This window comes from Clarias gariepinus, chromosome 1 (genome assembly GCF_024256425.1).
Source record: "Clarias gariepinus isolate MV-2021 ecotype Netherlands chromosome 1, CGAR_prim_01v2, whole genome shotgun sequence".
In the NCBI taxonomy this organism is placed as follows: domain Eukaryota; kingdom Metazoa; phylum Chordata; class Actinopteri; order Siluriformes; family Clariidae; genus Clarias; species Clarias gariepinus.
The window spans coordinates 2,683,680-2,755,500 of NC_071100.1; the positions used below are offsets into that span (position 1 = coordinate 2,683,680).

The window sequence follows — 71,821 nt, forward strand, 5'->3', positions numbered from 1 at the left end:
AGTCTGCTCTCTCTTATTATCAAGGTGTTTTAGCTTGCAGATCATCCACCTGTACAGTAGAATGGTTCTTTTTTCTCCATTTATCATTCTGTGTAAACAACTGCTGCTCCCAAGACATCAGACATCAGGCAAGTATCAAGGTTTGTGTGCGTAGAGTTTGCATGTTCTCCCCATGATTGGTGAGTTTCCTCTGGGTACTCGAGTTTCCTCCCACAATCCAAAGACATGCAAATTAGGCTAATTGGCATTAACAAATTGTCATGAGTATTGACCAGAATAGGAAAAAATGGAAAACAATAAAATGGACACCATTGGCCTCCACATTCCCTATTTGGGTTACAGAGGTTTCTTAATGAATGCATGGATAGAAAGTTCTAATTAAGTTAATTTAAGTTGTAGAATTACACAATAGAACTGCGTAATTTGGAGATTAATTAACAAAATTATTTCCTCCCATTTTTTTTAGTAAGACATTTAACATTTTGCTCTACCAACTTATTTCTTTCAAAGGATTAATCTTATTAAAATGACAATTAAGTAATAGTGGTACACAACAAAAAGAGTACATGTTCAAGAAGGGGTAAATACTTATAGTATATAATAACATGATGGACCTAAAGGCCAGATTAATATCTCAAGAGCATTTTCATAAACACAACTCTAATGACAAAACTGTACAACTGAGTTTTATTACAACACTTTCTATAAGTGAGTTAAATACACACATTATACAGTCTAAAGTGCTATACAGTGGAACCTCGGATTGCGAGTAATGCGGTTTGCAAGTGTTCCGCAAGATGAGCAAAGATTTTAAATAAATTTTGACTTGAAAAACGAGCAAGTCTTGGTACCGAGTATCATGTATCACGCATCCCATTGATGTCTTGACGCCGAGGAAACACCTGTCTGTCGAGATTTATTTTTTTCTTTTTTTTTTTAAGTAAAGTTCAGGTTAATAAGTTTTATTTTTACTTTATATTTTGTATTAATTATTTTTACGGATTTATTTTTTAGGCCAACCCTGCGAGGATCCTCAGGCATCCAGAGATGGACCAGCTCCAGCTGGATTCTGCTTTATGATGGTTTGGAGTTACACATGCTGATCCTGTGCTCCCAGTGATCCAGACCCCATCTGCCCTCTGCACCTGTTGACTCATCCCTGTGCTGAACTGGACTTTATGTTCATTTAAAGAACTTCTGTTATAATGAATTTATGCAACTTAAGCTGCATAACACACATGATGTTATATAATTTCTATGCGTTATCACCCAAATGAGGATGGGTTCCCTGTTGAATCTGGTTCCTCTCAAGGTTTCTTCCTATTGCCATCTTAGGGAGTTTTTCCTTGCCACTGACGCCTTCACCCTTGGCTTGCTCATCAATAACATTTCATTCATCATTTATTCATTCATCTTATTATTATCTAGACACATTTTTCTCACACAAACACACTTGCATAAGTTTTCTTTTTAAATTTTCTTTTCATTTTTGTGAAGCTGCTTTGAGACAATGACTATTGTTAAAAGCACTATATAAATAAAATTGAATTGAATTGAATATTAATTTGGGCTGTGGAACGAATAAATTGAGTTTTCTATTATTTCTTATGGGGAAAATGTTGCTTTGATATACGAGTGTTTGCTCGTAATCCAAGGTTCCACTGTACATTCAATAAACAGTAAAAACACAATACATTTAGCGAGACACTTTGCTAAAAAACAATCTATACCACTAACACTAATGACACAAAACTATGAAAAATACTTTCACAGGCTGAGGAGTGAGGTGCGAGATATGAAAAGTGAGGAGTGAAGTATGAGGAGAATAACAGCGGGACTCCTTCAGCTATAACAGAAGCTTAGGATGACACTGCACTCCAATACTGAATCCTTTTAGATCTTTGTTGCATTGGCTGCATTATCTGTAGTGTCTATTGTTTAATATTGCTCTATGATATTATAAAAGTTTAACTCAGTGCAAACATAATTATCTGTTACCAGTCAATGCACATGTTAAGACACTTTAAAGACTCACCGTACATGAATAGGTATTTCAATGGTGGGAAAATGTATGTTTTTTTTTCTCCTTTTAAACTTTTCTAATGTTTCTAAAAGCCATAATCAGTCATGTGACTTGGGCTTGTTATAATATTTGAGGAGAAAACATGGCTGAGAAAGAGACGCAAGCAAACAGTAACAGATGTAAAGTGGCACAAAACACTTTCTAATCAGTCAAGTTCACATCAGACAGCAGTTTGAAACATGGCTATTAGCAAGCATTTTAGTCCAAAATTTAAACATCCTGCATCTAAGAGGAAAAGGTAGAAAGTGTGTCATTTACCACTTTAACCAGCACTGATTCTGTTTCATGATTCTTGCAAAAAACAAACTTCATACTTTTTTTTGATGCTTAGAAAGAAACAATGCTGTTTGGCAACACATTTCTGCAAACCGTTAGCATTACATTTACAGCACTCACAACATTTACCTTACAGAAGTATCTTCGTCACAAAAACACTGGACAGAAACTGGAGCAATCAGGGGTAAAGATGCAGTTTGCTCATTTAAAGAAATTGATGAATAATTTACATCTAGCATAGACCAATGACACCTTAAAACTTTTATCTGGATGATACTCAAGTAAGCATACATGTACATGATGATTATTTTTGTTTGCACCTATCTGCAAAATTTTCTGGCAAAACTATTTCCACAAATATAAATGGGTTTGTCATTTGTAACCCTGACTGTGTTATTTTTTTTTTAAAAAGGGAGAGAAATTAAATAAAATATTTAGCACCAAATCAATTTCACAGAAAGCATGTAAATGTTAATAAATGGTGTATTTCTGGATCTAGCTAGGACATGGCAGTTAATGTGCTATAAATTGTAAGTGGTTGAATTTTGGCCCAAAGGTCCATAAGTATTCGGGCACATGCACAATTTTTCTTTCTTTTTTTTACCTCTGTACGCCAACACAATGATTTTGAAATAAACATCAAGACATGACTAAAAAAGTGTTAACTTTCAGCTTTAATTCCTTGACACACAACATCTAGTGTTGTGATCTGTTGCAAATTGTAACCAGTTGATTTTTGCCTCGAAGGTCCATAAGTTTTTGAACGTGTACAGTTGTAATAGTTTATTGCCTCTGCATACCAAGACAATGGATTTAAAAAGCAGCAAAGATGTCACTGATGTTGAGCTTTAATTTAAGGGGTTTAACAAAAATATTGCATTAACCAGTCGGAAATTACATCACTTTTTTTTTTTTTTTAAACCAAGTCCCTCCATTTCCACAGGCTGAAAATGATTTGGCATAATGAACTGAATAATAAGCAACTTCATAACAAATCATGGTTTCCCTAGAATTTCATGACAAATTAGGGAGATAAAAACTTTATTATTGTTTTAAAAAATTCATTTGGTAGCAACGAGGTACCGAAGTGAAGGGGGCCATTATTAGACCTACTGGAGAGATCATCAGCAGTGTCCATATTAACAATTTGTTGCTTTCTGGTTTACTGGTGTTTTCGGCAACACCAAAAGGCCTAAAGGTAAACAGAACACAACTAAAGTGGATACTTGCAAAATTCTTTGGTGAAAATAACTTTTAAACCATATTACAGTACATCACCAAACATGGTGGAGGCGGTGTTATGTATGTATGGTGGTCATGTACAGTTTTCAATGGAACCTAGTGCTTACTGATCATGTGAATTGTATTGACTGTATCTACTTTCTGCTCAGATTCTGTACATAAGTAAAAGTAGAGACTCCCTAGGGCAAATATTACTCAAGTAGAAGTAGACATTCTCCACTTACTTGTGTACTTGAGTAAAAGTATTCACCTTCATGTAAGATATGATATTTGTAAACGAATAATAAAAATTGAGAGACTGCTTTAAGCTGTTGACAATCGCGTGTGACTGCATCATTTCAAATCTACTGTAGTAGTGTACAGAGGAAACATTATGAAAAATGTGTCCTTGTCCGTAAACTTATGGACCTCACTATATGTGACCTGTGATCATCTTGGATGACTCCAGTACTAGATGCGGAGCAAAGTTCTCTTCTCTTCACGCATCAGGTCCATCAGAATTCTACCCTGTGTGAACGCGTTGGTGTGCTTTGAGTGAATTCAGCTGACTAAAACTCTTCCCACACTGGGAGCAGACGTAGGGCTTCTCTCCTGTGTGAATACGCTCATGTACCTGGAGATACGTCCGGCGAATAAAACTCTTCCCGCACTGTAAGCACTGGTAGGGTCTCTCTCCGCTGTGGCCACGCTGGTGTATCTGGAGACTAAGCAGGTGTGTAAAACTCTTCTCGCATTGCGCACACTGATACGGTCTCTCTCCCGTGTGAATGCGCTGGTGCGTTTTAAGAGTACTGTTTTTAGTAAAACTCCTCCCGCACTGCGAGCACTGATACGGCTTCTCTCCGGTATGGATGCGCAGGTGTGTTTGGAGAGTACTCAGCTGGGTAAAACTCTTCCCACACTGTGAACAGCTGTACGGCTTTTCGCCCGTGTGAACTGTCTGGTGTTTTTGAAGATGACCCGCTTGTGCAAAACACTTTCCGCAGTATAAACAGCTGTACGGCTTTTCTCCAGAGTGAATATTCTGGTGTTGTTTAAGATGACCGAGTTGTGCAAAGCCTTTGCCACACTGTGAGCAGTTGTACGGCTTCTCTCCGGTGTGCATGCGGTGGTGCGTTTGCAGAGTGCTCCTGTAGGAAAAACTCTTTCCGCACTGCAAGCAGTGGTGCAGCTTCTCTCCCGTGTGACTGCGCTGGTGCGTTTTGAGATTGGTTTTCCGACTGAAGCTCTTGCCGCACTCCGGGCACTGATATGGCTTCTCTCCAGTGTGAATGAGCTGGTGTCGTTGTAGAGCGCTTTGGTGAGTAAAATTCTTCTCACACTCTGAGCACTGATATGGCCTCTCTCCTGTATGAATGCGCTGATGTGTTTGGAGATTTGTGTGATGATTAAAACTCTTTCCACACTCTGAGCAGTGATATGGCTTCTCACCTGTGTGAATACGCTTGTGTTGGCGCAGGGTATTCCGATGAGTAAAGCTTTTCCCGCAGTCCAAACAGTGATACGGCCTCTCTTTTATTTTAAGAGTTTGTTGGTTTTTTAAATTAAGCTTTTCGTTAAAACGGTTCCCACACTCAGAATCCTCTAGTGGTTTGTGATTGGCGGGTGTTGGTGAACGACCACCAGGATCTTGGTTACTAACGGAGCACACTGTGGGCGTCAAGCTTTCATTTTTCATTTTTCCTGATTCCTCAGAGTGGCATGTCTTAATGTGGTTGTGGAGGTCAATTTGAGATGTGTAGGAAAGTGGACACCAGGAGCAGGAAAAAACTGTCACAGTGGTGTTCATTTCTGGTGAAAAAAAAAAAAAAAAAACGTTTAAAATATATACATATACACCTACCTACATACATATATTTTTTCTTGATTAGAAATGAAACAGGCGTTTTCAAGAAGATTAGACGATGTGCAAGAAGCATCATTGTAAAAAAAAAAATATTTATCTTTTATTTACATTTGAACAAAAAGTGGCATGTGTAAAATTATTCATTCCCTTTAATAATCAATAGAAAAGCCTTAATAGGTTATTACAGCAATCAAACACTTCTTATAATTGCTGACCAGCGTTTTACATGTCTCCACTAGTATTTTTGCCCATTCATCTTTAGCGATGAGCTCCAACTCTTTCAGCTTGGAGGGTCTTCTTGCCATCACCCTGATCTTTAGCTCCCTCTACAGATTCTCAGATTCTTCACCACTTTTGTGTCATCATGCTAAAATTTCCACTGGTGCCCAAGGCCAAGTTTCTCTGCAGACTGCCTAATGTTGTTAAGAACTTTGATGTATTGCTCGTTTTTCTTGGTGCCGTTTACTGTGATTAGGTTCCCTGGTCCACCGGCTGAAAAACACCTTTGAGGTTGGATTTTTCACAGTGCGGAACGTCTTGTATTTTTTTTTTTTTTTGCACTGTAGCCACTGAAACTTCAAAAACATTTAGATATGGTCTTATAGCCCTTTCCTGACTTGTGAGCAGCCACAACACACAGCCGCTGGTCCTCACTGAGCTCCTTTGTCTTAACCATGACTGTCCACAAACCAACAGCAGAAACCTTCTGTTTTTCACCTGTTGAGTTGATTTAAAACCGCTGTTCCCAATGAATCAGGGTAATTAGGATGCTTTAGAACAGCTTGGAATATTTGGAATGGTATAGAACTTTGGATTTTCCCATAGACTGTGATAGTTTGCAAAGGGTACGAATAATTTTGGACATGCCATTTTTGTTCAAATGTAAATATAAGCTGAGAAATATTTTTTTTCCGCAATGATGCCTCTTGTACGTCGTCTTATTATCCTTTGAGAGAAGGCTGTGTCATTTTTTCCAAAAAAAAAAAAACTTGCTGGTTAAATAAAAGGGGTCAGGGATATGACAAATGTTGGGCTTGACTATATGTACACACACACACACAAGTATATATATATATTTGGGGTCACTTGCAAATTTCTTTGTTTTTGTTTAGTGATTTATTTTCTACATTCTACAACAATACTGGGGATTTCAAAACTATAAAATAACACATATGGGATTAGGTAATTACGTAACAACAAGAAAAACAACAGTAAGTTGTTATTTTAAGACACAGAGGTCAGCCTTTCTGTAATAGTTCTTGCAAGAACAGTATTGTCAAGTGCATTTGCAAAATCCATCAAGCACCATAATGAAACTGGCTCTCATGAAGGCCGTCCCAGGAGGGCGAGACCAAAACCTACCTCTGCAGCAGACGAGAAGTTCATTTAGAGTTATCAGCCTGAAAAATGTCCAATTAACAGCACCTCAGATTAGAGGCGTTATGAAGTCTTTACAGAGCAGAAGTAGCAGAAACATCTCACCATTAACTGTTCAAAGGAGATTTTGGACGCCTTCAGCATTCCTTTACAATGTAGAAAGAAATAAAAATCAGAAATGATTATGGAGTTATAAAGTGACCCCAAACTTTTGAACGGTAGTGTATATATATAAAGTATTTAGTCAGCCACCAATTGTGCAAGTTCTCCCACTTAAAAAGATAAGAGAGGCCTGTAATTTTTATCATAGATATATCTCAACTATGAGAGGCAAAATAAGAAAAAAAAATGCAATGTAAGATTTTTTAAGAATTTATTTGCAAATTATGGTGGAAAATAAGTATTTGCTCAATAATAAAATTTAATCTTAACACTTTGTTATATACCCTTTGTTAGCAATAACAGAGGTCAAAGTTTTCTGTAAGTCTTCACAAGGATTCACACACTGTCGCTGGTATTTTGGCCCATTCCTCCATGCAAATCTCCTTTAGAGCAGTGATGTTTTGGGGCTGTCGCTGGGCAACACAGACTTTCAACTCCCTTCAAAGATTTTCTATGATGTTGAGATCTGGAGACTGGCTAGGCCACTCCAGGACCTTGAAGTGCTTCTTAAGAAGCCACTCCCTCGTTGCCCAGGCGGTGTGTTTGGGATCATTGTCATGCTGAAAGACCCACCCACGTTTCATCTTCAATGCCCTTGCTGATGAAAGGAGGTTTTCACTCAAAATCTCATGATACATGGCCCCATTTATTTTTTCCTTTACACAGATGAGTTGTACTGGTCCCTTTGCAGAAAAAACAGCCCTAAAGCATGGGGGTTGATGTTTCAACAGCCATGCTTTACAGTAGGTATGGTGTTCTTTGGATGCAACTCAGCATTCTTTCTCCTCCAAAAACGAAGTTCTATTTCGGTTTCATCTGACCATATGACATCCTCCCAATCCTCTTCTGGATCATCCAGATGCTCTCTAGAAAACTTCAGACTGAAAACTGAAATATCTCATGGGCCTAAGTATTCAGACCCTTTGCTGTGACACTCATATTTAACTTAGGTGCTGTCTATTCCTTCTGATCATCCTTGAGATGGTTCTACACTTTCATTTGAGTCCAGCTGTGTTTGATTATACTGATTGGACTTGATTAGGAAAGCCACACACCTGTCTATGTAAGACCTTACAGCTCACAATGCATGTCAGAGTAAATGAGAATCATGAGGTCAAAGGAAGTGCCTGAAGAGCTTAGAGACAGAATTGTGGCAAGGCACAGATCTGGCCAAGGTTACAAAGAAATTCTTCTGCACATAAGGGTTCTAAGAACACAGTGGCCTCCATAATGCTTCAATGGAAGATGTTTGGGATGACCAGAACCCTTCCTGCTGGCTGTCCGGCCAAACTGAGCTATCGGGGGAGAAAAGCCTTGGTGAGAGAGGTAAAGAAGAACCCAAAAATCACTGTGGCTGAGCTCTAGAGATGCAGTCAGGAGATGGAAGAAAGTTGTGGAGAGTCAACCATCACTGCAGCCCTCCACCAGTTGGGGCTTTATGGCAGAGTGGCCCGACGGAAGCCTCTTCTCAGCGCAAGACACATTAAAAAAACACCTGAAGGACTCCAAGATGGTGAAAAATAAGATTATCTGGTCTGATGAGACCAAGATGGAACTTTTTGGCCTTCATTCTAAGCGGTATGTGTAGAGAAAACCAGGCACAGGCTTATCACCTGTCCAAAACAGTCCCAACAGTGAAGCATGGTGTGGGGGTGTTTTTCAGCTGCAGGGAAGGACGACTGGTTGCAATCGAGGGAAAAATAAATGCGGCCAAGTACAGGGATATCCTGGAAGAAAGCCTTCTCCAGAGTCCTCAAGACCTCAGACTGGGCTGAATGTTTACCTTCCAACAAGACAATGACCCTAAGCACACAGCTAAAATAACGAAGGAGTGGCTTCACAACAACTCTGACTGTTCTTAAATGGCCCAGCGAGAGCCCTGACCTAAACCCAATTGAGCATCTCTGGAAAGACCTAAAAATGGCTGTCCACCAACGTTTACCATCCAACCTGACAGAACTGGAGAGGAGGAATGGCAGAGGATCCCCAAATGCAGGTGTGAAAAACTTGTTGCATCTTTCCCAAAATGACTCCTGGCTGTATTAGATCAAAAGGGTGCTTCTACTAAATACTGAAAAGAGGGTCTGAGTACTTAGACTCATGTGATATTTCAGTTTTTCTTTTTTAATAAATCTGCAAAAATGTCAACAATTCTGTGCTTCTCTGTCAATATGGGGTGCTGTGTGTACATTAATGAGGAAGAAAAATGAACTTAAATGATTTTAGCAAATGCCTGCAATATAACAGAGTGAAAATTTAAGGGGGTATAAATACTTTCTATACCCACTGTATATACACAGGTGAAACTCGAAAAATTTGAATATCGTGCAAAAGTTTATTTATTTCAGTTATGCAACTTAAAAGGTGAAAGTAATATAATAGATAAAGTTATTACATGCAAAGCAAAATAGTTTAAGCCGTGATTTGTCATAATTGAGATGATAATGGCATACAGCTCATGAAAACCCCAAATCCACAATTTCAGAAAATTAGAATATTACATGCAAACAATAAAACAAGGATTGTACATACAACATATCAAACCTTTGAAAAGTATAAGTATGCATATGTACTCAGTACTTGGTTTAGGCCCCTTTTGCAGCAATTACTGCCTCAATGCGGCGTGGCATGGAAGCTATCAGCCTGTTGCACTGCTGAGGTGTTATGGAAGACCAGGTGCTTCAATGGCGGCCTTCAGCTCTTCTGCATTGTTCGATCTCATGTCTCTTATTTTTCTCTTGGCAATGCCCTATAGATTCTTCATGCGGTTCAGGTCAGGCAAGTTTGCTGGCCAATCAAGCACAGTAATCCCACAGTCATTGAACCAGGTTTTGGTGCTTTTGGCATTGAGGACAGGTGCCAAGTCCTGTTGGAAAATTAGGTCAGCATCCCCATAAAGCTCAATATGAAGTGCTTCAAAATCTCCTGGTAGACAGCTGAGTTGACCCTGGCCTTAATGAAGCACACCAGCAGATGGCTTTCCAAATCAACACAGACTGTGGAAACTTCACACTGGACTTCAAGCATCTTGCAGTGTGTGCGTCTCCATTCTTCCCCCAGGCTCTCATCAGAAAAGAAGACTTTGAACCACTGAGCAACAGACTAGTTCTTTTTTTCTTTAGCCTGGGTAAGAAGCTTTTGACGTTGTTTGTTGTTCAGGAGGGGCTTGACAAGAGGAATAAGACATTTGAAGCCCATTTTTAAAATCTGTCTGTGTGTGGTGGCTCTTGATGCACTGACTAGAGCCCCAGTACACTCCTTTTGAATGTCCCCAACACTTTGGAATGGCCTTTTCCTGACAATCTTGTTCAGGCTGCAGTCATCCCTTCTGCTTGTGCACCTTTTTCTTCCACATAACTTTCTATTAATGTGCTTTGATATAGGAACATCCAACTTCTTTTTTAATTACCTTTTGAGGCTTTCCCTCCTTATGGAGGATGTCAATGATGGTTATCTGCACAACTGTCAGTCAGCAGTCTTTCCCATAATTGTGCTTCCTACTGAACAAGACTGAAAGACTATTTAAAGACTCAAGAACCCTTTGCAGGTTATGGCTTAATTAGCTGATTAGAGTGGGACAGTTTGAGCCTAGAATACTGACCCTTTTCACAATATTCAAATTTTTTGAGATTGTGGATTTGAGGTTTTCATGAGCTGTAAGCCATAATCATCTTAATTATAACAAATCACAGCTTGAATAATCTTGCTTTGCATGTAATTAGTCTATCTCATATATTTGTTTCAATACTGAAATAAATGAACCTTTGCATGATATTCAAATTTTTCGAGTTTTATATATATATATATATATATATATATATATAAGCATATTGCACACACCTGCCTGATACATCATGATGCGTTAGGTGTGGGTGGAGTTCTCATCCCTAAACCAGTCGACAGCCCCATACAGACAGCCTAGAAATACACGAGATTACAGAGGTTTGAATGGTGAATATACTGTATATACAAATAGAATAGGACATACATAGGGAATTTTATGTTTAGACCCCCAAAAAGCCCCAGATGCTGGGAAAAAAAGCATCACACTATTATGTCACTCAATGTGATATCACTCAATATACAGTAAGGCTACTCAGAAAGTTATTAATTACTTTTTGCAAAGGTTAAGGCGTCATCGCAGCTGATCTGCTTAAAATATTAAAAATCCCTTCGCAATTTTGCATCCTCGATGTATTAAGACCACATTGGCCCGATTTGGTGACGAACGTATAAATCCCCTAGGAGGAGTATGTCAAAATCCATTGGGTGTGTTTTGCAAATGACCCAAAATAACTGACATCCTGTTGTCAAGAGTAAATGTCCACCAGGTTTCGTGTGCATACGTGAAATTGTGTATGAGCTATGCCTCAAAATCTTGTGCGAGAACCCAGTGAGACGCCCAGGGCCCAGACTCTTAAGCAGATTGCAACTTGTCAGAAGATTTTCCTAAATTTTTGAGCATGTTAAGACCCCTAAATGCTGTAAAAAAATATATATTAATCCTTAGAAAAACAAGAGGACCCTAACACAATATGATGATACGGGGCTGATGTCTTAGTGCTTGGGCCCTAATTATTATTTACTATCATTAGGTTTGTCCGGAAAAGTCCAGGCATGGTTGATATAATAAGAACAGTTTGCATGATATTGATGTAACCTGGCACCATTGGCGTAAACAAGCATGACTTTACTGCACTAGTACTAGTCAGAGGAGCACTAGACCCTGCTGAGTGAGCATGTGTTCCATGTGGCCACCATTTTACAAAATGACAGCCTGTAAGGAGTAGTTTCCATAGAAAGCATTTAAATGATTCAGAAGGCTTTCGAGGATGATGCAATGAGTGCAGGACAAATACCAGTGTGACTTATTTAAAGATGCTGGAGAATCTGTTGAAAGTGAGCCACATTCTGAAAGACCTGCAACAAGCAGAACACCTGGGAATGTTGAACGTCTACTTTTAGGGGATAGAGGCATCATTCTACTCATATTCTCCAGCATGCTGAGTAAACCTAACAGCTGTTTTATTTATAGTACTGTGCAAAAGTCGGGCACATATTTAAAAAAAAAAAAGCTTTTAAGAACACTTTAAATTTAGGCATTTTGCAGATACTCTTACGCTCAAGTTTCCATCATTGAATAGATCCTTACACTTGGTTACTGGATTACTAACTAAGTACAATCAGCCAAACACTGTTGTGAAGGGTTTATTTATTTATTTATTTATTCTGGGGAGGATTTAACCCAAATAGTAAAAAAACAGATATGTCTTTATTTGCTGTTTGAAGATTTCCAGAGAATAAAGAGCACTAAAGAGTAATAAAATAAACACAAATAAATATTTGGTATAAAACAAAATAAATTTTTAGTTTTTTAAGTCTGTTAGGTTTTACTGAGCGTGCTGGAAAATATGGGTTTTTCCAGGAACTTTTGTCACACTTCTTTCTATTTTCGGAGCCTATATTAGGGGGTTATTTTGTTATTATCTGAAAACTGGTCTGCAATGTTATATGCTGCTTTATTTACAGGCAAGTAAGTATTCTTCTGTAATGTTACTTGTTTATTAATTAATTTTTAAGGTATGTTTAAAATATTAAATAGTTTTGAATATAATAATGCAGACATAATAAACATAAAACAAAATTTTTACTAAAGATGATACAGTGCCTAAGACTTTTGCATAGTACTGTATATTGTACTCAATGTAATAATAATAATAATTGTTATTATTATTATAAAAGTCGAAGAAGTAGTAACAACTGAAACAAGCCATTATGTGACAGTGAACGTCTTGCAATAAATTATGACATCAAAACCCATATTGAACCTCATGAAGACATTTAAAGTATGTTTGTATGTTTATGCACACATGCATCATCAAGAGATCCACCAAAGTCAACACAGTTGTGATTCAAAAGAGAAAGAAACATTTTTTAGAAGTCAAAATTACATTCAGTGTAGGTCATTTTAACTTAGAGGAAGCTGAAATGCATAAACATTAACATTGATTTATATGTTCACAGAAACAACACCATATGTATATCTAGAGAGATCTGGACTGGAATCTGTTAGATGTGAATCCGAGATTCCTTTAGGATCCAGTCAGTAACTGTCAACCAACAGAGGAGCAGTTTCACTTTCTCTCACCTCAGGATCTATAGCTGGTCATCCTGTCCAGGCAGGAGGAGACATATGGTGGTGGTGTCATGACTAGCTGGTGTGGAGTAGTCTGAACTCGGAAACCCTGTCCTTTTCTTCTCTTTTCCTTAATTTCAGAAGGTTGATAGATACTTACTGCCCCCTACTGGACTGGAAAGAAAGACACCACTTCATCCACAACATTGAAGAAACTCCAATCAGTTCCCCTGCCTCAAAGCACTCGTGGATGGCTCCTGAGTGTATACATGGCCACTGCTGCCCACCTAATGCAAGGTTATTATAGATTATTAAGATACATATTATGCAGTTTGCACTCCATGTCCCCTCCAATAGGTGAGTTAACGGATGTAACAACTAATATTTTACCTCAAAGACTTGCAATGAATGTATGATATTATTTATGTGTAAAACTGTTTACACTTACTGTCAAATTCCCAATATATCACAAATATTTCAGAACATCATGTCTTTTATTTTATTTATCCATGTATTTATTTTGCCAATACAAAATCACTATTCTTTTACATTTAGGCATTTTGGCAGACGCTCTTATCCAGAGCGACTTACATTTTTATCTCATTACACATCTGAGCAATTGAGGGTTAAGGGCCTTGCTCAAGGGCCCAACAGTGGCAACTTGGTGGTTGTGGGGTTTGAACCTGGGATCTTCTGAACCGTAGTCCAATGCCTTAACCACTGAGCTACCCCTGGCCCTTTTCTAGTGTGTGGGAGGGAACCTTAAATGCAGAGAGGCCACTCAACTGAACAAGGTGGTCAGGAGACCTGGACTCCCTGGAGGACCTTAAACACCAATCACCCTCTGTGTAAAACTTTTGCCAAGCAGGAACGCATGGTCAGTGGCAGACTTCTATCACAGAGCTGCTCTACCTGATCCGAGGGCCATAGACTGCTTTAACACCCCTCTACGGTGCCTGGGGACATGATTGGGGTTTCTGGTCATGATGGTCCATCAACCACTACTTAATCTCATTTATACATGTTGTTTTTCTTCATAACATATTAACTGTTCACAGTCATATTTATTTATCTACTCATCACATACCTTTATCTGCATTGACCTGCATTACCTCAGTCTTGCACCATTCACATGTGCACTGATGTCACTTTCAGTGGCTATAACTTATCTATTATGCTACAACACTGGTACAGAATGTTGGAAATTTTTTTATTATCATGCCAAAGTCATAAAGTCTGCATTTTTTTCATACTTTTACAATCCCAGAAAACCTGTGTGCCATAGTAAATGTCTTGGGGAACAAAATATCTTAAATGATAAGCCAGATACATCAAATGATAACTTAATACACACTAGGAAGGCTACTCAGAATTTTTTAGGCAATATTATTAAGGCAATAATACTTTGGTCTGACTCATGTACAGTATAGGTCAAACGTTTTTCTTTTTGTGATTTATTTTCTACATTCTAGAACAATACTGGATTATTTTCTAAACTAATTAAATCATAGTTGTTATTTTAAGACACAAAGGTCAGCTGTTCTGGAACAGTTCTTGCAGGAACAGTATTGTCGAGTGCATTTGTGTCTGGTTCCTCTCAAGGTTTCTTACTATTACCATCTCAGGGAGTTTTTCCTTGCCACTGTCGCCCTCGGCTTGCTCACCAGGGACAAACTGACCATTTTGATTCATACAAATTCACATTTCATACAAACTTAAAAAATTCTTTTGATTGTGTAAAGCTGCTTTGCGACAATGACAATTGCTAAAAGCGCTATACAAATAAAATTAAATTGAATTTGCAAAACACATCAAGCACCATTATTCAATACAATTCAATTCAATTTAAATTTTATTTATATAGAGCTTTTAACAATGATCATTGTCTCAAATCAGCTTTACAAATGTATGGAAGTGTGTATGTGTGAGAAAAAATGTGTTTAGATAATAATGAGATTGTCCCTGGTGAGCAAGCCAAGAGTGTCGGCGACGATGGCAAGGAAAAACTCCCTCAGATGGCAATATGAAGAAACCTTAAGAGGAACCAGACTCAACAGGGAACCCATCCTCATCTGGGTGATAACAGATAACAGGGATTACTGTATATAACATTGTGTGTGTTAGGCTGCTGGAAGTGGTCCTTCTCTGGATGCCTCAAGATCCTCGTAGGGTTGGCCTATGCTGTCTATGCTGGCACCATCTCCAGATGCCTCGAGATGGGTAGAAAAATAAATAACAGGTGAAAAGAATTAGCGTAGCACTAGATAAAAGTGTGCATTTAAATGTACTGTACGAGGTTATGTAATGTATTATTTGTATTCTAGAATAAAGAGATGTGTCTTGAGTCAGTATCATCTCAGAAAAAAGACCAAAACTTACCTCTGCTGCAGAGATAAAGTCCATTTAAAGTTTTCAGCCTCAGAAATCACCAATTAACAAACAGCACCTCAGGTAAAAGCCCTTAGAAAGTTTTAAAAATCATATGTAGCAGATACATCTTAATATCAACTGTTCAAAAGAGAATATAGTGTATATACTGTAAGACGCCTTCACCATTGTTTTACAGTGTAGAAAGAAATAAAAATCTGGAAAGACCATGGAGTTATAAAGGGTGTCCAAACTTTTGACTGGCTGAACTCAAAAATAGTACACATAATTGGATGCAAATACAAAGTTTTATTAAAGTCCACAGACAGACCAGAATCCAAAAATGTAAAAGTTTAAGAGAGAGAAAAGGTCAGGTGATGAGCAACGCAAACAAAACTGAAATGAAACAAACAAGCAGAAAAGCAATTGTACAAACAACATGCCCTGATACTGTATGTTTAGGAATCAGTATCTGCAACACAAAATTTAAGTCTGTGATATCTACCGAATTAGTGACTGTGTTTCACATGGATGCAGGCAGAATTCGGCTTACTATGACTACGGATATAAGGATTATCGCCGATCATGTCTTTGTAGTGATGCATTTTTTTTTTCACTTCTGTAAAGCAGCTTTGCGGCAGTGACCATTGTTAAAAGCGCTATATAAATGGAGTTGTGGGAAATAGAGTCTGTAGCAGAAGTGTGTGAGACATGAAATATGTCACCTATGGATCCTACCCACAGATAAGAGGTGTAAAAGTTGGCACATTACTTTTTCTTTTATGGATGCCATTTTAAATAATTTCATTGTACAGTCTAGCAGAAAGACGTACAACTAAACAAATCAAAACGAACACAAAAAGAAACTAAATAAAAGCCTATGCAATGGATAAACACAAAAGCAAAAAAAAGTTCCAAAAGCTTTCTTGGAAGATCTAAAGCATTAACACACAATTTCCAAAAACTACTTATTTACGTAGAGTATATATTTATTTTTAAATATACCATTATATTGTGTTACAAGTACAACAGAACCTCGGCATACGAATTTAATTAGTTCTGGTGTCTGCCGATAATGCAGATAATTCGTTCCAGCTACCCAAAAAACAAAGAAAATCTTGTAGCTTTTGTAGGCATGCTGAAGGCAACTTTGGTATCATGTGACTCTTTGGTTCAATTCGTTCATATGCTTCGTATTTCTTGCAAATTTCAATTCTTAGGTAAAAATTCGTAAGAGAGGACATTCGTATGCTAAGGTTCCTCTGTACAAAAGTACCTGAAACATATACTAATAAGGGATATCATTATATCTCGAGTGCTGAATAAAAAGAAAAAAGAATACTGCAGTATACCTATTGTACAGTTTACAGTCAATTAGTGTTAAACTGGAAAAGATTCCTAACCCTGTTTCTTTAAATTCTCATGGTTAATCATTTCACCATCAGATTTAATCCCAAAATTAATAAATAAAAATCACAATTTGGTGAAATTTAATCCCATGCCGATTCGTAACCATGATTACTCCAGAAAGCTGAAGTCCTACTTTAAAAAACAGTCTGAAAATCATTTTTAAATTTCTTAATTTTTTAAAGAAAGTATTTAAGTATTTGAGACGTACTTGGATTTATACTTGTAAGGTGTCAAGATGTGTTTTAAATGAATGCCTTAACGACAGCTGGATTACACACCGATCAGCCATGAGATTAAAAGCACTTACAGGTGAAGTGATTAGAACTGATACAGTAGGCTGCTTGTTGTGTTGTTGGAAGCTAGTTGTTGTGTTGGAAGCTAGAAACATGACAAAGCATAAGGACTGACTAGACGTGACTAAAGACTAAGAGCCCGAACTGTAATTGCTATACAACTGTGTTAGAGCATCTCCAATACAACCAGTGAATGTACAACAGGATCATCAGCAAAAAAGAGTCACTGAAGTGAAAGAAGGCTGGCCCATTTGGTCTGGTCCCACTAAAGTGCTTCTGTAGCTCAGACTCCTGAAAAAGTCAACATTGGCTCTGATAGAAATTAGTCAGAACACACAGTGCTTTACAGATTGCAGTGACTGGAGCAACAGAAAAGGTCTGATGAAGCACATTTTCCTTAAAGTGTGATGATCTGGGCTAAGTTCTTCATGGAAACCAAGTCCTGACATTCATGTGAATGTTACTTTGACAAGTACTATTGACCTAAACACTACTGCTGACCACGTCATGGAAACCGTGCAATCAGGGAAAGGTAGTTCACTGATTGCAGTCATTTCTTTTAGCAAGATGAGGCATCCTGACACATGTTGTTCAGGAACAGTTTGAGGAACATGACAAAGAGTTTAAGGTGTTGAATCACCTATTCAATACTTAGACAAACAAGTGTAATCCATAGAACTTCCACATCACAACTTATACACCTTCACAGGTCTTGTGGAGTCCATGGCTTGATGGCTCAGAAGAGTAGGTGGCTTTAATTGGTAGGTGGCTTTAATTTTATGGCTGATTGGTGCAAAGAACAAATTATTAATGAGTATGTTATGTTTAGCAGAATGATCAATTATAACTAAGTAATTTTGACACAATCAAGTCAAGAATATGTGTGGGCTGTTTAGAGCAAAGGAGTCATTCCATCTGCTTCCACAGACACTCCACGGGCACCTTGTTTGTTTATTAAAATGGTTCTGCTTCTATTCATTAAATCAGAAACAAAATTTAAATTTAAACCACCAGATCCCGAAGATCAATTTATGCAGAAAAAAAAAAACACCAAACACGCACCCATATCTTTCTTCTGCAAGCTTAAAACGTGACTGACGTGTTTCTATGGCACAAAAGAAAACCCAAATGCTATTATTTATCAAGACACAAATCAGCGCTGCTGTGTGATCAGAGATCTGATTTCTCTCCTGCATGTTTGCGCTGGTGTACTCTCAGAGAACTCAGTAGACTAAAACTCTTTTCGCACCGTGAGCAGACATACGGCTTCTTTCCCGTGTGTATGCGCCGGTGCACTCTCAGAGTGCTCAGCAGACCGAAACTCTTGCCACAAAGTGTGCAGATAAACAGCTCTCCTGCGTGGACGCGCTGATGGATTTGGAGATAAGTCCAGTAATAAAAGCTCTTGCCACACACTAAGCAGGGGAACGGTTTTTCTGCCGTGTGAATGTTCATGTGCGCTTCGAGAGCACGCTTTTTAGTAAAACTCTTTCCACAGCGTGAACAGAGATACAACTTGCGTAGTGTCCGAACAGGTGTTTGTTTCTTATTTGGACTCATTTGTGCAACGTTTTCAGACCGCGGGCCGGGAAGTGGATTTTCTCCATTGTGAACACGCTGGTGCTGTTGAAGATGCCCCACTTGGACAAAACTCTTTCCGCACTGTAGGCAATGGTATGGTTTCTCTCCGGTGTGAATGCGCTGGTGCACTTTGAGAGAACTCATTAGGCTAAAACTCTTGCCGCACTGGGAGCACACGTGTGGCTTTTCCCCCGTGTGAATGCGCTGATGTATTTGTAGATGTGTCTTGCAGTAAAAAGTCTTCCCACACTGTGGGCACTGGAACGGTCTCTCTCCAGTGTGAATGCGCTGGTGTATTTCCAGATGAGTCCGGCAATAAAAACTCTTTCCACACTGTAAGCAGTGAAATGGTCTCTCTCCGGTGTGAACACGCTGATGTATTCTGAGGCGGCTCCGGCAATAAAAACTTTTCTCGCAGAGTAAGCACTGGAACGGTTTCTCTCCCGTGTGAATGCGCTGGTGGATCAGGAGTGGACTACGGCAATAAAAACTTTTTCCACACTGGGAGCACTGGTACGGCCTCTCTCCGGTGTGAATGCGGATGTGCGCTTTAAGGCTACCACTTTTGGTAAAACCCTTTCCGCACATCGAGCAGCAATAAGGCTTTTCACCAGTATGAGTGCGCATGTGCGACTTGAGGGTACCATTTTCAGCAAAACTCTTGCCGCACTGCGAACAGTGGTACGGCTTCTCTCCGGTGTGAACGGCCTGGTGACGTTGAAGATGACCCACCTGTGCAAAGCTCTTTCCACAATACGAGCAGTTATAGGGCTTTTCTCCAGTATGAATGCGCTGGTGTTGTTGGAAATGACCAATTTGCGCAAAGCTCTTCCCGCACTGTGCGCAATTATACGGTTTCTCTCCAGTGTGAACGCGCTGGTGTATTTCGAGATTACTTCGGTACGTAAAACTCTTCCCGCACTGTGAGCACTGATGCCGGTTCTCACCCTTATGAGTGCGCTGGTGCGTTCTGAGATTAGCCTGACGAGTAAAACTCTTTCCACACTGCAAGCATTGATATGGCTTCTCACCAGTGTGAATGCGCTGGTGCTGTTGAAAATGACCCGACTGTACAAAACTCTTACCACATTCTGAGCAGTGATACGGCTTCTCTCCAGTGTGAATGCGCTGGTGCACGGTCAGACTAGCTTGGTAGCCGAAACTTTTTCCACATTTAGGGCAGGTATACTGCTTATCTCCTGTATAGAGGAGTTGATGAGGTTTGAGATCAATCCCATGGGTAACACTGTTTCCACGCTCCGGCAATTTAAGATGAAGACCTCCGTCTAGGGGTTTGAAAGTGGTAGTAGTCGGGAAATTACCACCACCGGTGGTCGGGTCACGACTGGAGCACGCTCGGGGCATTACGTTTGCGTATTTAATTTCTCCTGGTTTCTCGTAGTGACACATTTCGATGTGATCGCAGAGGTCAATTTGAGAGGAGTAGGAAAGATGACACAAGGAGCAGGAGAACATATCCTTGGTTTCGTTCATTTCTGGGGCAGAAACAAACAAAAAAAAGGGAAAAAAATACCAATTCAATATGAAAGCAGTGTGAAATGACAGCATTTAATGCATTTTATTAGTTATCCATCAGCCAAGGTCGAGAGCTTCAGTTAATGTTCACATCATACACTTTTCAATCATGATAAGCAGTAAAGAATATCAAAACTTAAGGTGGAAAAACTACACCAGTTGTAGACTTCATCAGGGTTTTTTCTGTCAGCCATGGACAGGAAAAGCAAATCACCCAGTCTTTTTTAAGTGTGAAACAATTTTGTGAATGCCTGGATGCTTTCCTCCTCCTCATGGTTGTCAAGAGCAATTATTTGAGTTAACAAGCTAATTATAATGTTATAACCACCAACTGACTGAGTAGGTCTCCCACTTCTGCCACCAAAACATGCCTTAGTGATCCTTGGACATCATGACCCTGTCGCTGGTTCACTGGTTCTCCTTCTTTGGACCCCTTTTGGTTTGTCTTAACCACTGCAGACTGGGAACATCCCACAAAAGCTGCAGTTTTGGAGTTTCTGATTCAGTCGTCTAGTCATCGCATTTTAACCCGTGTCAAAGTCATTTAAATCCTTACGCTTGTCCATTTTTCCTGCTTACAACACATCAATATCAGGGACAAAAAAACGTTAAATTGATGCCTGATATATAGTATATTCCTAGTATATATATATATATATACCGCCTAGTATATTCCTGACATATTTCAGGTGCCACTGTAAAAAAATTGTGACTGTAGCTACTTTGACAAGGGTCAAATTGTGATGTCAAGACCATTGGATAAGAGCATCTCCAAAACTTGTGCGATGTTCCAGGTCTTAGGTCACCACCTGAATGTGCAAAAGTGTACAGGTGTCTTCTGCAGGTAATTTATACAAGTACAGCATGATTTGGAGTTAAGTGTGTGTGTGTGTGTGTGTGTGTAAGAAATTGTACTTCATCAGAAATAAACCTCATTTTAAAAAAGGATAAAGAACAAATGAATACAGCTGGCATAAAAAAATATTTATTTAGGAGTGTTTCAGGAAAATGTTCAGTGAGACTTAGTGATTTATTTAGAAAGCTCTAAATCTTATTTTGATGAATTATAGATTCCCGTTCTAGGGAGGTTATCTGTCTCAGGTTTCCCAAAAGAGAAATCTCATTTCCAAAGAATTGTGGCTCATTCTTTTTATACAGCTGTATTGTATAACTACTCCTCAACCAATCCAGATCTGATTACTAGTGACCATTGGTCACTTTGGCGAGTAGCTAACAACAACGACAACTTTAATAACACGTGTGTGCTGGATTAATAATATGAAACACTGATATAAGACAGGGATGCAGCTGGGATCTTATTTTCCCTCTGGTCAATTACGCTAAGTCTTGTAATCAGTTAACCTGAGCAATGTACTGTATCTGGTGCACCCAAGTTTCTAGTTTATCAAGATCTAGTGATCTATGGAAAACTAAACTTCTTGATAAAATTTGCGTTCCTCTCCTTAAGATTTGCAAAATAGCTTTTCTAATACTTCTGTGCTTTGTTTTGCACAAAACCTTTTCAGCAGTGTGAGCTAGTACAGTAGTTATTCTATTGGATCGGACTACAAGGGCCCAGCCATCGCTCTGACCCAGTCGTCTGGACATCACAATGTGGCCCTTGTCACAGCGGCTCCAATTACAATATCTCGTTACAACGACACCTGGAAGTGAGTGGGATAGATTTGGGCAGAAAGTGAGCATTTTGTCCCTCAAGTTGATGTCTTGGAAGGAGAAACAATGAGCAAGAGTAAGGATTTGATCCACTTTGACAAGGGACAGATTGTTATGTCTAGACGACTGGGTCAGAGGAACTTCAAAACTGCAGCTCTTGTGAGATGTTCTCAGTCTGCACAAGAACCTAGGATTGCGAAAGGAAGGAAAACCGGTGAACCAGCGACAGGACAGGCTGGCCCGTGTAGTCCGATCCAACAGAAGAGCTACTGTATCAAACTGCTGAAAAAGTGAATGCTGGCTCTGATAGATAGGAATCAAAACATACAGCGCGAAATGAGGAGCTACTTAATAACAGCCGGGTCCTCAGAGTGTTGTAGCTGATCAGTGTGTGTTCTTACAGTTCACAAAATGTATTTATCACTTTGATCTTTTATAATAAGTTTTAAATTACAATAAGCACTTTTGTCATTCCTTATATATATATATATATATATATATATATATGTCAAATTAAGCACAGAAATCTTATCTTTTTTTCAGCACACAACATAAACAAACAGTTATTGCTGTTTAAATAGTACCTGTGATTAACAATCTATTTATATTAGTGATAATATATTGATTAATGATAAAATATTTAATATTTTCTTTTTTTTTCATAGAAATTTCTATTTTTGTCTTGGATTGAACAAGAGATGAGAAAGTTCACACTACTTTAATATCACAACATTTCTATAATTTTAACGATTTTATAAAGTCTTCAAATTCACAAGTTATAACTACTAATACATTCGTTATTTTTGAATGATAGAAAAATTATACATAATTGTAAAGCTTTTTTCTTCTCCAAAAGCTTTTTCTTCCGATGTAAAATAAACTTTCCAAACTAAATAACCCAAAATAAAACTTAGGTCACTGGATGTGACAAAACACTGGTGGCCAAAAGTATTCGGACATTCCAGAAGCTAATTTATTTATTTATTTATTTATTTATTAAAATAATGACATTCGAGATGGCTATATACAACAGTCAATATTTAGTATGAACTCTTGTATCCTTCAGAACTGGCTGGATCCGACTGAGCGTGGAGTCAGACAGACGTCTGCTGATACTGTAGATCCAGAAGGTCTTCACCATCATCCAGCAGTGTGCTACAGGGTTTAAGGGTTTAGGTTTATCCTGAACACTGTTTTCACTCACACACACACACACACACACACACAGCTTTTCCTGAGAAAAGTATAAATATTTGGCATGAGGCACGTGCTGTCCTAATACTTTTGGCCACCACTGAATGTCGTGCAAAAATAATATTAGAAAAAATATATATATTTTTTTTTTATTTGTGCATTCTGCAACTAAAAACAACAAATCAAATGCATCTTCTTCACATTTCTGGTGATGAGCTGAAGAACACACGCACCCCTGTGTAACACCACAACAAGCTGATGTTTTATTATAGATCATAAAGAGATCATAAAGAGATTCCAGACCCACATCAAAACCCTTAGTGATGTCCCTAAGAGGGAGACACTCTGTCTGTCTGTCTGTCTGTCTGTCTGCGTTTTTCTATTTATTTATTTATTTATTTATTTTTATTCATTTCTTCTGGCAGAAACCCAAGCAGCAGCTCGAACGTCCCGTCTCACTTCCACTTACCTCCTCATTTAGACTTTAACACTTTAAACCAGCTGAGAAACTCTGAGTTGTTGCTGTTTCTTCCGGCTCCTTGAGGTTTTTAATCGTCGCAGTGAAGCGACGCAGAAATGTTTTCATGTAGAGATGCTGAGCTCGGCTGGGGACATAACCGCCGCTGCAGCGCCACCTGCAGGACTGGAGGGTATGGGTGAAGTGATCAGACTGTATAGTCTACAGTGTCCTGTTTACACACTACTGATCCAATGTTTGAAAACTGTGAAATAACACATATAGAGTTCAAAGTTCTAATTTAAATTTTATTTGTCACATACACAGTCATACACAGTACGAAATGTAGTGAAATGCTTACACGACCGCCAGCGACCTTAAAAAGAGAATTAAAGCTTATAATAAGAAATAAATACGAATAAAAGAAATACGCTAGAAAAATTAAATAGAAAAATTAAATTGAACTAGGAAAATAGAACTAAAAATAGAAATATGCTGTACAAATAGAAATATACTGTCCTGTACAAGAACTTTTAAGAAATTGAGAAATTTTGATATTTTGGAAGATACATACAGTAGAATGATATGCAGTGATAAAAAAATAAAAGATTATGAATAGGAAATAAATGTGAAAAACAAAAATAAAAGGTCAAATTAACTAAGAAAGAATAAAATAAAATTTAATTTAAAATTTTAATTAAAATAACCGTACTGTACAATATAAGAAAATATATAAAAAAATATAGAATAATAAGAAAAACAGCTGTACAATGTAGAAGTGTAGAATTTATGGAATTTTTGGAATTTATGGAATTTTTTCGAATTTATGGAATTAGGTAATTATGTAACAACAACAACAAAGACAACAGTCAGTTGTTATTTTAAGACATGAAGGTCAGCTGTTCTGGAACAGTTCTTGCAAGAACATTATCAAGTGCATTTGCTAAACCCATCAAGCAAGCTATTTACCCTCATGAACAGGTAAACTGGATCTTACAGCCGTCTTTAAATCATTATTTGCACCAATCGAACATCCAGTATCGTACTGTACCACCAACAAACTCCCTACATGAACATTACATCACTACTACTTGTTATTTTGCACTACCTAGTATAGTACATATGATGCACACAGGGCTACTTGCCCTACCTTATAATTACTTTATGTACACTTTATGTATGTACACTACACATACTCAGGATCCCCCCCCCCCCCCGCCAATTTTTTAAATCTGTAAACTAAGTGATTGTTGTGGCATTACAATGTATAGTGTTTCTGTACTTTGTTTTTATGTTAGTCTGTCCTCTGACAGCTACGAACAGCAAAAAAAAACAATTCTGATTTTCATGAAGACCTTCTCAGGAAAGCAATACTAAAATTTACTCCTGCAGTCCTTAGATCTCTGTCTGAAGTTTAATCTGCACCATCAGTGAATCTAAATGTGGAGTAAAAGTGATGTTATGAACAGTTATGTGTGGGATTTAATAATCTACTGTAAATTAATCTACTAATGCGCTATTGTCTCAATGTAAACACACACCTGCACCAATAGATATTAATTAGAAAAGATAAAGTGAATATTTTGACTGGGATTAGTTCATATTTTCACTTTGGCTGAAATAACAGCGCTGAGTGAATTTTAACAAAACGTCATATTTATCCTTTTATCTACTTTTTCCGATTTCTCATCTGTGATTCACTCTCTGAGCCCAAGCGCTGCACGTGTGTCATAAGGAACAGTTTAAACAATCTTCACATGTGATTTGTTGCCGAGTGTGTCAGGCTCGAGTCTGCCAAATGTGTCAGCGTCCTCAGGCTGCTGACCCATAAGCAGAAGGAACATCGTGTCAGAGTCTGCCAGAAACTGGATGCCCCGTCCTTTATGTCGAGGATTATTAATGGTGACAAAACTTGAGTGTACGGGTACGACCCTGAGAAAAAGCGGTAGTCCTCCAAGTGGAAGAGCCTGTCATCGCCACGTCCGAAAAAGGTGAGGCAGGTCTGCAGATCGACAGAGTGCATGCTCATCAACTTTTTCAAAGTCATCCCCAGTGGCCAGGCCGTCAACAGCCAGGTTTTGAGGGAGGACAAATGGGGGAAAAGCTTGTAAGCAGAGCTAATCTCAAAACTTTTTTTTTTATTTCATCGTATAATGATAAAATAAAAAAATAAAAAAATTAAATGTAAGGTATATAATGTATGTGTTTACCAAGGCATGTACATAACAGTGACTTCTGCATTTGGTTTAGTCTATGCTCTAAATCAAACTCTTACATGTACATGTGAATGTATGATTATGAGTACATTCAATCAACAATTGAAAATATATTGGGGGTATTACATATATATATATATGAGAAATATTTATATGAGACATGATAAATGAAAGAATTGAATTCAGAAGTGAAGTGTTTTTTTTTATCGTTCCTCCAGTCCAGCAGGTGGCGGTCATGCACCTGCAAGTTGACTCCTAACCTCGTAAAAACACCCTAGAAGAGGAAGATGGTGATGCAGTAGACGGGCTACAACAGAATTAGTTACATTAAACTGCGTTTGTGTTCACGCATTATTGTCTCCCCGCAGCAGTTCATGTAAAATCTGAAGGTTGTTAAATTATTTATTTATTTATTTATTTTTCGCACGGCGTCTCGCGTGTTTGCTCGCGCGCGGAGCTGGTTGTGTGTGTGCGCGCGCGCGCTCTGGTGAACATGTCACTAGTGCAGTGAAACAGTCGCGCGCTGCAGAGCGCGCGGTGTGAAGAGTCCCTGAGCGCACTAAATGAGTGCGCCTGCATTCCAGAGTCGTGCACGTGGAAACGAAATGCGCTGCCCATGACCTCACACTGGTATTATTGTGTTTTGTGCATGCACGTGCGCTGTTTTTAGGTTAATGTTGTTTGTTTATAAATAATCATTGGTCCTAGGGGTGAACCCTGAGGTGCATTTTTTTTCCGGATAAAACGTTTGCATGAACTGTTAGTTGAAAATTTTTTATAATTAATTATATAAATATTTGTGGAGCTGTCACTGTATAATCTCATGTAATTTGCCCCCAGAAATATTGAGTGGGACCGATTGTGCATGTCTGTCAGACTCAATTTTGGGCCTTTTTATAAAAATTAATTAATTTAATTTTTTGATTTCTGAATTGTACCATGTAAAAAAAAAAGTAAAATGTAGGCTTGTAATAGGTGGAGTACGTTTACATTTACATTCTATTTAGGCATCTGGCAGACGATCTTATCCAGAGCAACTTTATTAATCTGACAGGGAAGGTGTATCATTAGAGCAGCCATTTCACAAATTATGCAACAAGCAGTGAGGAAAAGGTAAAGTAAAAAAAAAAAAATAGTAATTAAATACATTTTTAATTTATGTACGTTTGCATTTGAGTAAACATATAAATTAGATCTCAAGATGCTTCTTTAAACTTGACAACTGTTCAGTGGGCATTGCTTACTTTTCACATCAGTGCTTTTCCGTCATCCGTAGTTGAAATAAATTTCATGTACATTGAGCATTCAAAGGAATCATTACATGTTTAATTAGCGATTACTCAATACTAGCGTGAGCAAAAGCAGACAAATAAACAAGTAATAATGTCACCATAAAATATATGTCAATTGCATAGATATATAAACAGTATAACCAGTCAGGCCCATACATTTTTTTTGAAGAAACATAAATTTTCTCGGCATTTGTCCTCCACCACATTGAATTAGAAATTGAACTTTCAAGATGTGAGTAAAGTCAAAACTTTAGGCTTTAATTCCAGGGGTTTGGCAAAAAGGTGGCATTAAACATTCAAGAATTGCAGCTATTTATTTTTATACACTCACCCCATTTTGGTGACTCATAAATAATGGAACAAATGTCTGACAAGAAGTTGCATTGCCAGTGTGGCATTTATTTAGGAATTACAGCCTTTTTCTTGGGGGGGGGGGGGGGGTATAAATAATGGGACAAACTAGCATAATTACAAACATGAGGATTGTTTTTAATACTTGGCTTAACATCCTTTGCAGTCAGTGACTTCCTGAAGTCTGGAACCCATTGTCATTACCAAATGCTGAGTTTCATCCCTAGAGATGCTTTGCCAGGCCTTTATTGCAGCTGCCTTAACCTTCTGCTTGTTTGTTGGTCTTTCTGCATTCAGTCATGTCTTCAGTAAATAAAAAGCATGCTCTATTTGGTCACTGGTCATTGAAAAATATCCCATTTGTTAGCCATGGGTAGCTTTCGCTGTATGTCTGGCTCATTATCCATCTGCAGTATGAAGTGGTGTGTTGCAACATCAGGCTAAATCTAAGCAGAGATTATAGCCCTATACACATCAGAATTAATTCTGCTACTTTTATTAATAATCAGGTCATCAATAAACACCAGTGATGCGGTTTTACTTGTAGCCATAAACACTTATTCCTTAACACTGCACTCATTCACGTTAGTTGTCTTTATTGGTTTTCTAGTTCTTTTGCTATTGCTGAGCTCGCTAGTTAATTCCTTTTTTTTTAAAGAAGGTTCCAAGCTGGTTTATAGGGCAATCCCAGTGTTGTTGCTCTCTCTCACTCTGTTTTTTTTTTTTTTTTTTTTTTTCAGTCTAATGATGGACAACTTCACTTGCACAGACACCCCTTTGAACTCCCTGGCAAATGTTACACTCAGAACCTCCTCCAGGTCTTTTATCTGCTAGATTAGTTATGGATTAACGAGGGAACAGGACACACCTGGTCATGCATGTCAGCCATTTGTTCCATTATTTATGAGCCATCAAAATGGGGTGTGCGTAATTCCTGAATGGGTAAAGCCACACTTTGTCAAATCTTGTGAAACGCTCACTCGTGAGTGTTTAATTTCAAATCCAATATGGTGGTGTACAGAGGCTACATCCAAAAGCTTATCTTCGTCCCAAAATTTAAGGGCCTCTCTCTTGCTCTCTCTTTCACTCTCTCTTTTTCTGTCTAACTATTTATCCCTCGACTATTATAAGTGGACCAGGCACATATTGACCTTCTTATTTTTTTTTTTTTTATCGTAAAGCATCAGCACACTACATCTCCCAGTCAGGATTCAACCATTTCCCCTTGGTCTATGTAGACAGGTTATATATTATTCTTAACGATTTCACATAGAACAGAAGAATTGAATATTTTATATGATTTATGGCATTTCGTAGTGTGAGCGATTTTACTAATTGCATTTCTGTATAAAGTTAGATGTGCTCTTTCCCCCCTCCCTCTCCCCCTGCAGGTGACTTGAGGTGATGTCCACTAGCCCTCTCCCACCCCTTCTTATATTTCTGAGTGAGAAGTATGGGATGGGTACAAACTCTACTTTTAACACGTGCCGTAAGAGCAGGAATGCACTGATTTAGCTTTTTTCTTTTCTTCAAAGATGAACAAGATGATTCCGGCAGAAGACTTGAATACTCCTCAGAAGACTGAGCTTCACCAATGCTCAGATTGCAAGAAGAGTTTTACTTACCGCAGCGCGCTCCGAAGACACATGCGCATTCACACAGGAGAGAAGCCGCATCAGTGCTCAGAGTGTGGCAAGAGATTTAGTAGACAGTATATGCTCCACAACCACAAGCGCATTCACACAGGAGAGAAGCCGTATAACTGCTCAGACTGCGGCATCTCTTTCACTCATCTGAGTAATTTCCAAGTGCACCAGCGCGTCCACACTGGAGAGAAGCTGTACGACTGCCCAGATTGTGGGAGAAGCTTTACTCACAGCAGGTCTCTCCAGGATCATCAGCGCATTCACACCGGAGAGAAGCCGTATCAGTGTTCAGAGTGTGGTGTGAGTTTCAGTCGACAGAGTACGCTGCATAACCACAAGCGCATTCACGCAGGAGAGAGGCAGTATCGCTGCCCGGACTGTGACAAGTCCTTCATTCACCTGCACCATTACAAAGAACACCAGCGCGTTCACACCGGAGAGAAGCCGTTTCACTGCTCAGACTGCGGAAGGAGTTTTTTGAGACAGAGTACGCTCCATAACCACCAGCGCATTCACACCGGAGAGAAGCCGTATCAGTGCTCTGAGTGTGGGAAGAGTTTCGTTCAGTATAGTAGTCTTCAACAACACCAGCGAGTTCACACCGGAGAGAAACCGTATTACTGCTCACAGTGTGGACGGAGTTTTAGCCAAAGACGTGTCCTTATAGCACACCAGTACGTTCACACTGGAGAGAAGGTTTAGTGCTGCTCATAGTGTTGAGAATCTGTTTCCTTCAGTTTGGTGACACCAGAGAGAAGGTGTTGTTGTGTTATCACTGCTGTTGAAGTGTTGTCACAATGCAGAAAGTGTTAGTCCACCAGGAAACCCTAAAAACTAGAGATGTATCATCCTAAATTTAGTTTTTAATACAGATGTATAAAGGTTGAATGGTTGTTCAATGTGATAGGCACTTTTGATCTACAGCAGTGTGAATTTCTGTTTTTCCTGACAAGCTGAGCTCGGACCATCTTCAAAGTGCGTTTTTTCACATTAGGAACAATTGATTTGTACTGTGACCAGGAACGATTGGTCTCGTTTTCCCGCTCCCCCTGCTGGCCAGCGTTTACATTATTTTTGCTCTCTGTACAACTACAGAGAGCAAGAGAGAGCATTATTTTTGCTCTCTGTACATTAAGTTCCCTACATACGAACATTTGAATTATGAACTTTTAAAGGCATGAACAAAGTGTGCAAAATGAGAGGCACGCACTGGACTTACGAACAACCTTTTGGAACGGAACTAGTTTGTGTGTCAGGGACTTACCATGCTAGGGCACACTTGCGTATTTAGACTTTTCGATACAGTAGGTGGCAGTATGCACCTAGTTAAATGGTGAGCCGCTATTAAACACAAGAGATAATGAGAAGTTTAGGAAGTTAACTTTTGCACTATACGTAATGTCATTGATATTTCAGGAAAAGAAAAATGTCTACTGAATCAGTTATGGCTGTGTGGGTCAGAGGATGAGATTGGCGTAGAGATTCCAGAGGAGATCAATGGCACTGATAACGTCATGTCTAAACAGTGGTCTGCTCAGTAGCCTTCCATATCTGATTCTGTCCGTACACCAAGTACCCAGTACCTGAGACTACGTCTTCAGGCGGACTCGACTACGGGTTCCTAAATACTAATAAATTATAAATTATAGCAGTGGGTTTGATATGGTGTAACTTTGTTTAAAAAAAAAAAGGAAAATCCAAAGAATATGTCAATTTTGCTAACAGGAGGGCAGCAGAATCCTTGCCACACATTGCCCAAAATTTAACTGCATGATCTCAAAAATGTATGTGGAATTTGATTAAAAACTTAAAGAAGGTGTATGGAATACATTCAGTAGCAGAAAGTTGCACCGTGTTTGACTGCTAGAAAAACAAACCAAAGTCCCAAATATCTTCCCCCTGAACTGATATAACTGAACACAGTTATTGCTAGTGTTTTAGAAGGTAATATTCAGCAAACATGTGGGGTTATACTGTAATAGGTCCAGTGCCTGGAACGCCCATGTAAGAGTGGATCTTGCTTGAGTGTAGCTTTAGATAAGGGCTATAGATAGATAAATAAATATCAAAATGCATTTAAATTAAGCCGCTAATCTGAAGGATCTCTGATTGGTTCTGGGTTCTGGCTTCTGTATATTCTTATTTATAGAGCGTGAACAGAAATCTAAATGTGTGGTAAATAGGCTTGTCTCTTTTGTTGTAAAACTGCTTCATATGGGACAAATGTCACGGTGTGAAACAGAATTAAAGACCTGACCCAGATAACTCACAATGCTAACCCACATTGTGGGGAAATACAGTAGGTTTATATTTTTATGTTAGGAAACTGCTTTTAGTGTGTATGAATGCCACGAAGCTGAAAAATAAAAGATTTGTACTAAAGTGTATATAATTAGATTTTCTTTTGGGTACAGAAGGATTTTATAAACTTTTTGTCGAAAAAATACAAACTATCTTTCGTTGTGTCTAAAATATATAATAATTTAATTATAATGCCATTGATCGGAGTTACTTAATTAATTAATTTATTTATTCCTTCCTTCCTTCTCAAGGTGGGACAATTAAATTATGAGTTCAATAATTAGCTTAATGCATATCACTTCTATTGCTTGTAAATATTATAAGGACTAGAAATTTTTAAATGAAAGAACAAAAACGTGTGGAAGAACAAAGTGTGGGCTGGTAATAAATCACAATTAATATAATAGCATATTGATGCGAGGGTGAGTCAAAAATCTTCTGCACTCTGGTTATATTAAAACTTCTGATGGTATTCTCAGCACTTTCCATTCAAGGTTAGGGGTAGCTCAGTGGTTAAGGCATTGGACTACGGTTCGAAAGATCCCAGGTTCAAACCCCACAACCACCAAGTTGCCACTGTTGGGCCCTTGAGCAAGGCCCTTAACCCTCAACTGCTCAGATGTATAATGAGATAAAAAAAAAAAGTGTAAGTCGCTCTGGATAAGAGCGTCTGCCAAATGCCTAAATGTAAATGTAAGGTTCCTGCCTCCCAGTCACTGCTGTGCAGGTGTGAATGTGTTACATCAGTTCATTTGTAACTGCAGTGAGAGCAACAATGGGCGTCCCGCTTGTGGTTTGCGTCGTGATTTAGCATGACAATTAAAGTTCACACACTGTTGACATTCTTGCAGATACTTTGTTTCGAGGTGTTAAAGCATCCTTTCTATAGTCCTGATCTCACTCAATCAGACGTTCACCTGTTTGGTCCCCTGAAAGCAGCCCTACAGGGATGAAGGTTCACTTATCATGAAGAACTGAAGACAGCTTAGCCTAAAACATTTTTAATGATGGAAGTTTGTTGACAGATGGACAATGTGTATTGAAAAGCGAGGAGATTATGTCGAAAAATCGTACTTGTCTTTTCTAAAAGTTATTTAAAATAAATTCTACCGCCAGAGTGCAGATTATTTTTGACTCATAAAATTTATGAGCCTTCTGATTAGTAACCCAGAGATTTAACTGCTAACTTACAGGCCCGAATGTAAATATTTTTATGATTTATGATTCTATTTTTCACAATGCCACAGCCTCCTACAACAACAACAGAATCTAACCGGACCCCCGTGCTGTCTGCATGTTTTAATGCAGGTTGGATTCATGTAGATTTGTTGAACAAACTGTAAAATCAGATTTCCATAAAGTATAGTGCTGGTCAAAAGTTTGGATACACATTTTAAATAAATATATTTTTAGTGGTTTATTTTTTACATACGAGAATACTACAATACTGGACATTTCAGAATGAATAAATAACACAAACCTGTGTAACCTGAAGCAAACCTGAAAGTGCTACAAATTATTTTACCCAAAAAGCTTTTCTAAGACCAGATATAAAAGCATCAACAGACTGTGGCATTCACCGTCTAGGTGCAGCTGAAGAACAAGCCAGATCTCCTATAGTATGAAGTTTAGTCTTAGAAGGTTTCAAAAGATATACTGATGTAATGATCAAATTTACACACCTTCATCAGGATCCTAGCAGCACTGTTTTGAATATATAATTACCTGGACTACCTTTGCAGTTAAGCAACGTTCTTCACGTGAAAGAAAGACGTCTTACACAGATGTTTGATATGAGCCCCTTATGTCAAATGAGAGTCCACTTTAACCCCAAGGTTAATAACACATGTTGATAGTGGGATATTATGGCGAGAAAAGGTAATAGTAGCGCTGTTAGATATTCTAACCTGGTGTGGAGTTCCTACTAAAATAGCTGGAAAGAAATTCCAGGTATCCAGCAGCAAAGAGGGCAGTACCATAAACACAGGTTTGTAGATGTGATTGCACATTATGGAGTTTACATATAATCATTAGACACAGTGTACATGATGTAGGAGCTGACCAGAGTTATTAGTGAACTACAAGAATACATTAAAAAACATGCAAATAACAAGTACTTTAAAAAAAAAAAAAAAAAAAGGTTAATAAATAAACGAATACTAATAAGTAAAATGCAGTGCACAACCCTTAAGCATTTCATACTGCATTTGTGTATATGACAAATAAAATGTGAATTTGATTGCGCAATTGTATTGATGACAAAGTGACAAGAGTGCAAGTAGTAATAACTGTGCAAAAGAACAGCAAGAAAGTGACAACTGACTGGGTCTGAGTGTAGACTGGGTGAGCACCTGTGGTACACCGGGCATTCACATGTGTCCTGAGGAATCAGATTGACTTTACATCAGTCAGTCTAGTCCACAATGCCACCAGTCGTTGTTTACTATAGTTGAAAATAGAGCTAAGAAGACAAAAAGAAAAACTACAGAGAAAGATGGAGCAGAGTAACATGAGCGGTTTAGACACCAATGAGAGCATTACTGGAGTTGGACAGATCTGGAAAAAGGGAAATGAGTTAAACGTGTTATTTTACTGGTTCACTGATTCAAACGCCTGGGACAACTGAGGTGGCCATCCATGTCTCTCCACACTCTGTAGCTCTTTTGTAGAAATAAGACAAAACTTCCTTTGATATCACCCTCAGCTCATTCCAGCCCTTCTTCTGGTCAGACGTCTGCACCAAAGCCATTGTTTCATGACTTCAAGCATCATAGAGAATGTCACACCCTCAAGGACGTCTACAGCTTCACACCTTCTCTCCACTTTAGTCATTCACGCATTAGACAAGGTGTCACACACCCATCTGCAGTGTCCCCTCATTACCACCCACTCGGCCTCTGAATCACATCTGATATCTATCTATCTATCTATCTATCTATCTATCTATCTATCTATCTATCTATCTATCTATCTATATAACTATCTGTAAATCTGTCTATCTGTCTCCATCTGTCTAACTATATATCTATCTATATAGCCATCTGACTTCTTACAATCAATGGGAAGGAGAGGAGACAGAAAAGTTTGTGTTTACGCCTTGTTTACACTAAGTTGTCCTTCTTTGGTGCTCAGACAAATACACTCCCTGTTCGGTAATCGGAGAGTGAATCACAGATGAGAAATGGAAAAAGTAGATCAAAGGATAAAGATGAAGTTTTGTCTTAAAACCACTCCAGCGTGTTAAAATTCACTTATACCACTTCAGCGCTGTTATTTCAGCCAAAGTGAAAATATGAACTAATCCCAGTCAAAATATTCACTTTATCTTTTCTAATTAATATCTATTGGTGCAGGTGTTTGTTTACATTGAGACAGTAGCGCATTAGTAGATTATTTTACAGTAGATTATTAAATCCCACACATAACTGTTCATAACATCACTTTTACTCCACATGTAGATTCACTGATGGTGATACGTCTCTTATGGAGAGACATTTTTCTAAAACTGGTTTCTGGTCCTTCAGTGTATGAAACATAAAGATATCACTGAAAGAGTGAGTTCTGACCCAGTGGTCAGGCTAAACCATCCTTTTATTTATATTGAGTCATTTATAGTTTGTTGTTTGTTTTATGTGCTACACTCCAGGCCTGTAGGTGGCGGTAGTGTACACAGGAGCTGGTCAAGAAACCATAAGAATAAGAAGGGATTTAAAACCCCAAGCTGATGATGTTCAAGCTGTAGTGTTCCTGGTCCAGTGGTAAACTATCTGAGGTTACAGGAGGAGGTGAGTGAGATTATTATTATTATTATTATTATTATAATATTGTTTTACTTTGCTGAAAATAAATGTCAAATTATAATAGCTTTGGATGTTATTACATTTATTTATTGAAAACTTAATACTATAAGTAACTCACTATTTCATTTCTGAATACAAGACAGGGGTGTACTATTGTTACAGTTATTAATAAATGCTTATTAAGATTAAATTAATTATAAAATATTTATCCTCCTTGTAGTGAAAAAAAAACAATGTCTTCAAACTAAATACAAAAATCAGGAAAAAGACTTTGAATAAAAAACAAGAATATCTAAGCAAGTGTGTGTGTGTGTGTGTGTGTGTGTGTGTGTGTGTGTGTGTGTGTGTGTGTGTGGAAATCTGTTCAATTAATATTACTATATATATAATACTACACTAATCCAGAGGGAGGATTTTTCACTAGCATCTTAACTGTAGCCATGAAATAAGTTACAAACTGCCACCTTTAATGGCTTCCATTAAGATCTCCTATTAAAGAAGAAAAAACAATTAAGAATTTTTCCCTACTGCTATTGGTTTCTCATTTCTTTAAGTTCAGTAAAAAAAACACCACTGGAGTGACTGGTTTGATCAAATTGTCCAGCGGTTTTGGTAGGAAAGGGCTTTATTCTAAAAAAGCTTGAGTCTGTGCATATGGTGTGTGTGTGTGTGTGTCAATGTGGTTGCTGAAAATAAAATAAATAAAAAGCCAAAGTGAGGGAATTTTTTCAAACTATTAGATCTGACTACATGGCATACACAACACTGCCACAAGGGGGAGCTATTAAAGTGTAACTTTGCTTTAAATTACCTGTCAGGACATTCCAAGTGTCCCTGTCCATAAAGTCTGAGTGCAAACTCCAAGCATGATATTGTGTATGTTCACATACAGGACGAATGGCATTTTATTTATTTATTTTTAGTCAACATGAACAATTGACCTTTTGCAGGCGCCTGTTCGCTATGGCCCCACCCACTTACGTATTGGGGGACAAAAGGGACATTACAATAATCTACCTTCAAAACCAGACACAGAAGCAGTTTCAAAAAGAAAAAGCATCTGATAATACTAAGTCGTCTTTGACAACACACTGTCGCCTCTGAACCGTCCGTGTTGTTTCACAGTTTTTAACACAAGGCTGAATTCCAAATCCCTCTCTAACCCCTGAGCAAGGGCACGACTACAGGACAAGAGATTTTACACCCTATACAAAAAAAAATGTAATTGAAAAATGAAACATTTTCCTTTAGCACAGTGAGAAAGCATTGTTTCATTAGTTTGTTACTGACTTTTATCTTATTTTATTTTTCTCCTCCAGAAAGAAACGAGATCATGACGGCAAAAGACTCCATTAGCCAACAAAAAAAACCAGACCGTCACCAATGCTCAGACTGTCCAAAGAATTATGCTTGTCGGAGTGACCTCCTGAGACACCGGCGCGTTCACACAGGAGAGAAGCCGTATTGCTGCAGAGACTGCGGGAAGGCTTTTGCTCATCACGGTAACCTTCAAAAACACCGGTACGTTCATACAGGAGAGAAGCCGCATCAGTGCTCGGAGTGCGGAAAGAGGTTTACTGAGAGGAAGTCTCTCCGGAATCACCAACGGCTTCACACGGGAGAGAAGCCGTTTGTCTGCCCGCTGTGCGGCATGAGTTTTAGTCGAGATGATACGTTCCACAAACACAAGCGCGTGCACTCAGAAGAGAGGCCGTATCAATGCCCGGACTGCGACAAGGCCTTCACTTACCCGCATCATGTGAGATTCCATCAGCGCATTCACACCGGAGAGAAGCCGTACCACTGCTCGGAGTGCGGGAAGGGTTTCGCTCAGACTAGCACTCTCGGACTACACCTGCGCATTCACGCCGGAGAGAAGCGGTATCCATGCTCGCAGTGTGAAAAGAGTTTTCGGACGCAGAGCGCACTCAATAACCACCAGCGCACTCACACCCGAGAGAAGCCGTTTTTCTGCACAGAGTGTGGGAAGTGCTTAGCTTCTAACAACAGTCTCCAACAACACAAGCGCCTTCACACCAGAGAGATGCCATACCAGTGCTCCGAGTGCGGGGATCGTTTTAGGACAAGGAAAGTGTTCTGCAAACACCAGTGTGTTCAGAAGGTCATGGACTAGTCAAGGACGTATGTTTACACGGGAGAGAAACAGCATCAGTGTGTGCAATGTGGGAAGGGTTTTAGCCAAAAAGAGACTTGACTCACGCGAGAAGCAGTAGCGCTGAGAATTTTTTTGTTGGCCATTTTCTTTGATGAACTGTTTGAACATGCAGGGATGGATGCCACTGTTGTGCTCTTGGGCATCTTCTTTCACCTCCAACTGCTCAGGAACAATCAGGTGTTGAGATGAATAACCGAAACAACAGATATCTCTTTAAGGGGTGCTCGGTGCTGCTGAGAAGTTGTCCATTCAGATTCACCAGCCTGAGAAATCACCAAACTGAACCTCAGATTAGAGCCGTTCTGAAGCTTTACAGAGCAGAAGTAGCATAATTATTAGCGTTATTAACTTTTGATTAGTAGTGTGTATATTTATTCAGAAAGTTGAGGGCAGAGTTCAAGGGCCCCCATAATATAAAGTTATAGAGTACAGAGGGGTGAATATCAGTTGGCCCCGTGGCACACCTGGTATTAACGTGTCCTGAGGGATCAGATCACAGGAGGCAAAAATGGTGTCTTGGCATTTCATCAGTGTTCAGCTACATTTATTATCAGTATGAATTCTGTATCCTGTATCTTTTTTGAATGTTTCAACTTTTTTCATTCCAATGTTATAGTGTGATGTGATGAATAAAGCTATGAAACTAAGTTGCTTTCATCTCTGTCATTAGTTTCCAGTTTTTTTTTTGTTTTGTTTTTTTACTATATATATTTTAGCAAGTTTAAGGCGGTCTGGTGTACATGAAGCTAAATCACTTTTGCATCCCAGACCAACTCAGAATTTGGTTTGAAATGATTGTGGTGCTGTTCACTGATCACGCTGCATCCAAGTCCAATTCGTTGCGCATGTCTTATTCTGATTAAAGTCCAATAACCTTGAATGTAAAGGGGACAGCAACTAATCGGGGCCCCTGGGCCCTAAACCCCTGCTCTGTTGAGATGTGACCAGGATTTTTAATATATTTTTTCCTTTAAATTTTAATTAAAAATGGCACGCTTTCTTTTCTGGTACAAATATCAATACTATAACTTTGTTTGACTATTTTATCTTTACTTTAAAAAAAAAATCTATTGCCCACAATAATGTGATTAACAAAATCCCAGCTTTTCATTCACTTGAAAATAACTGAAATTGTAAATATGATAAATGAAAATCAAACTAAAAAGCCTTCTTTCTAATCTTCTTTTATTGTGATTAAAAATTATTTTAATTTAAGAACAAATAGAACTGGAAAACAGGAGGGCAAAATGGAGCACTGGCCACTAGTGTGGTGGTGGATGGCGGTATGGAGAGGATGAAACACTTAAACATGATGTTTTATTGGAATAACTGCTTTGTCCTCCAGATCACTGATTTAAACGCCTGGGACAACTGTCATGGCTCTTCTAGTCTCTCCGTCCTTGTGATTCCAGCCCCACTTTCTATTCAGACGGCTGGGCTAACGTCATTGCTCCTTGTCTTAGCACATCATGGAGGATGTCCCACCTTCATCTACACCTTCACACCTTCTCTGCAATTCAGGCATTCACATGTTACACAATATGTCAAGCACTCACCCCAACCCACTGGGTCTCTCTATCACAACCGATCAAGTGAAAAGAGAGCTGTGTGAAATGGATTTGAGGAGCGCTCCTGGACCTAATGATGTGAGAGCCTGCTGAACAACTGTGAGATGTGTTCCAGAGGAACTTTGCTGGAAACATCTCCAGTTATATGTAAAACATTGTGTCTGGACACGACATACCCGAAAAGAAAGACCTGAATCAGTACATTTACATTTACATTTAGATTTAGGCATTTGGCAGACGCTCTTATCCAGAGCGACTTACAAAAAGTGCTTTAATGTTTACAACATTGGATACATACTTACACTGGGTTAACTAGGTTAATAACTAAGTACCATTAGTCCAACACAACTGAGTTTTTTTTTTTTTTTTTTTTTCGGGGGGAGGGGGGTTAGTCCAAGTACTGGAGAAACAGATGCGTCTTGAGTCGTCGTTTAAAGATAGTCAAAGTCTCTGATGTACGGACATCTAGAGGAAGTTCATTCCACCATCTAGGTGCCAGAACAGAAAAGAGCCTGGATGAATGCCAGATTCGATCCCTGAGAGATGGTGGGATGAGGCGAGCAGTGCTGGAGGATCGGAGGCAACGTGGTGCAGTGCGTGGTGTAATTAGCGCAGAGAGGTAAGTGGGTGCTGGGCCATTTTTGGCTTTGTAGGCAAGCATCAGTGTTTTGAATTTGATGCGGGCAGCTACAGGAAGCCAGTGCAGGGAGCGGAGGAGTGGGGTGGTGTGGGAGAACTTGGGAAGGTTAAAAACGAGTCGTGCTGCTGCATTCTGGATCAGTTGCAGAGGACGAATCGTGGACAGAGGCAGGCCTGCCAGGAGTGAGTTGCAGTAGTCCAGTCTTGAAATAACAAGGGACTGAACAAGCACCTGAGTAGCCTGTGAAGAAAGAAATGGGCGAATTCTTCTGATATTGTAAAGAAGAAATCGACAAGAGCGAGTAAGGTTAGCGATGTGTGGGGAAAATGACAGATGATTGTCCACGGTTACCCCAAGATTGCGGGCGGTGGTTGAGGGAGTGATTTGGTTGTTGTCCATGGATATCACAAGGTCTTGACCTGGAGATGAGTCACAAGGGATAAACAACAGTTCGGTTTTACTGAGATTGAGCTTTAGCTGATGAGCAGCCATCCAAAATGAGATGTCTGCCAGACATGCTGAGATCCGGGTGGAAACCTGAGTGTCAGAGGGAGGAAAGGAGAGGACAAGTTGGGTGTCGTCTGCATAACAGTGGTATGAGAATCCATGCGATGATATGACCTTACCAAGAGACCGGGTATAGAGGGAGAACAGAAGAGGACCAAGTACTGAGCCCTGCGGGACACCAGTAGAGAGTCTACGTGGGGCAGATGTAGATCCCCTCCATGTTACCTCATATGACCTATCTTTAAGGTAAGAAGCAAACCACTGCCACGCTGTTCCACAAATTCCAAGGCTTGTAAGAATAGATAATAGAATCTTGTGGTTCACGGTGTCAAATGCAGCTGACAGGTCCAGGAGGATGAGGACAGATGAAAGTTTAGCAGATCTAGCAGCATGGAGCTTCTCAGTGACTGACAGAAGGGCAGTCTTTGTGGAATGTGCCACTTTGAATCCAGATTGGTTTGGGTCATTAAGGTTGTTCTGTGAGAGATAAAGAGACATTTGATTATAAACCGTTCTTTCAAGAATTTTGGAAATAAAAGAGAGCAGTGATACCGGGCGATAGTTGTTAACTTCTGATGGGTCCAGGCAGGGTTTCTTGAGGATGGGAATAACCCTCGCCTTCTTAAAAGCGGCAGGAACATGACCAGATGATATGGATTGGTTGATGATGGCTGTGGTGAAGGGAAGGAGTACATTTGCATGCACAGTTACACCAAGCTTTGATTATACCTTGGATAGGACAACATTTTATTGGACGTCTGTCCTTGTCCTGTTATATAAGCACAGCCAAATTGTGTCTGGCTCCACTACAACAGGTGTGATACACCCCCTTTCAACCTCCTGCTACTGGACCTTGGCTTAACCATACACTCCATAAACTAGAGCTAAGGAATTATAATATGATGAGAAGATTTATATCCTCATAAACAACTCCCTCATTGCACTTCCTATCGCTCATGTCTGCTGGAACGCCTTTGTTTAACTGGAAAAAGCTAATGTGTTTCCTATCGTATGTCTGTCTCCGGGTCTCGACAAGTTCTTTTGATGTATGTGATGCCGCACATGGGCGAAAACTTAAATATGCTCTCTTTGCTGAGAATAAACAAATCTTCAGACACAATCTTCTTGTGTGTGTGTGTGTGTGTGTGTGTGTGTGTGTGTGTGTGTATTTGTCCGTCTCTCTTGGTTCGAACATCTTGGTTGGATCTTTCTTCTTGGAACACAGTTGGTTCTTTATCGTGTGCATAGTTTTGCTGCTTTTTGATTGTAGTTTGATTGAAGAAGGTTTTGGGCCAAATCACTTGTGCACTGAACAGGTAATTAAAGCTGTGTTTGATGACCCACACCTCACCCACCCAACCATACAAAGGCTTTTAGAAATAAAGTTTTTATTTTATTTTATAAAAACATGTTTTGTCCCAGTTCTCAGGAGTGACTGATCCATGTGAGATTTTGGTTATTTTGGTTTTCCTATTTAATGCGCCTCCCTCCAGTCCGCTAGGTGGCAGTAATGTGGGACTATAGATGCTGCGCGTTAAAGGGCGATACATCAAATGAGGAAGAAGCTTCAAACCACACCCCCGGAGCGCTGTCAGCTCTGAGCGGAATCACTTCAGTGTGTGTGTGTGTGTGTGTGTGTGTGTGTGCGCGCTACAGTGTTGTTATCCGTCTGAGGTTTACAGGACGATCTCACACCTGAAGGTCAGCGAGGAAGAGCAGAGCACTGACGGACTGCGCATGCGCGCTGGAGGTGTTTCAGAGGTGACAATAATAATAATAATTATAATATTAAACCCCGGTGTGTACAGAGTCACAGGGTCTGATATAGACCGGTGTTTATTCTCATCACACACACACACACACACACGTGCGGGGAGAGAATTACTGTTTAATGTTTCATTACTGAGAGGTTTATAATCAGCACAGTGTAGTGAATAAACTGTCTGTCTGTCTCTCTCTGTCTGTCTGTCTCTGTCTCTGTCTCTATCTGTCTGTTTATCTGTCTGTCTCTCTGTCTGTCTCTGTTTGTTTATCTGTCTGTCTGTCTCTCTGTCTGTCTGTCTGTCTCTCTATCTGTCTGTCTCTCTATCTGTCTCTGTTTGTTTATCTGTTTATCTGTCTGTCTCTCTCTCTGTCTGTCTGTCTGTCTGTCTGTTTATCTGTCTGTCGGTCTGTCTCTCTCCCTGTCTCTCTCTCTGTCTGTCTCTCTGTCTGTCTGTCTATGTCTCTGTTTATCTGTCTGTCTGTTTATCTGTCTGTCTCTCTGTCTGTCTCTCTGTTTGTCTATCTGTTTATCTGTCTGTCTCTCTCTCTGTCTGTCTGTTTATCTGTCTGTCGGTCTGTCTTTCTCTCTGTCTGCCTGTCTGTCGGTCTGTCTCTCTCCCTGTCTCTCTCTCTGTCTATTTGTTTGTCTGTTAGTTTATCTGCCTGTCTGTATATATTTCTGTCTGTGTAGATCTATCTATCTATCTGTAACCTCTCGCAGCCGGAGGTCTAGAGAGAGCTGATTGGCCGAGCTCTCTCAGAAGGGAGGGATGAGAGGTACTTCGTGCTCCCACATCAATCACGGCTCTACAGCCAATCAGGGGCGTCTGTGAGCCCACGCACGCGGTAGGAGTGGATAGCAGATAACGCTGTCCTCCGAGTGTCTGATTCCGCCCCCAACGGTGCGTGAGCCAGCAGTTCCAAAAGATGCGGTCGGCTGGAGTCACGTGGTTCGGAGTAAACACGTGATAGTCTTCAGCCCTCCCAACTGAGTAGTAGTAGTAGCCTTAATGTGGGAGCCCCCTAGTGACGGGGAGGAATTGGATACGACTAAATTAGGGAGAAAATCGGGGGAAAATTCAATAAAAAAAAGTTAGAGGTAGCATATTCTGATGGACAAACATCCTAGTCAAATCATACTCCCAGGACATAATGAACAAAATGAATGAAACCGTTCTCCGGCCTGTCGCGCATGAATGTAGCAAAAACATGATAGATAGCAGGGATTAACAGAACAGCAGTGCACTTTTTCGGTAAGTTCTTAGACATTGTTTTATATCTTAACTTTACAGTGTCACGCTGGCTGGCTGGGTATTTCACACGCCCTCACCGCGGACTGCTGCAGATGACCCGACGGGTTTAAAACTTATGAGACAAAATGTTTTTGAAATTCCCTCTCTTCATACATCTTTGAAGGTTTAGATTTTATAGTGTAATGGCATGTAGAGTCACGCCCATTTTAAGAAGAAAAGTGCTAGATTATTATTATTATTATTATTATTATTATTTATTAATTAATTAATTAAAGCATCAGGCTCCAGATAGAGCTGTCACTCGGTCCAGGTCCAGATCGGTTCCGCCATTTAATGATGTCTGACATACGCTATACAAAGTTCTACACAAATTGACTGTATTTATTTCTCCAGTGTCCTGATTAACATCATTACTTTAGCCCTGAAATAAGTTACAAGCTGCTACCTTTAATTGCTGAGCTTTCATTGGACGTGAACGAAATTGAATGTTACCCCTCTGATAATGGTTTCCCTTGGGTTCCGCAAAACCACCTCCCACCACTGAAGTGACTGGTGTCAGATCACCAGTCCAGGATTCTGGTAAAAAATGGATTTATTTCAAAACTCAAGTCTGCGCATATATACCATATGCGCAGACTTGAGCTTTGAAATAAATCCATTTCCTACCAGAATATGGTAGTGTGTATATGGGTGTGGATCGCGGTTGCTGAAAGGGAAATCAAAACCAAAGTGAGGGAAATGATGTGCAAATCTAATTACATTGCGTACACAGCACTGCCACAAGGGGGAGCCGTTAGACTGTGCTTAAACTATTAAATCTCACTTAATAGAGTATGAACAATTATAAATTCTGTGTTACTTAACCCATGAGTTCACTGTCAAGTTGAGGTTTGAGAAGTTTTGCAGAGTAAAATGTTGCAGTTTCTTTATGATCCTACAGATGGCGCACTCTGAACTATATACACATTTTCAATTAAACATTATCACATTTGTAGGTTTGGTTACTGAGTTTTATCCTTTTTTTCCCCGCCAGAAAGAAACAAGATCATGATGCCAAAAGATTCCATTAGCCAACAAAAAAAGACAAACCTTCACCAGTGCTCAGACTGTCAAAAGAGTTACGCTTACCGTAGTGAACTCCTGAGACACCGGCGCGTTCACACAGGAGAGAAGCCGTATTGCTGCCCAGACTGCGGGAAGGCTTTCACCCACCTAAATAACTTTAAAAAACACCAGTACCTTCATACAGGAGAGAGGCCGCATCACTGCTCGGAGTGCGGGAAGAGGTTTACCGAAAGGAAGTCTCTCCAGAATCACCAGCGGATTCACACTGGAGAGAAGCCGTATCCCTGCCCGCTGTGCGGCGTGAGTTTTAGTCGAGAGGATACACTTCGCAACCACAAGCGCATTCACTCAGAAGAGAGGCCGTATCGATGCTTGGACTGCGACAAGACCTTCACTTACCCGCATCATTTCAAGGAACATCAGCGCACTCACACCGGAGAGAAGCCGTACCACTGCTCGGAGTGTGGGAGAGGTTTTGCTCAGTACAGTAGTCTCCGGCAACACCTGCGCATTCACACTGGAGAGAAACCACATCAGTGCTTACAGTGTGAGAAGAGTTTTCTGACACAGAGTGCTCTCCATAACCACCAGCGCACTCACACGGGAGAGAAGCCGTTTCACTGCGCCGAGTGCGGGAGGAGTTTTGCTCAGTATAGCGCTCTCCAACAACACGAGCGCATTCACACCGGAGAGAAGCCGTACCAGTGCTCGGAGTGCGGGAAGAGGTTTAATCAGTCCAGCACCCTTCAGCAACACCAACGTGTTCACACCGGAGAGAAACCGTATTACTGCGCGCAGTGTGGACGGAACTTTAGTCAGAGGCGTAGTCTCGAAGCACACCAGTACATTCACACGGGAGAGAAGCCGTATCAGTGCTCGCAGTGTGGGAAGGGTTTTAGCCAAAAAAGGGTTCTCAAAGCACACCAGCAGAACATTCACGCACAAGAGAAATCGGTAGAGCTGGGACTACTTTAGTCGGCCATTTTATTTGATGAAATGATAGAATGTGCAGGAGTAGCTCGCTGTTTAACGGTTTGGGAGCTGCCCCTGTTGGGCTTATGAGTGTGGTCCATCTCCTTCAACTACTCAGGTACAATTGGGCGTCGTTGTAAATCCGACCTGCCACATAAATCGCCAGGTATATCAAATCTCTCTCCAGGGTGAGGAGTAATGAATGTCCAATGGAACATGGACGGATGGACCCTTAACCCCTACTTAAATGTGTACGGAGTAAAATCAAGAGCAGAAGGTTGCACTGTCTTTTCTTGATTAAATCGATCCAATGTTCCATCTCATCTGATGTTACTAACATGGTGTTATCAGGTTACATTTAGCAAATATAAATATTCTGTCTATTTTTATATAATGCATTATGATTAAGAGAGATAAAATGGATTCACCTGTTAAAGTCTGTGTCCTACTTCTGTATATTTATGTATGTGTGATTAACAGAAAGCATCAAGTCAAACTGCTTTTAGGGGAAACATCAGACATTGTGGGGAAATTAGTTTAGATTTTTATGTAACAAAACTGCTTTTAGCATGTACAAGGAGTTTAAGCAAGGAGCTTAAAAATAAAACTAAACATTTGTTAAAAATATATATTTTTATATATAATTATATATATATATATATATATATATATATATATATATATTATTATTTTTTTTTATTCAAGAAATTGGTCTTAAGGAAAGTATCTTTCTCAACCTGTTATTAGTGTCACAGCATGTGTACTTCTATCTAAACTGGTTGGATAACATCCAGTCCTATTTTACAGGAAGTGAATATAAAATTTTACTTGGAAATAAATTAACGATTATGTAAAATGGCCAAGAGTAAAGTCTGCGTGGAAACAGAAATGCGGACACGTACAGTATATATTTCCAAGTATCACAACATGGCTTGTTACATTGTAAGTTGGGATCAAGCACATGATAAAAATTATAATTCCTTTATAAACCTACAATGAAAGGACATTAAGTGAGAGATCAAATCTGATGTATGTAGTAGAGGTACTGTCGGGTAACGATGGACCAAATAAAAGCAATAAACAATGAAAAAAAAGTTTACTGGATGTATTGTTTTGAAATAAAGAATTTATGACTAAATAAATGTTCAGGTGCGGTTAAAACAATAAAATGGAAACATCTTCAGAGTTTAAAAGTTAATTAGTGGAGAAATACAGTGAAGATCATGGTATCCTATATATATTTTTTTTTTCTCTACCAGTAGCAAAATTTTATTATATCAGTCTGCGCTAGTTTCTCAATATCTCCTAGCTAAAGTTTTTAATGGATGTAGCGTTGCGAATAAATATATACCGTATATAGTTTTATCACTGGTAACGCTTCCTGGCTTTCTGGCAGCACTTGTTTTTAATGCTATCAGTATGTAGTCCTTAACTGTATTCTATTTAAGTTTTGTGTTCACTACAATATATATATGTATATATAACATATGAATAACTTAAAGCTGGAACATTTATTTATTTACAAGGTTGCTTAATAGAATAGAATTATAATAGAAGTGTATAGAGTTTGAGCTACATGATCTGTCACAAAGAAGATAATGAAAGTACAATGTGTTTGAATTTGGTTTTTTATTTTTATTAACATTTCTTTATGTTTTAGAAGTAAGCATTAATCTGGGAGTGCACTCCGGTCCTGTAGGTGGCGGTAACGCACAGTTACGTTACGCCACAAAACACCAAGAAGACGCAGAAGAAGAAGAAGACGCCGCCGCAGAAGCGGAAGTCGCAGTTCGTTTAAACATCTTTATTTAAATGATGTAATGATCAACTCCCGACTTTAGGAGTTTATTATAAACATCAGCATTGTTTTTTTAGGGGGTGAATTTAAAATCTCCATCAGCTCTAAACTCCGAGGTAAGTTATACTGACGCTGTGTGACCGGATTCTCAGTGTGGAAGTGCACTAGTTAGGGAGCACTATGTAGTGCACTAGATGGGGAAATTTCATTTAGAAAATAAACCTTAAGAACTGCCCTTAAATATTTCCTCTGTCCAGTTATAGTCATGTTACGGCTGTCTGTCTGGTTGCTATAGCGACCGGGTCAGGCCACGCCCCCTTGTCAGACTCAGTCTCTCTAGGAATTGTCATTATTGTTGTTATTATTATTTTTTGTTGTTGTTGTTTTAGAGCTGTTATAGTAATGATTTCATCAGAAGACGTACAGCCTCCTGATCCTGCTCCGTCACAGGTAAATATTATACTGTATTATAAAAAAAAACAATCCGGCGTACTGGGAAAACCTTCTACCCTGATGGTATCTGAGCACTAGCATTAGTGTAGCAGCGGATTATATAGAGAAATAAAAGCTTTAAGAAATAAGTGCGTTGTTATTGTGAACTGTTTTTTAAAAGTCCCGCTTTGACTCGAACGCTGCGTCGTTTTATAACTGCCTCGCTTGGCGACTACCCTACAATCTGTCCGAAACCTCATGAGGAATGAAAAAAAGAAACAAAAGGAATCTAACATCAATCAGCTGTTATTGTTTGTTATTATTGTTATTGTTTATCTCTAGCTTTGTGAGGACGTGAAAGCAGAGACGTCAGAAACTTCAGAAGTCTGTGTGAAGAAAGAGGAACCGCTGGAGCTGAACATCTCCAACCATGAAGACGACCTCGACAACACTCCTGAAGTTATCTCCATTAAAGAGGAAGATCCTGATCACAAAGAGAACCTCTGTAAGACATCAGACACTCACTAAAAGTGTAATAGGGGTTTATTTGTCATGTTCAACAAGAACATGTGAGTGTGTACGTGTGTGATGCCCTGAAACTGGCTTGAGTGAACTCGGGTTTAATCCTGAAATGGGTGTGGTGTTTTTTTGTTAAATTATAAAATTAAATTCTACTAATGTTAGTCTAGCAAGGGGTGCCATTAATTTTAACACACATTACATACACATCCTGGTATTATATTGTCCTATTGTGTTTTCTCCACCCACAGACTGTGAGCTTTGCAAATCCTTCTTCTTCAACAAGTGTGAGGTTCATGGTGCGCCCCTCTTTATCCCTGATACCCCTGCTCCTATGGGGGTCTCTGACCGAGCCAGACGCACTCTTCCACCTGGGCTAGAGATTCGGGAGTCCGGCATCCCTGACGCAGGCCTGGGAGTGTTTAATAATGGGGAGACCGTTCCACTAGGGGCGCACTTCGGACCCTACCAGGGAGAGCTGGTAGAGCGAGAGGAAGCCGTGAGCAGTGGATACTCCTGGGTGGTGAGTTTGTTAGAAAGTTTTAGAATACTTTTATAAATATATATATATATTTTTTAATCAGCAAAATATCACCACAGGATGAAGGCAATTTTTCTGCGGCCACAACATTCTCTCAAGGCTTTTGCAAATGTTGCGGTTCAGCCCTTTCTGAGTGATTTATTGATTTAGTTGAATGCAGCCACCCTGTGGAAGTATTTAGTCTTGATGTTGTTGCAATCATGCTGTTGTTCACCCGCTCTGGTACTGAACTGTAACTTTTACATACATGCTCATGCATTCAAGGTCAGTGTGTTTACAACTAATTAATGATTAATAATTAAAAATGAACTCATTTTTTAAATAATTTAGTCTTTGGTTGGTTTAGTTACTATATTGATTTTTTTTTTGTTACTGTAAATGTAAGTATTAGCTGTAGATTAATCAACAGACATAAGTGACATAATTTAATGTATGAACACCACTACCATGTTTTCGAAAGCATTCAAGTATTGATTGTGGGGTAGCCTTTCAGATTTTTATTTATTTTTTATTTTACAGACTCAAAAATACTTGGACAAACTTGGTAAAACATGTACTGTAAAACATTCTAGCTTTGTACAAAACACGTCAAATGACGGACTGACCAAGTTCTCCATTTTTTATAGCTGTCTGTTTAAAGGCCAACACACAAGGGACAGGATGATATGTGTAAGAGGGGTCTTATTGGGAAGCAAAGGTTTGCCATGAATTAACATTGATTATTGAACCCTTCCTTCCTTTCATAAAATCAGGTGAAAAGCCATACCTGAATTTTCCTGAATTTTCCAATATTTACTTTGGAGCTTGTAGTCTGTGTGTGTAATATAATAAAGACATGATATATCATGCGTGTTATCGTGTACCTGATTTATTTTAAGGACTAGATCAATTTAATGAATAAAATTAAATGTGTATCTTTTTACAGATGTACAGGAGCAGGCAATGTGAAGAGTACATAGATGCCAAAAGAGAAATGCATGCGAATTGGATGAGGTGAGGAACGTTTTTGGGTCATTGTTTAGTCATTGCTTTTTTTTTCCCAGCTGTTAATTTGTAGCAAGAACTTTATCAATCTTTATTTTTGGTTGGAAGTCTACAAAGATAACCTAAGTAAATACAAAATTGAAAAGTTTTAAATAAATAAATAGTTTTTAAATGATAATTTTATTTTGTTTAAGGAATAAGCTGCCCATTGCCTGGTTCTATGTAAAAAGAGTAATTGCCCCTAAACCTAATAACTGTGCTTCAAGGGGCAGTAACCCTTGAACAGCATGGTGGACGCTGGTGGTCAGGGAAGCCGTCCGAATGAAATTGGAGTCTTCAGGAATATTTTATCTTGGGGGACAGTGGAGACAGTTGCAAGCTAACAGCAGGATGGCAGCCGCAGTGGTAGCAGAGGCAAAGGAGCAGGTGTGGGAGGACCTCAGAGGAGCCATGAAGAAAGACCTTCGGGCGGCACCAAGGTGCTTGTGGGAAATCCTCAAGTACTTCAGGAGGGGGAAATGGGGAACCACCCAAGCTTTGTACAGCAGGGACACTGCTGACCTCGACCTGGATTTTTCTGGGTAAAGTAATGGAGGTAGTCAAACAACTTCATAGTGGAATAGGCCCAGGAAATGACGAGATCTGCCCAGATATGCTAAAGGCTGTTGGTGTTCAGAGTCTGTTCTGGTTTACACGCCTCTTCAACATTGTGTGGAAGTCAGGACGGTGCCTAAGGAGTGGCAGACTAGGGTGGTGGTTTCCCTCTTCAAATAGAGGGCCCAGAGGGTGTGTGCCAGCTACAGGAGCATCACACTACTCAGCCTCCCTGGGACGGTAATATATGGCATTTCCAAGGTCCTGGAAAGGAGGGTTTCCAGATTGAAAAGAAACAATGTGGATTCCATCCTGGTTGTGGAACGATGGACCAGCTTTTTATTCTTGCAGGAATCCAGGAGGGGGCTTGGAAATATGGCCTTCCAGTGTACATGTTTTGTGGATTTGGAGAAGGTGTATGATCGGGTACTCCAGGATTTTTCTGTGGGAGGTACTTCTGGCGTATGGGGTGAGAGGGTTACTTCTCAGGGCCATCCAATCACTTTATGCAAAGTGAGAGCTGTGTTGGGGTTAGTTGGGCTTGTTTCTGGTGTGTGCCATGGCTGTCCTCTGTCAACAATCCTGTTTGTGATTTTCATGGACAGGATATCAAGGTGCAGCCGTGGAGGAGAGGGTATCCAGTTTGGTGAACTGAAGATATGGTCCTGTTATGTCATCATCAGTTTGTGACCTGCAGCACTTCCTGGATTGATTTGCAGCCAAGTGTAATACGGTGGGGATGAGGATCAGCATCTTGAAATCCGTAGGGAAATCAGCAGGAAACTGATGGATTGTCTACTCCAGGTATGAAGCAAGTCATTACCCCAAGTGAAGGAATTTAAGTATCTCAGGGTCTTGTTTAACGAGTGATGGGAGATTGAAGCTTGAGGTTGGCCAAAGAATTGGAGCAGCGGGGGTCAATATCGCAGTCAATTTACCGCACCATTCTGAAGAAAAGAGAGAAGGATAACTGGCTTTTCTCTTGGAGATGGGATGAGAAGAACAGTCATCTGAGATGACTCTGGGTAGAGGCACTGCTCCTTTTGTGTGGAAAGGAGGCAGTTAAAGTGGTTTGGACATCTAGTAGGAGGGAGGTATTCTTGGCAGAGCTAGCTGGGAGGCGGCCACAGGGCAGACCAAGGAATAGGTGGAGTGCTTATATCTCCACGCTGGCCTGGGAACACCTTGGGATCCCTTAGTCAGAGTTAGCTGATGCAAAGCAGACTTTGACTAGGTCACTCCAAAGCCAATTTTTTTTTTTGTTGTTAAGTCAATAAGTTGTGGACTTGCTGGTATATTACAGATCATTTTCCTACTGGGCTTGAGGTCACAAACTCATGGCTGAACATTCTCCTTCAGGATTTTTTGGTAGGACGTAAAGTTCATGGTTCCATCAATTATGTCAAATCGTCCAGGTCCTGAAGCTGCAAAGCAGCCCCAGACCATCACACTACCGCCACCATGTTTGACTGTTGGTATGATTGTAAAACTCCTTTAAAAAGTTTAACTTTTGTCTCATCAGTCCACAGAATATTTGCTCAAAAGTCTTAGGGATAATCAATATTTTTTAGGCAAATGTAAGGCGAACCTTTGTGCTCTTTTCTGTTCACCGCTGTTCCAAGTTTTTTTCCATTTGTGCATAATGGCTCTCCCCATGGTTGGGCAGATATTTTTTCATGGCACTTTTCACGGATCTCTGACCTAACTTTTACTTTTTTTCACTTCCCTACTTTCTTTTAGGTATGTAAATTGTTCCCGTAATGATGAAGAACAAAATCTTGTGGCATTTCAGTATCGAGGGGGCATTCTGTTTCGTTCCTGTCGACCTGTTAACCCAGGACAGGAGCTCTTAGTGTGGTATGAAGATGAGTACGCCAAAGAACTCAGTCCTGCATTTGACCACCTCTGGAACAAAAAGTGTTTCTCCAATGGTAAAGTCCAGCCGTGCATAATGCAAATCTTTTTAGTTATGTCAATTATATGGGCATACTGAAAGAGCCCTGTCACTGAGTTCAATATGTGTATTTTATAATTTAGGTGTGTAATATGTATATTATATAACTGTATATAGCTCGCATGAAGTCCCGGGATTTACTTCTCCTTTACCTCCAGGGTTTATACCTGGACTTAATACCAGGATTTGGAGAAAAATAGGAAAAATGTTCCATATTTTTATAGTTCTCTAGGAGAAGGCTTTACCTCCTTCCACTGTCTTTATTATTCTAGGTACTAGTAAATAACCTGCACCTTTTGATTAAAGCAGGTGTGGAGGATTATAAAAGATCAAAGATTTCCCCAGGTACTGATTCAGGGAATGTTGGATTTCAGTTGAGTGTCACTTAAAAACAGACATCACTAACAGCTTGCTGGTAACCCCAAACTTTATTAATTAACACAAACTCTTTAATTTTTTATGTAACTGCAAAAAAAAAAAGTTATCAGTCAGATATTGTTCTTATGTATGATTATATATATTTTTTGTATTTTATGTTTTAGATTCTAATATTTGCCTTATTTCAAATCACCAGACTGCGCTGTGTCACGGGTCTTTTCCTGCTCCACATGTCCTCTATCCTACTCATCTAAAATTTACCTAGACAAGCACATGCAAAGATGCCGCTACAAGAAGGATGTGAGGTCATATGATTCAGGAGAGATTAAATATAAGCTTCAGATCCCCTCCAAAGGCTCCAATGGTCAGCCAACATCATCTGGTAGTCTCAATGGCTTACAGAAAGAAATCCACCCCTGTTCAGACTCTGGAACAAGTTTTAGTCATCAGGAGGCCCTCAAACCACACCAGTGTGGGTCTACAGGAAAAAAGCCACATCACTGTTCAGTGTGTGGAAAGAGTTTTAATCGACACTGGGCTCTTGAACAACACTACCGCGTTCACACGGGAGAGAAGCCGTATCACTGCTCACAGTGTGGAAAGAGTTTTAACCGCCAGGATAGTCTGAAAAAACACCAGCGTATTCACACAGGAGAGCGGCCGTACACCTGCTCGCAGTGTGGGAAGAGTTTTATTAAACAAGGTGATCTTCAACGACATCTGCGCACCCACACCGGAGAAAAACCGTATCACTGCTCACAGTGCGGGAAGAGCTTCAGTCAACATAGCGGCCTCCACCAACACAAGCGCTTCCACACAGGCGAGAAACCGTATAAGTGCTCGCAGTGTGGGATGTGTTTTATTTTACCGAGTGATCTCCGACGACACCAGCGCTTTCACACCGGAGAGAAGCCGTATCAATGCTCAGAGTGTGGGAAGCGCTTCAATCTGCAGAGCGCTCTCCGACGACACGAGCGCATTCATACCGGAGAGAAGCCTTATCAGTGCTCGCATTGCGAAAAGAGTTTTTTCATACAGAGCGATCTCAGACGGCACCAGCGCATTCACACGGGAGAGAAACCGTATCAGTGCTTACAGTGCGGGAAGAGTTTTAATCAACAGACCCCTCTCCAACAGCACAAGCGCGTCCACACGGGAGAGAAGCCGTATTACTGTTCACAGTGCGGAAAGAGTTTTTCTAATAAAGGTGATCTTCAGCGACATCAGCGCATCCACACCGGAGAGAAACCGTATCAGTGCTCGCAGTGTGAAAAGAGCTTTAACCAGCAGGGCGACCTCCAACGGCATCAGCGCGTTCACACGGGGGAAAAGCCACATCGCTGCACACAGTGTGGAAAGAGCTTTGTCGACCAGAGTAACCTCCAAATACATCAGCGCATTCACACGGGAGAGAAGCCCTATCACTGCTCGCAATGCGGAAAGAGCTTTAATCAGCAAGGCGATCTTAAACGACATCAGCGCATTCACACGGGAGAGAAGCCGTATCACTGCACACAGTGTGAAAAAAGTTTTAATAGACAGTCGGAGCTCCAGCGACACCAGCGCGTTCATACATAAGAGATGTTGAATCAGTGCTCATATTGTGAAATACGCTATATTCGTCTTAAATTGTCTCCAACCGTGTGGAAAAACATTTTATAATTCAGCTACATTTAAGCATTTAACAGGTACTCGAAGTCTGTGACATCAAATTAAAGTTATTTATTACTTCTTTGTCTAAGAATGTCTTCATATTTTTTATGTTTTTATTTTATTGTAGTTTGACAATAAACGAGTTTAATGTTACAGAAAAATACTATATATATGGTAAGAAATCCTCGAACCAAGCAAAAACAGACTGAAAGGGTTTAGGCTGAACCTACAGCTCATTACATCTACCTTTCTTACTTAAGCAAGGAAATGTTTGTGCCATGAATCGTAAATAAATATTATATATTATAATCATTCACATCCTAGAGGTCTCAGGAACAAGTGTGTCTGTTAATTTTCCAACTTAACTACACCTTTGTCCCGCATTCCGCCATGCTTGACTTTCTTTTTCATTTCACTCCTTCTTCATATGTGCTGTTTCAGTGTCTGCGGCTTTAAATAACCTTTTCTTAAATGCCCAGCTCAGCGTGTAGTTACTTAATGTAATAAATAGCTCAGTCCACTGCAGTGTGTAGTAACTTACTTGTAATAAATACTGTACCTCAGTTCACCATGGAGTGTTGTAACCTACCGTAGTAAATACTGCAGGTGACTGTTAATTTATATGCTAATGAATTTGATTGATCTCAATAATCAATACTTCACACGTTGTTGCGTGGCAACTCCCACAATTTCTAGTGCTAAGTTAAACTTGCAGCGATTCCAGTTAGCTGAAGTCATGCATACTTAGCCGACAGCTAGCCATCACTCGATTATGCCTAACTTTATGGCTTAATATAATTGTAACATATAAGTTACATAAAAAATGTTATGAACAGGAAATCTATCCAGACCAAAGTAGAACTATTTATAGACTATTCATCTACAATATTAACTATTCAGACCATAATTGAGAGAGCTTGCATTAAATCTTATTGTGTGCAGTTCTACTTCTAACCACTAGGCGGTGTAAGTTGCTCCTGCTCGCCCTTCAATCACCACTAAGTGGCAGTAAAGCGCACACGAGCTGATTCTCCAACCTCCGGAAAAACACCGAAGAAGAAGAAGAACGAAGCCTCCCTGGCGTTCTTAGCTTTAGCTGGATGAGCTAATATTAACATATTTCTGAGAGTTTTGTGCGGGCGGCTGATTTAACAATAAAAGCACGTCGCTGTGTTTATTTGTGTGGATTTAAAAGCTCCAGACCCTGAGGTAAGATGTACTGGAGCTACATTACACTCAGAGTGAGCTACTGCGCATGCGCCGTGCACTGTTTATTCCTTAATCAGGGTGTTTATGATGGACAACCTGCTTATTCATGAGTTAAATGCTTGCTGTTAGTCAGTTTATTTTATTGACTAACTGGCCACTTAATTAGGTACACCTGTTCAAGTGTTTGTAAGTGAGAGCATGTGGACATGGTCAGGATGATCTGCTGGAGTGATGGAATGGGGAGGAAAAGGTGATTGGAGTGAGTTTGGGTGTGGCATGGTATGTTAGTGCCATATTTCTGAACCTAATGATCTGTACAACCGTCCTTAGGGGTTTTACAGAGAATGGTGTGAAAAAGAGAGGAAATAGTGAGACAGTGAGGACAGGTCTCTCAGTGGAAATGCCTTGAGAAGAAAGAGGAGACTGGTTCGGGCCGATAGGAGACAACAGGAACTCAAATAACATCTCGTTACACCATCTCGAGGTGTGCTGATGAACATCTCTGAACACACACCGAACACGTCGAACCGTGAAGCAGATGTTCTACAGGAGTAGTAGTCAGCTAGGAACAGGAAACTAATGCTACAGGTCACATGACTTCACCAACAGTAGATCAGAATAACGTAACCTGGTCTGATGAGTCTCGATTTCTTCTGCGGAAGATCGGGACAGAATCTGGCGTCAAAAAAAAAAAATAATAATAAAAGTGTGAGTGGTGTAATGGTGTGGAGGGGATACTTCTTTTGTTCGTCTGTAATAAACATATATAGGGCTCTAGATTGTGCAGTATGAAGTGTCATATCCTTTTTTCCCAGGACAACATGATGAACTGAATTTCACTTCATTTTTACAGACTGTACAAACATGACAATGGGTTACACATTGCTGAGTACATATTTTCAGAGCTCTACATTTTTGCAACGTGGTTCCTGTATTTTGGATGTGGTAAAATTTACATGTTATAAAAGTAAAGATAACTTTCGTTCCACCTAAAATATCAGGAAAAACAAATGCACAGTTTGATGTGTAATGGTTGAAGTTTGATTCCCACCACCATATGTTGAATCAACGCCATGAGGAATTAAGGGCAGTTATAGCCCCTTATAACCAAAGTGCCGATAAGTTTAGATTTCATTTATGACATTTGTCTCTTGTCCAGTGTCTTATATGGTACATCTGAGTACTTGAAGAACTTCCTGAAGGCAACAGTGGTACTTGGGTTTGAACCCCTGACCCTTTGTGAAAACCCTTCTTGGTAATAAACCTGAGTCTGATTCTCCTTGTTCGCCGGCTGGTACACGCCTACAGAGTGCCATTAATTTTGTCCTAATTGAACATCTTTCTTTTTTCAACAGATAAGTTTTACATTAATTTGCATGTATTTACTTATGATTTTTATTAATTTTTTAATTTCAGAGTTGATCGATCAGGATTACTGATCAGAAGGTTGACGATTCAAACCCCAGCTCATCCAAGAGATCACGGTGGAGCCCTTGAGCAAGGCCCTTAATCCTGTCTCCTCCAGGATGTGCTGTATTCTGGTTTATCATACTCTCTGACTCCAGCTTACTAACATGCAAAGAAAAAGATTTGTGATGTACATGTGACAAATTAAGCCTTCGCTTATCTAATGCAAATTGGGATTCATAGAATAAAATAAATGTAAATCATGGTTTAAAGGTTTGTGTTCAGCTTTAAATATGGCTCTTACTTTCATATATATGTACATAAGTATGAAATATTATTATTATTATTATTGCTCATGTTCTCAGTCTGTCTTTAGAGGTGATGTAATGAATTCAACAAGAGCCAGACAGCGCTCCTGCAGGACGTCTGGAGCTTCTGATCCTGCTCACTTACAGGTAAAACAAGTGTTTGTACTGTTTTACTGCCTCACTTCACTGCTAGACTTTAAGCTGTCCGGCTTTTTTTTTCACTAAACCTATAAGGCATAGTGAGGACGTCTAAAGTCTTTTCTTTATAAAACGTCAATCTTTTTGGATGATTATAAAATACTTGTGCAGACGGATGGTATAATATACACAACACTTTACTGCATTGTGAACTGAGAGCAGATAACAAACTAAATTAATCTCAAATAATCCAACAATGTTATTGTTTGATCTGTAGCTGAGTTTGGACGTGAAAGCAGAGACGTCTGAAACTTCAGAAGTCTGTGTGAAGAAAGAAGAGGCGCTGGAGCTGAACATCTCCAACTATGAAGACGACCTCGACAACACTCCTGAAGTTATTTCCATTAAAGAGGAAGATCCTGATCACAAAGAAAACCTCTGTAAGACATCAGATACTCTGTGGAGTTCAGTAACAGTATCTCATACACACGCACTCTCAGTGCACTAAAAGTGTAATAGGGGTTTATTTGCAATGTTTAACAGGAACATATGCGTGTGTGTGTGTGTGTGTGTGTGTGTGTGTGATCAGCACCTGAACAACATCTGAAATGGGCTTGAGTGGACTCAGGTTTAACCCTTTAAGTTTACAAATGCCAAGACGTTATGGTATTTTTGCACTGAAATGTAAACAAAACATTAAACATTTGCTACTTAATCAGTGTTAAATTTGAAGGCTTTGCAACAATCTGTTTTTCTAAAAGTTCCAAAAAGTGTGGATGGTCTTAAACTGATCACGCTTACCCTCAACAACTTTAAATAAGTTCACGCCTATCTGGCTTTTCCTTCATAAGGGGGAGTGATCTGTCATTTTCAGTGTAAATTAAACCTAAACATGGACAAACAAAAGCTTTTCTTAGAAACCCATCTGTCTCTACTTGTCTGGAGAAAGGAATGTTGTTCAATACGAGATATAGCCAAGAAAGTAAAGATTTTTTGAAAAGGTGTATAAGTAGACAATATAGTCCCCAGACACATGCCTCAACTGAATCCAATTGGGACAAAAAACGCAGTGAAGGGACCAAGAAGACAAGTACTTATGGTTGTCTGCCTTGAGAAACAGACAATATCAGTGTGTATGGACACTGTGCATAGGTGACTCACGACAGCCGACCTCATGTGCAGAGATTGGTCAAGGTTGAGTGGATGTTTGATGATGGGAACTAAGACTTGTGCACTGATGAGTCTTCAAGTTTGAGGTGTGAGCTTATAGAAAAGTGATGGATTATCTGCCTAACACCATAATTTAAGCCACCAACAGAGATGGAAATGTGATGATCTGTAGGTGCTTTTGGCAGTGGGTGCATGGGTGATCTGCATCATCAAGGCATCCTCAACCACTCAGATGAGGCATGCCATTGGTTCTGGGCAACGCCTGATTGAGGTTAACTTAATTTTGCAGCAAGACAGTGACCTCAAGCATTATTTCTAGTTGTGTAAGAACTATCTGGAGAAGAAAGTAAATGGAATACACTCGCTGTTGGACTGGCCAGCTCTGGACCCTGTCGAGCTCGTGTGGGCTAAGCTGAACCAATGAGTTTGAGAACACTGCCCAACCAGCATAGCAGAGCTTTGGGAGGTTCTACAGAAAGGCATAAGATCATATAAATACATAAGTATGTAAGTGTTTCCAAATTTTTTCTTGCCAGTGTAAATTCTACTAATATGCCCCTGCAAACAAGCCTCACGTCAGACAGTGCTACACTTTCATTACATGTTCCTCACATCACTTTAACAAACATGGTTTTCTAAAGGATACCTCTACTATCACGCAGATGATCATTTAGTCTTTTTCGAAAGCTTTCTTAAACTAATTGTTATACAGTTTTAATGTATAGTCACTTTCACAATTCAGGGCCACTTTTTATCGAAGAATTTGGAAATATTCAATTCAATTCAATTTTATTTGTATAGCACTTTTAGCAATTTTCATTGCCGCAAAGCATCTTTACACAATCAAAAGAATTATTTAAGTTTGTATGAAATGTGAATTTGTATGAATCAAAATGGTCAGTTTGTCCCTGGTGAGAAAGCCGAGGGCGACAGTGGCAAGGAAAAACTCCCTAAGATGGTAATAGGAAGAAACCTTGAGAGGAACCAGAGTCAACAGGGAACCCATCCTCATTTGGGTGAAACAGAAAGCAGTAAATGATCTGCATTTATACACTGTGTAGGGTGGGAGGCAGTTCAGCTATAATAGCTGATGTTAATTGATGTTAATATGGAGTCCAGGTAGTTATTGAAGACCCAGGTAGACTTGTAAGAAGTTCCAGTCCTGAACTATCGAACTGTCAAGTCCCCAGAGAAACAGTTGCCAACACCAGTCAAGGCCAGTACCATTTTCTAGGTAGAGAAAATCATCCCCAGACACCAGACGCATCCCAGAGAGACACAGGGCATCCATGTGATGAGATCTTCAGCCAGAAGCGGGGCACCAGGATGGGTCAGACTTGTCCAGAGGGCAGAGGGAGTCTGGATCACTGGCAGCTCAGGAACGACATGTGTAGCTCGACAGAGAGAGGGAAAGAGTGAAAGGGGAGACAGGAGGAGAGAGGAAAGAGAAAGAGGGGGGAAAGAGAAGAAGAGGAGAGATGGCAGTTAGGTATGGTCACAGTCACACAATGTTTAATGTGAATGTATATTAACTGTAGTGTGCAAGCAGAGACTCCGGCAGGACTAACTATGACATCATAACTAAAAGGGAGAGCCAGAAGGAAACACAAACATGAGGACTTTCTGAGATGTAAAGCAAACAATCACCTCACCGTCAGCAAACCTGAGTGATCAATGAGAGTGAGGAAGACAGCATCCAAACATACCAGTTCACCATAATACTCTACGTCCAAGAGTCCCCCAGATCTGCTCCTTTACTTATGGCAAATCTATTTAAAAAATTCTTGGCTAAATAAATAGGTTTTTAGCCTGGACTTAAACACTGAGACTGTGTCTGAGTCCCGAACACTATTTGGAAGACTATTCCCTAATAGTCACACCAAGATCTTTCACTGTTGCATTTGATGGAACAGAAAGGCCATCTAAAGTTACGGTGTGATCTAAAATGTTACTCCTAGCTGTATGCGGTCCTATGACTAGAACTTCTGTCTTATCCGGATTAAGCAGAAGGAAGTTAATTAGCATCCAATTTCTTATGTCCTGCACACATTGCTTAATTTTAGTAAGCTGTTTTTTCTCATCAGGTTTTGCTGAGACATATAACTGTGTATCGTCAGCATAACAATGAAAACTAATACCATGCTTACGGATTATGTTGCCCAGAGGAAGCATGTAAAGGGAAAAAAGCAGTGGACCTAAAACTGAACCCTGCGGAACACCAAACTCCACTAGAGAACATGCAGAATAATCACCATTTAAGTCTACATACTGATAACGATGGGTCAGATAGGATCTGAGCCAGAAGAGGGCTGTACCCTTAATTCCTACTACACATCAAATATCCACATCAACACCAAAAGTCCCCTTGCTTGAACCACATTGATAACCTGGGCCTAGCTGAAGGGAATGTGCACAAGAAATAACCTTTGACCCTGTACTATCTTGAGAGATTCTGTCGAGAGTAATGGTTTCAGATGGCCTGCTCTGTATGCTTGAACCTTTTTAAACGTTAGAAAAGTCCTCCAACCCAAACCCTTTTTTTAAACCTAATCAAGTGTTGCCATTAATTATGAATACATTTTGATACATAATGCATAAGCATCCTGGCATAATGTTTTTTTATTTTGTTTTCTTTACCCACAGACTGTGAACTTTGCAAGTCCTTCTTCTTCAACAAGTGTGAGGTTCATGGTGCACCCCTCTTCATTGCTGATACCACTGCTCCCATTGGGGTCTCTGACCGAGCCAGACGCACTCTTCCACCTGGGCTAGAGATTCGGGAGTCCGGCATTCCTGATGCAGGCCTGGGAGTGTTTAATAAGGGGGAGACCGTTCCACTAGGGGCGCACTTCGGACCCTACCAGGGGGAGCTGGTAGAGCGAGAGGAAGCCGTGAGCAGTGGATACTCCTGGGTGGTGAGTTTCTCATATTTTTTCCAAGCCTTGATTTTCCTTTTCGATTGTCTTCAACTGCTGATAACTTCCGATAAGTTGATTTCAAAATAAAGTTTGAAACTTGCTTAGATTGCTGAACATTTTGGCAACATCATGTTGCCACCTTCAACACAGAGATGGTACTGTAAGAGCCGTTGAGCAGTGCTAAAGGTACATACTATATGGAGTGCAATGCAGTGTTTTGTTTTGAGGTAAGTAGTTGCTGATGCTTTACTGGCCTCCTGGAAGGCAAGCCATCAAGTCAAAGATTGCTTAATAAAATGTCTTAATGTATAATTTTTCTACAGATATGCAGGAGCAGGCAGTGTGAGGAGTACATAGATGCCAAAAGAGAAATGTATGCGAATTGGATGAGGTGAGGAATACACATGTTGTTGGGTCATCGTTTGATTGATTTATTGATTTATTTATTTATTTATTTATATTTATTTATATTTTTTTCCTCAGCCATTATATTTGTTGAAAGAACTTATATGAAATGGAATATAAATCTAACCTAGGTTAAATTTCTGACCTTGCATTTTCCACATTTTTTTAGGTATGTAAATTGTGCCCGTAATGATGAAGAACAGAATCTTGTGGCATTTCAGTATCGAGGGGGCATTCTGTTTCGTTGCTGTCGATCCATTAACCCAGGACAGGAGCTCTTAGTGTGGTTTGAAGATGAGTACGCTAAAGAACTCAGTCCTGCATTTGACTATCTTTGGAACAAAAAGTGTTCCACCAATGGTAAAGTCCATCCATACTTATAACAAATATAATTAAACAGAACTGTAATGATTTGCATACTGGAGGAGCCCTGACAGTTGATGTGTCCTTCAGAATAGGCACTAGATATAGTTTAACCACAGCTCTCATGAAGTCATAAACCCCAAGATTTAAACCTTTACCTTCAGGCAAAAATATTTAACTAAACACTTGGTTATCTAAAGATTTATGCAGCATTAGAAAAATAGTTGCAATTTGTTTTTTGTTGCTGTTTTGTAGGAGAAGACTTTATACCTGCTGTAGTCTTAATTATTCTAGGTACTAGAAAATAACCTGCACCTTTTGATTAAAGGTATCATAAAAGATTAAGTTGGCTCAGATACTGTTGGTTTTTGGTTGAGTGATGTGTTACTCAAGCAGAAGTGTTCACCATCACAAGCCTGCTGTAGCTTTTTTTTTTTGTCAATTCCATGCTGATTGGGCCTGTTGGGCCCTTGAGCATGGCCCTCAACCCTCAACTGCTCAGATGTGTAATGAGATAAAAAAAAAAAAAAAGTAAGTCGTTCTGGATAAGGGCGTCTGCTAAATGCTTACATGTAAATGATTGAATTGAATTAGCACACACCTAGAGCCATTTTTAATATTTTTACCTAACGACAAACACTCATATCAGTTACATTTTAGAAATTTGCTGTTCTGTTTTCTGATTTTTTTTCTTATTTCGCTTCTCCAGACAACAATGCGTCACAAGTCTTTTCCTGCTCCACATGTCCTCTATCCTACGCATCTAAAATTTACCTAGACAAGCACATGCGGAGATGCTGCCACAAAGAGGATATGAGGTTGTATGACTCAGGAGAGATTAAATATGAGCTTCAGATCCCATCCATAGACTCCAGTGGTCAGCCAACATCATCTGGTAGTTTCAATGTCTTACAGAAGGAAATCCACCCCTGTTCAGACTCTGGAAAGGATTTTGATTATCAGGAGGCCCTCAAAACACACCAGTGCAATTATGTAGCAAGAAAAAAGCCACACAATTGTTCAGTGTGTGGAAAGAGTTTTAATCGACACTGGGCTCTTGAACAACACTACCGCGTTCACACAGGAGAGAAGCCGTATCATTGCTCACAGTGTGGAAAGAGTTTTAACCGACAGGATAGTCTGAAAAAACACCAGCGCATTCACACAGGAGAGCGGCCGTACACCTGCTCGCAGTGTGGTAAGAGTTTCACTAAACAGGGTGATCTTCAACGACATCTGCGCACCCACACCGGAGAAAAACCGTATCACTGCTCACAGTGCGGGAAGAGCTTTAGTCAACATAGCGGCCTCCACCAACACCAGTGGATTCACACTGGAGAAAAACCGTATCACTGCTCACAGTGCGGGAAGAGTTTCAGTCAACAAAGCGGTCTCCAACAACACCAGCGCTTTCACACAGGCGAGAAACCGTATCAATGCTCACAATGTGGGATGAGTTTTATTTTACCAAGCGATCTGCGACGACACCAGCGCTTTCACACCGGAGAGAAGCCATATCAGTGCTCAGAGTGTGGGAAGAGTTTTAACCTGCAGTGTTCTCTCAGACGACATGAGCGCATTCACACCGGAGAGAAGCCGTATCAGTGCTCGCAGTGCGGGAAGAGTTTTATCCAATCGAGCCGTCTCCAACAGCACCAGCGCATTCACACGGAAGAGAAACCGTATCAGTGCTCGCAGTGTGGGAAGAGTTTTGGTCAACAGACTCGTCTCCGGCAACACCAGCTTATTCACACGGGAAAGAAGCCGTATTACTGTTCACACTGCGGGAAGGGTTTTTTCACTCAGAGTAATCTCCAAAGACACCAGCGCATCCACACAGGAGAAAAAACATATCAGTGCTCACAGTGCGGGAAGGGTTTCTTTGACCGAAGTAATCTCAAAAAGCATCAGCGCATTCACACTGGAGAGAAGCCGTTTTACTGTTCGCACTGCAGGAAGGGTTTTTTCACCCAGAGTAATCTCCAAAGACACCAGCGCATCCACACAGGAGAAAAAACATATCAGTGCTCACAGTGCGGGAAGAGTTTTTTTGACCGGAGTAATCTAAAAAAGCATCAGCGCACTCACCCTGGGGAGAAGCCGTATCATGTCGTGTATCATACCACTGCTGACAGTGTGAACAGTTCTTCGGCTGGATCGTCTACAAATCCACCAGCCCACTGACACAGTAACGAAGCCGTAACTTTGTTAACAGGAGCATTCAGAGGCAAAAATACTATTTATTCCTGGTGAATACGCGATGATACTCTGTGGAGGAAATTGAATCATGTATCTTGGTTTTTTTTAAATTATTTTGTGCTAGCAGGTTTAGGGGCAGGAATTAGTAGATATAGCAAGATTAGCTAAAACTCTGGACAATAAATCATTTTAAATTATTTAAATTCGCCTATTTAACATTCATAAGGCAAACACTACATTATTGCATTGACGTTTCTGCGAGAGCCAACATGATATTAAAGCGTATCTCTGTATCCAGTAGCATTTTATTCATATTTAGTTAAACTCAACAGTAAGTGAGTGAGCATGATAATGAATAAATGTTACACAAAACTGTGGTATTTAGAGAAGCAGGATAAAAAAGAACAAAAAACTAAATCATCACAAAAGTGAGCATATTGGTTTTTTTTATGTTTATTGTTGGACTGTAGAAATGTTCCTGGTAAGAATAAACCCAGAATAAGGCATGAAATGCACAGTTTGTATGTGTGTATAACACATATACATCCACGAGAGAAAGAGTGTACACCCTCTTTTAATTCTATACATGTATAAATTTAATTAATTTTTCCATTAAAAAAATATTATATAAATCATTTGATCGTCTCATGGCAGATGGCATTTTAATAGATCATGGTATAATCTTATTTTGTGAATAACTTTAATCCTTTTATAACTTTATTTCAGGATTATGTCTGTGTCTCTTCCAGAAAAATATTATTCTCTTTTCCTGATCAGTTTTCACAGATTTTTATTAAACTAAGGTAGATTTATTTACAGTAACTCCTAGTTCTTTTCTGAACCCTAACCTTAGCTTCACCAGTAAGCAGCAGTAAAGCAAACACGAGCTGCTTCTCCAACATCCAGAAAACTTTAAAGAAGAAAAAGCTTCCACGGCTTTTTTAGCTTTAGCTGCTTGAGCAAACATTAACATATTATGTTTTTGCACATGCAGGTCTGTGAATTTATAGGCTCAGTGGTTAAGGCATTGGACTACGGTTCTGAAGATCCCAGGTTCAAAACCCCACAACCACCAAGTTGCCACTGTTGGGCCCTTGAGCGCGGCCCTTAACCCTCAACTGCTCAGATGTATAATGAGATAAAAATGTAAGTCGCTCTGGATAAGAGCGTCTGCCAAATGCCTAAATGTAATTTTAATAATAAAAAAGCAGGTTGTTTATTTGTGTGGATTTAAAAGCTCCTTCAGTTCTAAACCCTGACGTAAGCTATATTGAAGCTACATCACACTCCGAGTGAGATACTGTGCATGTACATGCACTCTATCCCATAACCATGCGGTTTATTTATGAGTCAAAGGGAAGTAATTAATCCTAGCGTGCTGTAAAACAGTCTTTAAGATCAGATTACACTAATCAGGATTAAAATAATTAGTGAAGGAAGGTGTTACAGGTCAGAGTAACCTCCATATTAGGGGCAGGACCCAGTGTTTCCCATCAGAACATCACCCAGAGCATCACACTGTCCCCTTCAGCATGCCAGACAAGTGAGACACACAACCGAATATTCATGATGTAAAAGCCAACATGATCCATCAGACCATCTCTCCATGGTCCAGTTCTGATGATCACATGCTCGTTGTACACGGGTCAGCATGTGCACCCTGACCGCTCTGCAGCTACACAGCACCATGAACACTAAACTGTGATGTGCTGATAAATTCATTCAAATTAATGAGACTTGTAACTCTGTCACCAGTTCGCTGGTTGTCCTTCCGTGGACTACTTTTGGTAGCACTATCCACGGCATACTAGGAACACCACAGAAGAAATTATGTTTTTAGACAGCTAGTTTTTTAAGTTTCTCAAATCCTTATCATTGGACATTTTTTTCTTCTTCCAGCACATCAGCTTCAGGAACAGGCATTAATATAAGTAGATAATCAATGTTACTCAATTTACCAGTCAGTGCTTTTAATGTCCTTCTAGGACTTGATAAGAACACGACTAATCTAATCAGCAAACATGGGATCTATGCAATATACCAAATTACTGTTGAAATTTAAATCTGAGCATCCGTGGCTTAGTTTCTCGCTTTCCGTGCTGAAGGCCCCGGTTCAATTCCGAGCCAATGCCCAAATCCCAGCCTCTGTGCCGGTCCCAATCCCGGATAAAAGGGCGGATTGCGTCAGGATGGGCATCCGGCGTCTTCTCTCTTTTTCTTTAAATGGACAAAAGTATTTGGCCAAATCTGATAATTATTGAATTCAGGTGCTTCAATCAGGCCTCTTATCACTATTAAAGGACAAGCTTAATGATTTAGCATTCCAAGACAGAATCTTAGACAATATTATGCTACCAAGAGTTTGGGGAAGACCCTTTTCTATTGTCAAGTCAATTAGGCTACATTTACACTGTCGGTTAAATGTGACCCAATTCCGATTTTTTGCTCATATGTGACACATATCGGATATGTTCTATGTCCATGTAAACAGGAAAAAAACGCATGCATTCCCATATTTCGACATCGGTTTTAGGCCTCCTTCATATGTGGGAAATAAATCAGATATGTGCTAATGTAATTGTCGTGTAAACAGACAGATCGGATTTCCTGAGGCATTGCGTTCTGTACGTTATTAAAACTGCGACTTCTTCGCGGTTTAATGACGTAATGTTATTCTCCGGTGGAAGCGCGTGTGGAATTATAACATCGCAAGTGACATTAACAAGGAAAAGCACCCAGTTGCCCCCTTTTTTAATGCTTATTAGGGCTAAATAAAATTAAGAAATCAGTATTTGGTGAATGAAGCATATGTACAGGCTGCAATTATGCCGTTTTTTCATCCTCCTCTGTTTTAAAACCATGGTGACATTTCGCGAACTTATATCTGCATATATCGCAGAGCGTCAAGCATACTTCAGCTCCGTCTATCTTGGCTAGTGTGTAGCGCAAGAACCTCCCTTTAAGTATGCGCGAAGTTTTAGATGGCATGGCGAGTGTAAACACGTGTATCGGATATGAGTCATAGGTAAAAGAACGTGTAAACAGACAGTCAAAAAAATCAGATATAGGCAACAAATTAAAATTGGGCATCAGGACCTGCAGTGTAAACGTAGCCTTAGTGCAACATGACTGTGCCCCAGTGTGCAAACAAAGACTATAAAGACATGGTTTAATGAGTTTGGTGTGGAAGAACTTGACTGCCCCACGCAGAGCCCTGACCTTAAATAAAGGGAGCATGATGAACTGGAACTGAAATTGTAAGACAGGTTTCAATGAATGAATTCCCAAAGAAACACTCCGAAATCTTGTGGACAGTCTTCCAAGAAGAGTGGAAGCAGTTTTACTGTACAGTGGAACTTTTACACAGTAACCATTCCTCCTCTCTTATTTGAGAGGGGAGAGGAACTACTGTGCGGGATGACTTTCACACACACACACACACACACACACACACACACACAAATACACTAACGGAAACACTGTTTCATTGGGAAATTAACAAGAAGCATCTCTGACACTCGAGTGAGCACACGCTAACGGACTCACTGCTGTAAAGTAAAAATAAAACATATTAACCTGCACTTTACCTTTGAAAAGAATTCTGACAGAGCAGTATCTCCGTTAGAGAGGGTGTGTGTGTGTGAGAGAGAGAGAGAAAAGGTGAGAGGAGGAGGGATGTGTGTGAAGTGCCATGATGTCCAATAACATGCATGCACACACTTAATGGAATCAGTGCAGGCTGAGACAGACAGAGAAAGAAAACAGATCTTTAACCTCTCTAATGAGACTTTGCTTTACACGCATGCACATGTGTTATAATAAACAGTACACACGCTGTACACACACACACATACAACCACAAAATAGAAGATGTTTTACGCACACACACACATGGTCACAGTGTTATAGTAAACAGTACACACATGCACGGATGTTAATTTTGCGATGCACACTAGGATCCAGCAGAGAAGACAATTACCCACAATCCCGCAGCGCAAGAGAGAGAAAAACAATTGGCTCAGTTGTGATCATGTGACGCTGGACATCAAAACAAGAAGCGCATGCGTGATACACAATACTCACTACTCGTAAAAGACTTGTTTGTTTTTCAAGTGAAAATTATTTAAAATTTTTGCTTGTCTTTCATGACACTCGCAAAGTGTGTTACTCGCAATCCAAGGTTCCACTGTATCTTATAAAGGGGTGCAACTCCATATTAAAGTTTTGGCCACATACTACATATACAGCTGCAATGGTTAGCACTGTCACCTTGCATGTCTAGGGTCTGGGTTCTATTCCCACCTTGGGGTCACTGTGTTTGGAGTTTGTGTGTTCTCCATGTGCTTGCTGGGTTTCCTCTATGTACTCTAGTTTCCTCCCACAGGGCAAAAACATGCAGATTTGGATAATTGGCATTCACAATTTCCCCATAGGGTGTAAATGCATGTGTGAATGTTGACTGGAGGTCCTACCATGGATGTGAAAAAGGGAATAAATACAATGGTCACCACTGGCTTCCAGTGGCCTCCATCTAATATTTATAGGATAGTTATCTTATAGTCTCATTGTTAAAGGGACAAGAATGGGATGTTAATAGACATGTCTCTGAATGCAGTGGTTAGACAGCATGCAGTGGCCCAGATAAAAAAAAAGCATGTCCTCTCACAGACAGGTGCCAGATTGCTAGAATGTTAAATATCAGCTAAAATGTCCTCAATTAAACCCTCCTTAATGTAAACTACATGATGAACTACAGTAAAAAAAACATAGAATTGCTCAGTGCACAGGATAATGTTATAAGAAAGTCTGTAAAGGTGAATAAGCAGGTTGTGCATATGTCCACTAATTACCAGACACCTTATTTAAGACTTGCTTTATAATGAGGATATGAAATAATATTTAAAAATAAAAAATTCTATCTTTTTACTACAACAAACTTCTTAAAATTGGCAAATAAAAGCTGACCTAAAATAACAAACTTATGAATTCCATTATTAATCTTGTATTATTTCCCTCCTCACAGTCTCCACACTCGGATGAGAGTTAATGGTGACGTCAGTCCAGTCCTGGGTGTGTGGAGGGCTGCACAGTGACGGGTAAATCTACAGTACAGCAGGAGAGAGGAGAAATCCCTCAGCATGGGGACTGCTGTCCTGTCATGTGCTGCATTGCTATTGAGAAACAGAGGGACTCTGACCTGTAGGAGGTGGAGGTGATCCTCAGTGTGTGAGAGCTGCTCCAGCTCAGTGTTTCTCATCTTTAGCTCAGTGATTTCCTGCTCCAGATCTTAAATGAACCCTTCAGCCTGCCTTTCTGCTGCTTTCTGCTTTTCCTCCATCCCCTTAAGCAGCTCAGCCTGTCTTCTCTCAATGCAGCACATCAGAGCACTGAAGATCTCCACGCTGTCCAATTTTTCCTTCTCTGTGGTTTCCTTCAGAAAAAACAAAGTATAATAATACTAACTAATTTCCAAATTGTGTATACCTGACAAAAAGCAAAAAATAAATAGTATGGGAGCAAAATAGTCTCATTAATAATTCAAAAAACACGATGCATACATGCGTATCCCAATTCACGTGTGTGAAACCCAATTCATGTGCACGAAAAAAAAAAATTCACCCAAAAAACAGCTCAAACCCCCCCCCCCTAAAAAAAATTATTTTCAATATTGTAGCGTTTTTACGCCGGGAAGAATGCTGGAGAGACGAGTGAGCTTATTTGCTACCCAATGCAATGGCTGGGAGTACTTTATTAAGCACACAGCATGTAAGGCATGAGCAGCACCTTCACTCAGGAGCCTACATCCAATTCAGCACTAGCTTGAACTGGAGCACACTTCACATGTCACACCCTACACACACAAACAGGGCCGAAGCCACCAACCCAAACACCTTTCCCCATCATGGTGAACACACCGACATTCCCGCAAGACATGCTGGTCGTCAGCCGCCGCCCCGCCCACGCCACAATATAATAAAAAATTCTTCTCTACACATTGGACACCGGCAGTGTGAACTGAGTGAGTACATGCAGAATAGTCACCATTTAAATCTACAAACTGATAACGGTCAGTCAAATAGGATCTGAGCCCTTAATTCCTGATACATTTTCTAATCTGTAAAGGACCATACTATGATTAATGGTGTGAAAAGCTGCACTGAGGTTTGAGGAGGTCATTTACTACTTTAACGAGTGCTGTTTCTGTGCTGTGATGGGGTTTAAATACTGAGTGATAGAGTTTGTTTATGCTATTTCTATGTAGATATGAACATAGCTGCTGCGCTACTTTAACTCCATCAGCACATTCACAGGGGAAAGGAACATTGCATAGATTTTTTTCACCATTTAACGAATGTTTATTATCACTGTTTCACCTGATGATGGATTTAAAAATCTATTCATATTGACTTTCTGTGAAAGAGAAACAGCAGCACACTTTTCCTTCTTTTATGAAGCGCCATTACTTCTGTTCCAGTGAATGTTCTGGGCGGTTAAATGTTTTAAAGCCTAGTTTTAAAGGTTAAATTTACACATAAGTTTACACAGGATATCACATGGCATACTAACATTTTTAGAAATTAAGTGCATTTTTTTTGCATGCCAATTTTCTAGTGTACAGCCAATGCAGTAGTTACCTGATAATAAGCGGAATAATGTATATTAATAATGCATTTATAATAATGTTAGCTAATGTATATATGGTTTAAGTAGCTTAGAACTGTACAACACAGGCTAGAGTAAATGTCGAACACCAATTGTGTGGACTGAAGCAATGTTGTAAAGAAGAATGGACCAAAACGATGTGAGAGACTGATACAGAAAATAATTACTTCAAGTTATTGCTGCTAAAAATGGAACTACAATCCCCTGAATCCGAGGGTACTTAGTATTGCTCACATTTTCTGTTTCTCTTTTGGGCTTCACTTTTGTTAAATAAATGTAATGAATAAGTTTGATGTTGTTGTTCATCTGAGGTAGTATTTGCCTAATACTAAAACCCGCTACAATCAGATGATGATGATTATTATTATTATTATTAATTACATTTTTAAAATTTATTTTACACACAAATGCATAGAATTAAAAGAGGGGGTAAAAACTTTTACAAATGCCTGTATATCTGGAAGTTAAGTTATGTCAACTGGACTTCTTCTTAGTTCAGTAGAAACATTTTACTTCTCATCCAACTAGCTCCTACAGTCTAAGGTAAGTTGGAAAGTTCCTCGGTTTTAAGTCCCCAAGCTTAAAGGATTATTGGTAAATAATTAGATGTTTGTTGTTTCTGTTTAGTTTCGGTGGAGGAAGGGATGTTCTCTGCTCTGTGGTGCAGTGTCCTGATTTACTTTACGTTGCAATGGGTAGTTGGCGTCAAACTGCAAGTATTAACCTGTTAGTGTGGCTTTCCTGTAAACCTCTGTTTTTAGTTTTTTAAATCTTTCCCTATGAGAACTGCACAGTACGGGAAGGCTAACCTGTTGTCCTTGGTGTCTTCTCTGGTGAATTTGATATGCATGTGAATAGATTCAAAGAACTTTATTCAAAGAACTTTATTAATCCCAAAGGAAAATTACTTATTTTTGGTTACAGTTGCTACAGTTGCTTGTTATCCAGTAGAAAGGAAAAAGTAATACATAAGGGGAAAATAGTCAATAAAATAAAAAAAGAT

General features: G+C 39.7%; 3 protein-coding genes across 11 annotated transcripts; 2 read left to right on the forward strand and 1 right to left on the reverse strand.

Annotated features, from left to right (window-relative positions):
• Positions 1-3,622: 3,622 nt before the first annotated feature.
• On the reverse strand, positions 3,623-23,775 carry LOC128518259 (gastrula zinc finger protein XlCGF26.1-like). Of its 4 annotated transcripts, XM_053491300.1 has the most exons (4): positions 23,647-23,775; positions 18,840-20,269; positions 18,781-18,793; positions 3,623-5,062 (listed from the first exon to the last, which is right to left on the reverse strand). In XM_053491300.1, the coding sequence occupies exons 2-4, from the start codon at positions 20,265-20,267 to the stop codon at positions 4,104-4,106; spliced, it is 2,400 nt and encodes a 799-aa protein (XP_053347275.1). In that variant the 5' UTR covers positions 20,268-20,269; positions 23,647-23,775; the 3' UTR covers positions 3,623-4,103. The 4 variants fall into 4 exon arrangements, with proteins under 4 accessions (XP_053347275.1, XP_053347247.1, XP_053347257.1 ...); XM_053491272.1 differs by lacking the exons at positions 18,781-18,793; positions 18,840-20,269; positions 23,647-23,775 and adding exons at positions 10,827-10,904; positions 13,135-13,225 and having other exon boundaries at positions 3,623-5,392; XM_053491282.1 differs by lacking the exons at positions 18,781-18,793; positions 18,840-20,269; positions 23,647-23,775 and adding an exon at positions 13,135-13,215 and having other exon boundaries at positions 3,623-5,392.
• Positions 23,776-26,138: 2,363 nt separating this feature from the next.
• LOC128535971 (zinc finger protein 850-like) lies at positions 26,139-37,455 on the forward strand. The gene is made up of 4 exons (XM_053510139.1): positions 26,139-26,239; positions 28,885-29,840; positions 32,205-32,233; positions 36,560-37,455. The coding sequence occupies exons 2-4, from the start codon at positions 29,029-29,031 to the stop codon at positions 37,372-37,374; spliced, it is 1,656 nt and encodes a 551-aa protein (XP_053366114.1). The 5' UTR covers positions 26,139-26,239; positions 28,885-29,028; the 3' UTR covers positions 37,375-37,455.
• Positions 37,456-46,921: 9,466 nt separating this feature from the next.
• Positions 46,922-64,666, forward strand: LOC128518178 (zinc finger protein 501-like). Of its 6 annotated transcripts, none has more exons than XM_053491263.1 (8): positions 46,922-47,099; positions 47,373-47,433; positions 47,758-47,920; positions 48,186-48,457; positions 49,401-49,468; positions 51,794-51,984; positions 52,582-53,959; positions 63,039-64,666. In XM_053491263.1, the coding sequence occupies exons 2-8, from the start codon at positions 47,386-47,388 to the stop codon at positions 64,138-64,140; spliced, it is 3,222 nt and encodes a 1,073-aa protein (XP_053347238.1). In that variant the 5' UTR covers positions 46,922-47,099; positions 47,373-47,385; the 3' UTR covers positions 64,141-64,666. The 6 variants fall into 6 exon arrangements, with proteins under 6 accessions (XP_053347238.1, XP_053347234.1, XP_053347233.1 ...); XM_053491259.1 differs by lacking the exons at positions 46,922-47,099; positions 47,373-47,433; positions 47,758-47,920; ... (2 more) ...; positions 51,794-51,984; positions 52,582-53,959 and adding exons at positions 55,096-55,247; positions 56,664-56,927; positions 57,020-57,109; ... (2 more) ...; positions 61,512-61,579; positions 61,763-61,953 and having other exon boundaries at positions 62,666-64,666; XM_053491258.1 differs by lacking the exons at positions 46,922-47,099; positions 47,373-47,433; positions 47,758-47,920; ... (2 more) ...; positions 51,794-51,984; positions 52,582-53,959 and adding exons at positions 55,096-55,247; positions 56,664-56,927; positions 57,031-57,109; ... (2 more) ...; positions 61,512-61,579; positions 61,763-61,953 and having other exon boundaries at positions 62,666-64,666.
• The last annotated feature ends 7,155 nt before the right edge of the window (positions 64,667-71,821 follow it).

What these genes read in the sequence shown, in the direction of transcription:
- LOC128518259 (XM_053491300.1), bottom strand. Translation starts at nt 20,267, where the DNA reads ATGAACGAAACCAAGGATATGTTCTCCTGCTCCTTGTGTCATCTTTCC.
- LOC128535971 (XM_053510139.1), top strand. Translation starts at nt 29,029, where the DNA reads ATGAACAAGATGATTCCGGCAGAAGACTTGAATACTCCTCAGAAGACT. An exon ending in CACACTGGAGAGAAGGTTTA is followed by an intron (nt 29,841 to 32,204) that starts GTGCTGCTCATA and finishes TTGTAACTGCAG; the next exon opens with TGAGAGCAACAATGGGCGTC. An exon ending in CAATGGGCGTCCCGCTTGTG is followed by an intron (nt 32,234 to 36,559) that starts GTTTGCGTCGTG and finishes TTTCTCCTCCAG; the next exon opens with AAAGAAACGAGATCATGACG.
- LOC128518178 (XM_053491263.1), top strand. Translation starts at nt 47,386, where the DNA reads ATGATTTCATCAGAAGACGTACAGCCTCCTGATCCTGCTCCGTCACAG. An exon ending in GCAGTGGATACTCCTGGGTG is followed by an intron (nt 48,458 to 49,400) that starts GTGAGTTTGTTA and finishes ATCTTTTTACAG; the next exon opens with ATGTACAGGAGCAGGCAATG. An exon ending in CGACACCAGCGCGTTCATAC is followed by an intron (nt 53,960 to 63,038) that starts ATAAGAGATGTT and finishes CCGCGTTCACAC; the next exon opens with AGGAGAGAAGCCGTATCATT.